This window comes from Trachypithecus francoisi, unplaced genomic scaffold, assembly GCF_009764315.1.
Source record: "Trachypithecus francoisi isolate TF-2019V2 unplaced genomic scaffold, Tfra_2.0 Lachesis_group12, whole genome shotgun sequence".
Taxonomy (NCBI): domain Eukaryota; kingdom Metazoa; phylum Chordata; class Mammalia; order Primates; family Cercopithecidae; genus Trachypithecus; species Trachypithecus francoisi.
The window spans coordinates 51,290,624-51,362,712 of NW_022681457.1; the positions used below are offsets into that span (position 1 = coordinate 51,290,624).

The 72,089-nt window shown below is 37.6% G+C and overlaps 1 protein-coding gene across 1 annotated transcript; it reads right to left on the reverse strand.

Annotated features, from left to right (window-relative positions):
• Window positions 1-1,368: 1,368 nt before the first annotated feature.
• LOC117092228 (guanylate-binding protein 6-like) lies at window positions 1,369-28,355 on the reverse strand. Its single transcript, XM_033225516.1, is given in 12 exon segments — window positions 1,369-1,704; window positions 2,681-2,874; window positions 3,216-3,318; window positions 4,237-4,449; window positions 5,159-5,439; window positions 6,486-6,731; window positions 7,276-7,472; window positions 7,677-7,786; window positions 14,190-14,230; window positions 14,233-14,316; window positions 15,107-15,319; window positions 28,078-28,355. Coding segments are annotated over 11 exon segments (1,899 nt in total). The 5' UTR covers window positions 15,297-15,319; window positions 28,078-28,355; the 3' UTR covers window positions 1,369-1,464.
• Window positions 28,356-72,089: the final 43,734 nt, after the last annotated feature.

The following is a 72,089-nucleotide window of genomic DNA, read 5'->3' on the forward strand; positions in this document are numbered from 1 at the left end:
CCATAACTGAATCTTCTTAGATTCTAACAATGAAGGGTCAACACCAGGCCTCTATGTGTCTGGGTCTATCATCCCCCATCAGGGGATTCAGTTCTGGAAAGGCACATTGTCCTTTCTATCTGAGCCTACTGCAAAGAGACCACTACTGACAAGGTTGGCAGGATCCCTGTTATCAGTGCTTAATCTTAATGTTTGGTAATTTATGCTTCTAACACCTTAAAACTTGAATTCAGAGAAAGGAAGTAGAGGCTACTATAGCTGAGATGTCAAAGGCCACAGAAAAGTGTATGCCTTAGTCTCAAAACAAATAGAAGCAATGGGAAAACCAGGCCAAAATGAAAACAAGAATAGGATTCAATTTTTTTTGCATTCTAATACTCAGATCTTAGTCTTAGACCCCTCATTGGGCTGGCTGATATAATTCCTGGAAGCAACAAGCAATTTCATCATCTGATAGCCAATTTCACTATTTTTTTATTGTTATCATTATTAGCATTGTCTCTTACATTTTCTTATTTATTTCTGAATAGGCAAAATAAAATTTCTTTGCAAAATTCAAGAGTTTAAAGTGAAGAGTATGTGTTCCTTCAACCTCTACATTCACCTGGTTCTTCCCAGAAGGAGCTAATAATAATAGATTTTCATTAATCTTTCCAGAGATATATTTGCATGCTTGCATGTAATAATTGCATTTTTTCCTTGGTGATAAGATAATCTACATTGCTTTACAACTTGTTTTTTTGTTTGTTTTTTCATTTTACAATATCTCTTCAAGACCATTCTTTACTGGTATAAAGAGAGCTTCACTGTCAATTTGTTTATTGGCTATATAGTATTCCAGTACATGCACATACTAAAATTTATCTTACCAATCTTATGTGAAGGACATTCCAGTACATTCCAATATTTTGTCATTAAAAGCAATGCCCCAGTGGACCTCTTGTATGTAAATGATTTTTCAAAATTATATTTTCTAAAAGAGAACATAGTTTTTCAAAGTGTGTATGGATCTGTTCTATCTCATGTGGGCCAGGCACTGATATCCTCTAACAAGCACTTTTTATGTTTAAAACTTTGCTAAATGAGGGCTGGGTGTGGTGGCTCATGCCTGTAATCCCAGGACTTTGGGAGGCCAAGGCAGGTGGATCATTTGCGGTCAAGAGTTCGAGACCAGCCTGGCCAACACGGTGAAATCCCATCTCTACTAAAAGTACAAAAATTAGCTGGGTGTGGTGGTGTGCACCTATAATCCCAGCTACTAGGGAGGCTGAAGCAGGAGAATCTCTTGAACCCAGGAGGCAGAGGTTGCAGTGAGCCGAGATTGCACCACTGCACTCCAGCCTTACTCCAGAGTAAGACTCTGTCTGAAAAAAAAAAAAAAAAAACTTTCCTGAATGAAAATGAAAAACATACAGATCAAGATCAAAAATAGTACAAAGCATATATGTATGATCTATAATATCCTTAAAAGAGGAGCTTATGTTTTTTAAAGAGTGAGCTCACACCTTTGACAACCTGACCAATTAATTTAGAAGGAGCAGACAATATTGAAGGTAGTTCATTGACAAATTTGTCCAAGATATGTGCAATCCAGGGAGTATCATCATTTTTTGTAGTATCAATCATATGTTTTAGTTGATTTATCTCTTCATTCATCTCCTCACATTTCTTCTTAAATCCTTCATCAAGCAAATCTTTCTGGACCTAAAGAAAATGTAGGAAGGAAAGTAAAATTTTAAAAATCCCTTTTCTCTTAAGACTTAGATTTTGTATTTAAGACCTGTGTGAAACTTTATTTTACTCCTAAAAACATTTTATCAATTATTAGAGGAGACTTTGGACCTAGACATTGTGAGGAAGCATAGTTTACAACTTTACTAATATTCACCCACATTATGGTTTTGCTATGGTGCTAACCCAGGTATGAGGACAAATTCTACATGTTCCTGCCCAAAAGATGCCAGTTGGGAGGTAGCCATTGGTCTGATTGCATAAATTCTCACTCCCAATTGGGCAGTACGGTCACCCATATAGTAGGAATGAAAGGAACTTATAAGCTGATACAGAAATTCCTTATGAGAGAACTTTCAGATAGACAATGCAGGAATTCTCCCTACACTGTGTGCTAATTTGGGCAGGCTACCCACACAGGGTGACAACTGCAGCAAGTTTCCCTTTCCTGTCCTTTTAAGTCTGGAAATTTCTGAGAGTTGTATGTCAGCATGGATCTACCTCAGGGTGTTTGGGTGGTAGTAGAGCTCCTGGTAATATGTGCTTGGTGAAGGAAACCAGTTGCCATTCACATCAAATACACTGTGTGGAATATATGTTTAACCTCTTGAGAGTACTTTTAAAATCTCCCCAAACAGCAGCTCCAACCATATCTATATTCCCCAAGGACTTGTAGGGATCATAGTCAGCCTTACCTCTCCAGAATCCAAGTATAGAGAATATAGAGAATAATTCCAAGTCTTACTGAAACAATAAACACACACACACATACACACACACACACACACACACACACACACACACACAGAAGGATTCAGGGCTTTTAGTGACTCCCAAGCAGCAAATGGTGATGTGCTTCCTTCCAAGATGCTGCTGTAACCTTCACCAGCCCTTCCTGAGGTACCTGGGCAAGGACCATCTGGCCTGCTGAGGCCAAGGGCAGACTTACCTTCAGCTTGTGCTCCAGCATCATATTCTGCTCTCTCAGCAGGTGTTCTCTCTCCATCTGCAGCTTCTCCTTCAGTTGGGCTATGTTTTCCTTGAGACTCTTCTCTTGAGCCTCCATCTGTTGCTGCTGCTCCTGTAATTTCTGTTTTAAAAGTTCCTGTTCCTTCTCAGCTGCCTCCTTCTTGGCCCGATTCACTGCTCCATGAAGGTATTAGAAAGAGAAGAAAATAATAGGTGAAGATTCATCTCCACTTTTCTGAGCTGAGAGACTAAACCAAATCTGAAAGGCAGGGTGAGAAATCACAGAATTTACCCAGGTCCACACCATTAAGAGCACATTCGAGAATGTGACGGGTAAGGCTCTGCCTGTCTGGCTCGTGTACAATCATAGCTCCCCTTGTTATTTTCAGATTTAGCAGAGTGTGTGTTCCACAAAAGAGGAAATTCCTCAGTTTGGGAAGGTTTTCCTGTTAGATCTGTTAGAGGGCATTGTGTAAACATACCCATCCTGCTGTAAGCTAAGCCCTGCCCCATACCTGCTACTGCCTTCTCTCTATCAGTGAGGGCTTTATCCGACTGTAAGATGGATTTCTCTATCACCACCTGTGACTCCAGGAACCTCTGGAAGACCTCTTTTGCCTATGGAAGCAAGAAAAAGCACTTAGATTTCCTTGAAAATCGATGTTGTGTGTATTAGTGTTGCAAAAACAATTCTGGTCTTGTAACTTTTGCTTTATGCCTAAAATTCTAAAGTGGCCCCCTACAAAGTGTGCAGGCTCTTTAGTGTGACCAGAGCCCCACCTCAACTCCTGCTTCCTGTCTCCCTCCAGTGCCTCTCCCATGGCTATAATATCTCCCTGTACCTGCTTTGGGTTCTGGCCAGGCAGAACTATGTGTATAGGTGTACAAACTCCCAATCTCTGATGCTTATATATGGTTGTCTTTCAGTGTGCAATGCTGCCTCTAACCTATGCTCTTGCTTTCTCCTGCCACTTGCTGGCTACAACTTTAGGCAAGTTATGTAATCATCCTTGGGTACTAAGTTCAGATCTGTAAAATTTCCAAAATAAGGGTGCTTCTTAAAGTCATTAGGAAGATGAAATTAAAATGTCTAGGGAAGAGTTTAACAGTACACTGTAAGTAATAACAGCTCATTGTGAGTTAGTTGTATTACCATCACCTAGGTGGTGGTAAGAAACACCAGGTAGGTAGCCCATTTTCCACAGGTCCGTAAATGTCATTACTCTCTATGTAATTGTCTATTTTTTTCATACTCTCTCATTTTAATCAGCTTTGAATGCAAAGATTCTACTTTAACCACACAAATCATCAGCTCTTGGCACATGACGAATTTTCGTTCTGTCTCTCCTGGATTTCTGAATACTATATTCTTTGTTTGGGGATAAAAATTTTTATTCTAAGAAATAAATGATAAATAGTGGACATTGAAAGCTAAGGCGTTCTGCTATCCCTCTGCTCTCTTATTACCCACGGCTGGTGCTGAAGACTCCATTCAGTCTATCCTATAAACTTCCCTATGTTCCCCTTATTCCTCACCTTTACTCCTTTCCTGGGGACTTGCCAATAGTCCTGTTCAATCTTTTCCTTTGTTTCCATGTAGAGCTTGTGCCCTCCAGGAGCAGAGAAACTTCCTGCTGAGATACTTTCCATTAGGCCCTTTGAGAGCTCATTGAGTTTAGCCTGGCAGTATTGAACAGAGGACTCTTCATTCTGCAGCAAGAAATCTCCCTTCTTATTCATTGTGATTTCCTGCAAGGGAAATGTAGAGAGATGTCACCAGAAGAAACATATGGAGGAGATGAAATTCTAAAGAATCTGGTAGAAGAGTCAATCTAACTGTGGTCCTCATGAGAAAAACATTCTAGTGGAGTAGATGTGGAGTCAGAAACACAAAATTTCATATATTCACAATACTAAAATTCTCTTCAAGGCTATGGAAAAGTTCATTAACCTTCTGAGCTTCAGGTTCTTCATCTGTGACATGATGGGACTACATTCCATAATCTCTATGGTTGCAGCGGTAGCATCCTGTGCTCCTGTCCTCAATGGTACAAGGATACAAGAAGGAGTAATGTAAGTTAAACAATGGCCTGGAATGACAATCTGGTAAGACAATCTTTGTTTCCTGGGAAAGGTAGACTATGCACAGAAAAACTGCACTGCTCAGGGATGACTTGTGCGTGTTCAGAGCAGGCCAGGAATCCTTAGAAGTGTTCACTTAAGATCTTAAGGGATCTGTATTGACTTTTACCTTAGTTATCTGAAGGTTTTCTGGTTAAATGCTTAAGGTTTGGGCAGATAAAAGAGGGATATGTAGTCTTTTGAAACTCTATCCCTCATGAGAATCCATAATAAGTTATTCCTCAGTGACAGATGAGCATTGGTGTCAATAAAGGCAAGTAGAGGCTTCATTCTTCAAGGGGAAGGATGATGAATAGCAATGACGAAGGCAAATTACCATGAGCTTCTTCTGGAATTCCTGATTTTCATCCTTGAAGGAGTGCTCCATGAAGACTGCAATGGCTTCCCTCTCACAGGCCGCATGCATGTCCAGCAGCTCCTGGAGCGTGTCTGTGGGGAGCTTCACTCGCTGGGCCATCTGCTGGCTGTAGTAGTCGGCTGCCCTCTGCATGGCAGCTGAGTTCTCACGCTGGGCCAGAGTTATCACTGCATTCTCCAGACAAGGCACCGCTCCACTGTTGATGGCATCTACGTAAGTCATTGCCAGAGTTCCCAGACCTAAATGGACCAGGAGATTTAGGGGCTAAATATGAAATTAAAGCTCAATGGGATCCTAGGCTACATTTCTGAGCACACACACACGCATGCACACACACGCACGTGCACACATGCAAACACATACACCCACATCCCTACCTCCTTGTGCTATTATCACTTTTACTTTCATAGTGACTGTTCTTTTTTATGGATCTCCAGTCCACAGTGCTAAAAAATTTAAATATCTACTTTTATCTAACATACTAGAGGGTATACAGGAAGTACAAATTCTCATTTAAAAATTACAAGAAAAGTAGTTTACACAGATAAAATGATGAGGCAGGGCAAATAGTATCGCATTTATTCCTTATTCGGAAGCTATCAGTGTATTTTCAGGAATTATGGGCTAATATTTATTTATTTATAGACTTTTTTTTTTTTTTTTTTTGAAGCACAGGCTGGAGTGCAGTGGTGTGATATTGGCTCACAGCAACCTCCGCCTCCCGGGCTCAAGTGATTCTCCTGCCTCAGCTTCCTAAGTAGCTGGGACTACAGGCATGTTCCACCATACCCAGCTAATTTTTGTATTTTTTGTAGAGATGGGGTTTCACCATGTTGTCCAGGCTGGTCTCAAACTCCTGAGCTCAAGAGCTCTACCTCCCAAAGTACTGGGATTATAGGTGTGAGCCACCACTCCCAGCCTTCTAGAGGTTTTTAAACTTCAACATATCTTTTGTATTCTCTTTGCAAAGAATACTGAACACTTAGGATTTACCCTAAGAAAATATTACGTGTCTGTTTTTATATTCAGTTAGATATTTTATCAGTAGAGGATTTTTTTTTTCAGATATGAGGAAGCCACAGATATCAGTGACAGAGTTTGCAATATTGGAGAGGAATTTGTAAATTGCAATAAGTGTGATAATTATACACATTTCTTCACTGAGTGTGGATACCTGTATACACATAGTTCTTCTATATGGAATCTAACAAAAATTCTGAGAAACACATTATACAATATATTCAACACACATGAGGCACCACAGAAATGTAAAAAGGAGACTCACGATTCCCAGTGACTGTGATTCCCTCCCTGAGGGTCTTGCTTCTTGCATGCATGAAGATGTAAGAACAGAAAATGTTTGTTTGTTCCTGGAATTTGGGATCCAGTTGTTTTTCTGACACCTTCTCGATATTGGCTAGAAGGTCTTTGTCATGTGTTGGTCGGTCAAAGACAAAACACTTCCGTTTTGGAAAGAAATGCCTGATGCACTCCCTGGGCAAATTGGATGCTTGAACTTTGGGATTCTTGCCTGAAGGATAAGAAAAACGGAGAATATAGTGAAAACAGTCTTGGTATAAGGGAGCTAAAGGTATTTTTGATAGGGTTTATATTGTCTTTTTGCCATCTTGTAGGCTTACAGACCTCCTTTAACATAAACATTCATACAAAGTGGTCTAACACACACATATATTTTTATTAGATAGGGTTTTCTTTGTAATTTCATGTCGAACAATTATCTGGTCAGTCATTTTCTAAACACAGAAAAGCAGAGGAGAAAACAGGGATCGCAAGCATCTTATTTTTAGAAAGTCTTAGCACCCATTGTAATCTGAATGCTAGAGTACTAATTGTACAAAGAACAAATCTGTCTTGAATAATTTATCCGCACTTTAGACTCTACTTTTCTTAAGTGATCTAGGCTCCATTCCTAGAGCTCTTCGACATACCCCTCAGTCCCATTTCTACAGACCTCAATCTAGTCTCAAATACAAATGAAACCAAGAGATGACGGGCAGTGTTTAGCAGATCACACACCCACTGGACCATCCACAACCCAGGCCACTTGCTGATACCTTGAATCAGCTTCAAGGCATTCTCTAGGTACTCATCTTCTGTGATAGGGTCACCATTCAACTTCAGCTCCAGAGTGAAATCCCGTACAGTCCAGATAAAGTCTGGAAAGAAACTGACGAACTCCGTGGAATCTTCTACTCCATCAGGCCTTGGGTAGGACTTTGCCTTAATGAGTTCTGTGAGCTCCGTCACGTAACTAGGACTTAGGTAAGGAAAAGCAACTGCCTGCCCACAATTCACACATTTCTTTTATAAAAATATTATAAACACTCTCTTTTGTCTTGGGTTCCCTGTGCTGCATCAAAGGTGATTAAATTAAAGGGAAGGAGGAAATGACTAGATCTCCATTCCCATAATGTCAATGAAACTTGGTGATTCTGTTCTGTTCCTGGAAGGATACTGCAGCTGCTCCAGGGCCTGGTGGTTGATGGTGCTCATGCTGTTGTAGACGAAGGTGCTGCACAGGAGCACAGCCAGGGTGAAGATCCAGGAGTCATTCTTAGGGTCACCCTAAAAAGCACATTAGAGCAAAGGACTTAGGAGTGTAGTCTTTAGAAATTCACTGAGACATTTATTTTGTCAGCCTTTCATTTATGATCTCAGCTAATGTACTTGCTGTACCAAGAAGATAGACATGAATGTAAACAACAGTTTGACAGTACAATATGTCTTCTAATCAACAGTTTGACAGTTCACTATGTCTTCTAATCACAATTTCTTTACATATAAAAGGATTCTAATCTTCATAGGGTTTTTCTTTTCCTCAATTGGATGAAATAAGATGCATATATGAAAAACTAGTAAAATATCTGGTTCTCAGTTGGATATTCATGATGAGTGTTAATGCTTCTTCAGTCTACACATATTTATTGGCCATGCATCATGTAACAAAACCATACCATAGTATGCATAACTGGGGATTGTAATTATATTCAATTAAATTCAGCAAACACTTTTAGGAAACTGAAGAATGTTTCTCACTGTTCTTATGTTTAGAAAAACAAATTTAATAAATTTACTCTCAAGATGACTATTTCAAAGTTGTGACAAACATTCATAATGATGAATTCAATAAAAATGACAATATTTATAAAGAGATAACATCTTAGTAATGTACATAAGAAGTGGAACCCATAGCTATAATGTTAAATTAAAAATTACAAATCTATCCAGGAAGATAAGGGCTATAAAAATTGAAGTAAGTATATGTGGTATGAAGGCTTGCTGGAAGTCGTGAGCTGAATGTTAAAGAATTGATAGAGGCCGGGCGCGGTGGCTCATGCCTGTAATCACAGCACTTTGGGAGGCGGAGGCAGGCGGATCCCGAGGTCAGGTGATGGAGACTATCCTGGCTAACACTGTGAAACCCCGTCTCTACTAAAAATACACCACCTTTATTTTGATCATTTGTTTTCCAAATATAATTTAAGTGAAGCAGAGAACTAATGCAAAGTAGAAGGCATTTTGATTGCTGAAACAAACATTGATTCACATGAAATATTTTGAAGCAATGCTCTTTCTATTAATATCTAAGTTTCCATTGCGTTTTTTGGGAATGCACTTTAAAAAACCCAACCACTATAATCTTCCTGGAATTTAGCATATACATAAAGTAATAAATAAAATCCTTCTAGTTTAAAAAAAAAAAAAATTAGCCGGGCGCAGTGGCGGGCGCCTGTAGTCCCACCTACTCGGGAGGCTGAGGCAGGAGAATGGCATGAACCTGGGAGGCGGAGCTTGCAGTGAGCCGAGATCGCGCAATTGCACTCCAGCCTGGGCGACAGAGGGAGACTCCGTCTCAAAAAAAAAAAAAAAAGAATTAATAGAATGTGGATTCGAAGAAATGAAGGTGATTCTGCAAGTAGAAAGACCCACAGAAACAAAATTAGAGATTGTAGATTTCAGGAATCTTTGCAATAAGAATAGAGTTTATTGGTCTGACTGAGCACAGGGTAAGTGCAGAAGATAAGACTGAATAGGGAACTCCAGTACCTGGTTGATTAAGGGCACTAAAGGTCAGGCTAAATTTGTTTTTATATATTAGAGCATGTCTAAATTATAGATAGTCCAGGAATTATTTCTACCCTAAAAAGCATGTGTAACTGGTTCCTAAAGCAAAAATAAAAATTGAAATCTAGAGATTTCTACATGATTCCAGAAGATTCTATATGGAATTTTGGAGGTAGGAAGAATAGCCTATTCATTACTTTATGCCCAACAATCCCTAATTTTTTAAAAAGTAATCAATGAGGATTCTTCTTAGAAGTAGGACTCGTGACAAACAATAAACTATTTAGACAGGAGTATACTACTGTTTGATAGATGACTTTAGAGTACCTACAAAAATCCCAAAGGCATTTTGTTTATTATTATTTTTTGTAGAGATGGGCTTTCACTATGTTGCCCACGGTGGTTTCTAACTTCTAGTCTCAAGCCATCTCCACTGTCTCAACCCGGCCCCAATAGTATTCTTAAATAAATATACAAAAAATCCTAAAATTAACACAGAATCACAAAATGCCCTGAATAATCGAAGTAATCTTGAACCAGAAGAACATAGCCTGGGGCATTATATTTCTTTATTTCAATATATATTGCAAAGCCACAGTAGCCAAAATAGTATGATACTGGCATAAAAGCAGACATATAGATCAATGGAACAGAATAGACAATGCAGAAATAAATGCATACATCCACAGTGAACTCATTTTTGACTAATGTGCTGAGAACACACATTGAAGAAACAATGGTCTCCTCAATAAATGGTGCTGGGAAAACAGATATCCACATGTATGCAGGAGATCTATATTTGATCCCATTTACACTATACACAAAAACTACTGAAAATGGATTAAAGACTTAAATGGAAAGCCAGAAACTGGATCCAGAAATCCCACTACTGTGTATACATCCAAGGAAAATGAAATGACTATGTCAAAGAGAGATCTATTCTTTTATATTTATTGCTGTACTATTCACAACAGCCAAGGCATGGAGTTAATCTGTTTCCATCAACAGATGAATGAATTTTTAAAAATGTGAAATCTATACACAATGAAGTACTATTAAGCCTTCAAAAAGAAGGAAATCCTGTCATTGGCAACAACCTGGAGGAATCTAGAGGATGTTAAGCTAAGTTAAATAAACCAGGCACAGAAAGGCAAACACTGCATGATTTTACTTATATGTGAAATCTAAGAGTTGAACTCGTAGCAGTAGAAAGTAGAATGAAGGTTACAAAGAGCTAGTGGAGAGGGGAAAAGGAAGGTTGGAAAATGTTAGTTAAAGGATAGAAAATTTTAGTTAGACAAAAGAGGGAAAAAAAAGATATGAAGCCATAAAAATACCAGAAGAATATACAGGGAAAAAACTTGACATTGCTTTGGGCAATGATATTTTTAGATATGACACCAAAAGCACAGGTGACAAAAACAAAATTAGACAAGTGGGATTGCATCCAATTAAAATGCTTCAGGTAACTAAGGAAACAAGCAGCAGAGTGAAAATGCAACCAATGGAAAGGGAGAAAAATATTTGCAAACCATATATTTGATAAGGGGTTAATATCCAAAATATATAAGGAACTTATATAACTCAATAGCAAATAAAACCTCATACCTCATTAAAAATGAGCAAAGGTGCTGCAATAACTTGTGTGCATGTGTCTTTATAATAGAATGATTTATATTCCTTTGGGTATATACCCAGTAATGGGATTGCTGGGTTCAATGGTAGTTCTGTCTTTAGCTCTCTGAGGAATTGCCAAACTGTCTTCCACAATGGTTGAACTAATTTACACTTCCACTAATGGTGTAAAAGCCCAAGCCTCACCAGTGCCTGTTATTTTTTGACTTTCTATTAATACCCTATTCTGACTGGTGTGAGATAGTATCTTACTGTGGTTTCCATTTGGATTTCTGTAATGATCAGTGATGTTGAGCTTTTTTTTCATATGATTGTTGGCCACATGCATGTCTTCCTTTCATTACAGCACTATTCATAACAGCAAAGACATGGAATCAACCTAAATGCCCATCAGTGATAGCCTGGATACATAAAATGTGGTAAGTAAACACAATAAAATACCATGCAGCCATAAAAGAGAACAAAATCATGTCCTTTTCAAGGACATGGATGGGCCTGGGGACATTATCCTTAGCAAACTAACACAGGAATAGAAAACCAAACACTGCATGTTCTCACTCGTAAGTGGGAACTAAATGATGAGAACATACAGGCACATAGAGGGGAACAACGCACACTGGGGATTATGGGAGGGTATGGGAGGGGAGGAAGGAGAGAAGCAGAGAAAATAACTAATGGACACTAGGCTTAATACCTGGGTGATAAAATAACCTGTACAACCGACTCCCATGACATGCTTATCTATGTAACAAACCTGCACACTTTGCACATGTATCCCTGAAGTTAAAATAAACATTAAAAAATGAGTAAAGAGCCTGAATACACATTTCTCAAAAGAAGACATACAAATGGCCAATATGTATATATAAAAGTGTATAAAATTGCTAATTATCAAGGAAATGCAAATTAAAACAAAAATAAGATATCACCTGACACATTTAAGATGGCTATTTTCAAAGGAATTAAAAATAACAATTATCAGCAAGAATATAAAATAAGGGAACATTTGCTGTTTTTTGGAGTGTAAATTCATGCAGCTATTATGGAAAAAGTATGGAGATTCCTCAAAAAATTAAAAATAGAACTACAATGTGATCCAGTAATCTTACTTTTATGTATAAATCCAAATGAAATTAAATCAATATTTTAAAGAGATATCTGTACTTTCATATTCATATTTATATTTAAAGATGGAAGTATGAATATTTAAATATATCCATAATAACTGCAGCATTATTCACAATAGCCAAGATATGGAAACTACCTGAATGTCCATCAATGGACAAACAGAAAAGAAAACACAGAGTACATGTATGTGCATTGTATTAGTCCATTCTCATGCTGCCCAATAAAGACATACACGAGACTGGACAATTTACAAAGGAAAGAAGTTTGACTCACAGTTCAGCATGGCTAGAGAGGCCTCAGGAAACTTACAGTCATGGTGGAAGGGGAAGCAAATACATCCTTCTTCACATGGTAGCAGGAGAGAGAAGAATGATAGCCAAGTAAAAGGGGAATCCCCTTTTAAAGCCATCAGCTCTCATGAGAACTTACTCACTATCATGAGAATAGCAGGGGGAAACCACCCACATCATTCAATTACCTCCCACCGGGTCCCTCCCACGACATGTGGGGATTATGGGAACTACAATTCAAGATGAGATTTGGGAGGGGACACAGTCAACCCATCCATAGCATGCATATATATATTTATTGAATATTGAATATTATATATATAATATATATTCAATCTCAAAAAAGGAAATTTTGTCATTTGCAACAACTTAGATGAACACTGAGGTCATTAGGCTAAGTGAAATAAGTCAGACATAGAAAGACAAATACTGCATGTTCTCACTTATTTGTGGAATCTAAAATAGTCAAATTGTCAAACTCATAGTCGCAGAGTGGAATAGTGGTTACCACGGGCTGGGGATGGGAGAAATGAAGAAATGTTAGTCAAAGAGTATAAAATTTCAGTTATGCAAGATAAATAAACTCTGGAGATCTACTGTACAGCAGTGTGACTGTAACTAACAATACTATATTGCTTGTGACCTTAACTTCTGCTAAGAGGACAGATCTTAATTGTTCTTACCACACCAAAAAATAAAAAGAGAGCATAGAAAAAAGAAAATGGTAACTATGTGAGGTAATGGCTATATTATTGGCTTGATTGTGGTGCTCATTTCACAGTGTATACACATATCAAAACATCAAGTTGTACAGCTTAATTATATATAATTTTTATTTGTCAATTATACAACACTAAAGTCAAAAAATAAACAGAATTTCCAATACCTGTTTGGGCAAAAATAAAGTGTATATGTACAGAAATTTAGAAAGTATTCCCAAATAAGTCTCAAACTAAGACAAAAAAAGAGAGAATTTATTTCACCCATTCATAAGAAGCTAAATACCAAAAATTCATCTTATAATGCTTATTGTAGGAAGAACAAATACTTTTACATGACAAGCACAATCAGAAGTGTCTCAAAGCCTTCCAGAATGCTCTGTGGGTAGTTGATGAGCTTCATCATGAGAAATATAAACTGAACTCTCTTAATTCCAACCCTCAAATGTACTCTTCACGTGGTAGCTCAGAAGGTGGGTGAGAGGCCTTTCCTTATCTCCTGAGATTGGAGTCAATACCTCTTCTCTTTATTATCAAGGCACAGTTATACGCAACTGTACGTGGTGAAAGCTGTGAGGTGCTGTCTGGATCACAGGTGTCAGCTCTCTTAATGAGAAAGTTTTCCAGGACAGACTTCCAGTGATTGACCAGCACCAGGGATGAAGGCCTAGCACCCTTGTCCCAAAACATGAAAACTCAAAAGGGCCATTCCAGCCACAGAGCTCCCTGTGGAATTGATGGAGGGCAGGGACTGCACTGCATTCCAATCTCCTCCCTCTCTGCAACCTACTTCTTTCCCAATCATTCTACACCCTGAGGGCTCTTTGTGGGCAGGACCTTTACTTTGTTCACCAATGTCCACGCTACTGAGCCCAAAGGCCTAGAACTCAACTGCTCAACAAGATTTTATGAAATTGAATCAAGTCATTCACCACTGTGCCAAGAAATAAAAGAATGTTTTACCTAATATACCATGATATCTAATCTTGTCTAGAAGTGGGACTCAAACAGGTCAAAGTTTGCCTTATTCACTGTAGTTGGATTTCTAGTTTTCACAAATATATCACAACAATTAAATTACAAGGATCATGTCTGGAATAAAAAGAACCTGCCTATGACTCCCTGTCTTACCTTTTCCACATCGCCCAGACCCTCAGTGTCCAGAAGGACCAGGTGTGGTTTGGCTTGGAGGGGTGGGGCACACACCACATCCAGATGCCCTTGGTTTCAGACTGCACCGTGGAGCCCAGAGGGAAGCCTGCAGGGAAGAGGAGGAAGCTAAGCATGGGGACAGCAGAGCAGCCAAGCAGCCCTGGGGCCATGGATTCAGACTGGTTCGATTGTAACTGCCCCAGCATACAAGATGGTGCTTTCTGTATTTCCTCAAGAATGTCTCTCTCTGTGATTCATCTATTTCAAAAAGCAAGGGACATTAAATGTGAGAATGATGCCAAGCAAGCGCTCAAAATGGAGACGAAGAGGAATCCATGAATCAGACAAAATGGAGATCACTGATAACAAGAACATCCTGAAAAGTGGTGAGGTTCAAAGTCAGACAGGAGTGGGTTGAAGAAAGACATGAGAAGCAAAATAATTCAAAAAAGCAGATTGAGACAATGTTTTTTTCATTGAAAGTGATTAAAGACAAAAACACAAAATCAAAACAGGATTTGGTGCCCACTATGACATGTGAAATTCAGGAAGAGTTTTTAAGATGATACACCTTCAAACATCTTTGTATGTTGATGGGAATATTACATGAAGAAAGTAAAATATGTTATAAGAGAAAGGAGACACAATTACGGGAGCCTGGGACTTGAATACACAAGACATGGGAGCATTCTGAGTACTAGTAGGGGAGATTTTCCTTAATGGGAATAAAGGAAAAATATGGGGAAAGGTTACAGAAAGGTAGTGATTTGGTGGTGAGAATCAGAATGAGAGGGTTGGTTTATTGAAAGGAATTGGGTTCTCGCTTCACATGCCTAGGTTAGAGCATTAAGATACTGGAATCAAGCAATTGGCCTGTGTCCTAGGATACCACTCACCATGATTCTCTCCTGCCAGACGGTTCATCAAGTAGGATTTGCCTGTACGGTACAGTCCAACAATGGCCACCACCACCACTGGCTGAGAAATCTTGTCAAGAATCTGTACAGCTTGCTGGTTCACCAACAGCTTGTCATTGTTGTTTTCTACCAGGCAAATGGGGGCCAACATTTTGGGTCCAGATTCCATGGCAACTGCCAACCTAGAAGAGCCTCCCAGTAGAAATAAGGTTACATTCTCTGCCACAGTAATGCAAGCACCCATAAATTTAGGACTGATAAGACTTTTGCATTTCTTTGAGACAACATGTAACCTAGCATTAGCGAACTGCAAAAGGCTTCCTCCATCATTCTCCCAAATCCATAATGGTGTTAGCAATGAAACATAGTATATTATCATCTCCATAATTTTTCTTCAATAGTAATAATAAAACTCAAGTAATTGTTATCATAATAGAGCGTCTACAACAGTCCAAGCCCTGTGATGCCTGCCTTAAATATCTGACCTCACTGACACTTATAAGAACCTGCAAGTTAGAGATTATTATATCCCTATATATGTAAATGAGATAAATGAGTCTCACAAAGGCTGAGTGCATAAGTCCTAGAGCCAGGATTACAAACCCAGACAATTGCGCAAAATGGCAGACTAAGAAGTTCCAAGTCCTTCTTCTCTCTTGGAGACATGAAAAAAAACTGAAAAAATGACTAAAATTGTCTTGTAGAAGCTCTAGAAAACAGTCAAAGGTCTACAGCACCCAAGAAAATGTCCAGTAGAAAAAAAAAGGGCACCTTCAAAATAGTAGGAAATTCCAAGGTGTTTCATTTGCCCTTTCCCTATCCACTCACCTCAAGGCCATGGTTGTGGTCTGGAGGAGGTGGCAGTCCAGTTTCCACTTCCCTTCCCTGAACTGAAGGGAGTAGAACAGACTTTATTTATAAACTGCTATTCTGACTGGGGGCTGTCCTTTCTGGTATATGTTCTGCCTTACTCAGATTTCCAGTATCATGATTTCTTGTGCATGATACCAAAACCACAGAAAACTGAAAAAAAAAAAAAAAAAAAGATACACCACACTTAATCAAAATTAAAAACTTTTGTGCATCAAAGAGCACTGTCAGTGTAGTAAAAAGGCAACCCATGGAATGGGAGAAAATATTTGCAAAGCATATATCTGATAGACTACATGAAGAACTCTTACAACTCAACAGCGACAAAATCCCAATTGAAAATGCCCTGAAATGAACATTTCTCCCAGGAGGACCTATAAATGACCTTAATACACATATGAAAACATGTGCAACATTAGTTATCACTGGGGAAATGTAAATCAAAACCACAGTGAGGTACCACTCCACAACCACCCATTAAAATGACTAATATTTTCAAAAAAAAAAAATTAAGCAGAAAACAAGTGTTAGCTAGGATGTGGAGAAATTGGAATCTTTGTCCATAGCTAGTAGAAATATGAATGGTATTGCCACTAAGAATAAAAGTATGGTGGTGGCCCGGCGCAATGGCTCATGCCTGTAATCCCAGCACTTTAGGAGGCCGAGGCGGGTGGATCACGAGGTCAGGAGATGGAGACCATCCTGGCTAACATGGTGAAACCCCATCTCTACTAAAAATACAAAAAATTAGCCGGGCGTGGTGGCAGGCACCTATAGTCCCAGCTACTCGGGAGGCTGAGGCAGGAGAATGGCATGAACCCAGGAGGCAGAGCTTGCAGTGAGCCGAGATCACGCCACTGCACTCCTCCAGCCTGAGCGACAGAGCGAGACTCCGTCTCTAAAAAAAAAAAAAAAAAAAAAAAGTATGGTGGTTCCTAAAAAAAGATGAAACATAGAATTAACATCAAAATATTTCATTTCTGATTGGGATAATTCTAAGATGGCCAAATAGGAGCAGCTCCAGTCTGCAGCCTCCAGCATGATCAATGCAGAAGAGGGGTGACTTCTGCATTTCCAACTGAGGTACCTGGCTCATCCTATTGGGACTGCTTGGACAGTGGGTGCAGCCCACGGAGGGCGAGCCAAAGCAGGACAGGGTGTTGCCTCACCGGGGAAGCACAAGGTGTTGGGGGATTTCCCTTTCCTAACCAAGGGAAGCCATGACAGACTTCCTGGAAAAATGGGACACTACCATGCAAATACTGTGCTTTTCCCAAGGTCTTAGCAACCAGCAGACAAGGTGACTCTCTCCCGTGCCTGGTTCAGTGACTACCACACACACACAGCCTTGCTCACTGCTAGTGCAGCAGTCTGAGATCCATCTGTGAGACCGCAGCCTGACTGGGGAAGGGGCGTCCGCCATTGCTGAGGCTTCAGTAGGTAAACAAAGTGGCCAGAGAAGCTGGAACTGGGAGGAGCCCACTGCAACTCAAAAAGGCCTACTGCCTCTAAACTCCACCTCTGTGGGTAGGGCGTAGCTGAACAAAAGGCGGCAGGCAACCTATGCAGATGTAAATGTCCCTGTCTGACAGCTCTGAAGAGAGCAGTGGTTCTCCCAGCACGGTGTTTGAGCTCTGAGAATGTACAGACTGCCTCCTCAAGTGGGTCCCTGAACCCCATGTAACCTAACTGGGAGACATTTCCTAGTAGGGGCTGAGTGACACTTCATATAGGCAGCTGCCCTCTGGGACAAAGCTTCCCAAAGAAAGATCAGGCAGAAATATTTGCTTTCTGCAATATATGCTGTTCTGCAGCCTTCACTGGTGATACCCAGGCAAACAGGGTCTGGAGTGGACCTCTAGCAAACTCCAACAGACCTGCAGCTGAGCAACCAGACTGGTAGAAGGAAAACTAACAAACAGAAAGGAATATCATTAACATCAACAAAAAGGTCATCTACACCAAAACCCCACCTGTAGGTCACCATAATCAAAGACGAAAGGTAGACAAAACAACAAAAATGGGGAGAAACCAGAGCAGAAAAGCTGAAAATTCTCAAAATCAGAGCGACTCTTCTCCTCCAAAGGTTCACAGCTCCTCGTCAGCAAGGGGACAACCTGGATGGAGAATGACTTTGACGAGTTGGCAGAAGTAGGCTTCAGAAAGTCAATAATAAGAAACTTCTCTGAGCTAAAGGAGGATGTTGAAACCCATTGCAAGGAAGCTAAAAACCTTGAAAAAAGATTAGATGAATGGCTAACCAGAATAAACAGTGTAGAGAAGATCTCAAATGACCTCATGGAGCTGAAAACCATGGCATGAGAACTTCGTGATACATGCATAAGCTTCAATTGCCAATTTGATCAAGTGGAAGAAAGGGTATCAGTGATTGAAGATCAAATTAATGAAATAAAGTGAGAAAAGAAGGCTAGAGAAAAAAGAGTAAAAAGAAATGAACAAAGCCTCCAAGAAATATGGAAAAATGTGAAAAGACCAAATCTACGTTTGATTAGTGTACCTGAAAGTGATGGGGAGAATGGAACCAAGTTGGAAAACACTCTTCAGGATATTATCCAGGCAAACTTCCCCAATATAGGAAGGCAGGCCAACACTCAAATTGAGGAAATACAGAGAACACCACAAAGATACTTCTCGACAAGAGCAACCCCAAGACACATAATTGTCAGGTTCACCAAAATTGAAAGGAAGAAAAAAGTGTTAAGGGTAGCCAGAGAGAAAGGATGGTTACCCACAAAGGGAAGCCCATCAGACTAACAACAGAACTCTTGGCAGAAATCCAACAAGCCAGAAGAGAGTGGGGGCCAATATTCAACATTCTTAAAGAATTTTCAACCCAGAATTTCATATACAGCCAAACTAAGCTTCATAAGTGAAGGAGAAATAAAATCCTTTACAAACAAGCAAATGCTTAGAGATTTTGTCACCACCAGGCCTGTTTTACAAGAGATCCTGAAAGAAGTACTAAACTTGGAAAGAAATAACCGGTACCAGTCACTGCAAAAACAGGCCAAATTGTAAAGACCATTGATGCTAGGAAGAAACTACACCAATTAATGGGCAAAATACCCAGTTAACATCATAATGATGGGATCAAATTCACACATAACAATATTGAACTTAAATGTAAATGGGCTAAATGCCCCAATTGAAAGACACAGACTTGACTCTTGGATAAAGAGTCAAGACCCATCAGTGTACTGTATTCAGGAGACCCATCTCACATGCAGAGACACACATAGGCTCAAAATAAAGGGATGAATGAAGATCTACCAAGTAAATGCAGGGGTTGCAATCCTAGTCTCTGATAAAACAGACTTTAAACCAACAAAGATCAAAAAAAGACAAAGAAGGCCATTACGTAATGGTAAAGGGATCAATTCAACAAGAAGAGCTAACTATACTAAACATATATGCACCCAATATAGGAGCACACAGATTCATACAGCAAGTCCTTAGAAATGTACAAAGAGACTTAGACTCCCACACAATAATAATGGGAGACTTTAACACTCCACTGTCAATATTAGACAGATCAATGAAACAGGAAGTAAACAAGGATACCCAGGACCTGAACTCAGCTCTGAAACAAGCAGACCTAATAGACATCTACAGAACTCTCCACCCCAAATCAACAGAATATACATTCTTCTCAGCACCACATCACACTTATTCTAAAATTGACCACATAATTGGAAGTAAAGCACTCCTCAGCAAATGTAAAAGAACAGAAATCACAACAAATGATCTCTCAGACCACAGTGTAATCAAATTAGAACTGAGGATTGAGAAACTCACTCAAAACCACACAATTACATGGAAACTGAACAAGTTGCTCCTGAATGACTATGGGTTACATAACGAAATGAAGGCAGAAATAAAGATGTTCTTTGAAACCAATGAGATCAAAGACACAACATACCAGAACCTCTGGGACACATTTAAAGCAGTGTGTAGAGGGAAATTTATAGCACTGAATGCCCACAAGAGAAAGCTGGAAAGATCTAAAATTGACACTCTAACATCACAATTAAAAGAACTAGAGAAGCAAGAGCAAACACATTCAAAAACTAGCAGAAGGCAAGAAATAACTAAGATCAGAGCAGAACTGAAGGAGATAGAGACACAAAAAACCCTCCAAAAAATCAATGAATCCAGGAGCTGGTTTTTTGAAAAGATCAACAAAATTGATGGACCGCTAGCAAGACTAATAAAGAAGAAAAGAGAGAAGAATCAAATAGACACAATAAAAAATGATAAAGGGGATATCACCACCGATCCCACAGAAATACAAACCACCATCAGAGAATACTATAAACACCTCTATGCAAATCAACTAGAAAATCTAGAAGAAATGGATAATTTCCTGGACACTTACACTATCCCAAGACTAAACCAGGAAGAAGTTGAATCCCTGAATAGACCAACAGCAGGCTCTGAAATTGAGGCAATAATTAATAGCCTACCAACCAAAAAAAGTCCAGGACCAGACAGATTCACAGCTGAATTCTACCAGAGGTACAAGGAGGAGCTGGTACCATTCGTTCTGAAACTATTCCAATCAATAGAAAAAGAGGGAATCCTCCCTAACTCATTTTATGAGGCCAACATCATCCTAATACCAAAACCTGGCAGAGACACAACAAAAAAAGAGAATTTTAGACCAATATCCCTGATGAACATCGATGCAAAAATCCTCAATAAAATACTGGCAAACCGGATTCAGCAGCACATCAAAAAGCTTATCCACCATGATCAAGTGGGCTTCATCCCTGGGATGCAAGGCTGGTTCAACATTCGCAAATCAATAAACGTAATCCAGCATATAAACAGAACCAAGGACAAGAACCACATGATTATCTCAATAGATGCAGAAAAGGCTTTTGACAAAATTCAACAGCCCTTTTTGCTAAAAACGCTCAATAAATTCGGTATTGATGGAATGTACCTCAAAATAATAAGAGCTATTTATGACAAACCCACAGCTAATATCATACTGAATGGGCAAAAACTGGAAAAATTCCCTTTGAAAACTGGCACAAGACAGGGATGCCCTCTCTCACCACTCCTATTCAACATAGTGTTGGAAGTTCTGGCTAGGGCAATCAGGCAAGAGAAAGAAATCAAGGGTATCCAGTTAGGAAAAGAAGAAGTCAAATTGTCCCTGTTTGCAGATGACATGATTGTATATTTAGAAAACCCCATTGTCTCAGCCCAAAATCTCCTTAAGCTGATAAGCAACTTCAGCAAAGTCTCAGGATACAAAATAATGTGCAAAAATCACAAGCATTCTTATACACCAGTAACAGACAAGCAGAGAGCCAAATCAGGAATGAACTTCCATTCACAATTGCTTCAAAGAGAATCAAATACCTAGGAATCCAGCTTACAAGGGATGTAAAGGACCTCTTCAAGGAGAACTACAAACCACTGCTCAGTGAAATCAAAGAGGACACAAACAAATGGAAGAACATACCATGCTCATGGATAGGAAGAATCAATATCGTGAAAATGGCCATACTGCCCAAGGTGATTTATAGATTCAATGCCATCCCCATCAAGCTACCGATGACTTTCTTCACAGAATTGGAAAAAACGGCTTTAAAGTTCATATGGAACCAAAAAAGAGCCCGCATTGCCAAGACAATCCTAAGTCAAAAGGACAAAGCTGGAGGCGTCACGCTACCTGACTTCAAACTATACTACAAGGCTACAGTAACCAAAACAGCATGGTACTGGTACCAAAACAGAGATATAGACCAATGGAACAGCACAGAGTCCTCAGAAATAATACCACACATCTACAGCCATCTGATCTTTGACAAACCTGAGAGAAACAAGAAATGGGGAAAGGATCCCTATTTAATAAATGGTGCTGGGAAAATTGGCTAGCCATAAGTAGAAAGCTGAAACTGGATCCTTTCCCTACCCCTTATACGAAAATTAATTCAAGATGGATTAGAGACTTAAATGTTAGACCTAATACCATAAAAACCCTAGAAGAAAATCTAGGTAGTACCATTCAGGACATAGGCATGGGCAAGGACTTCATGTCTAAAACACCAAAAGCAACGGCAGCAAAAGCAAAAATTGACACATGGGATCTAATTAAACTAAAGAGCTTTTGCACAGCTAAAGAAACTACCATCAGAGTGAACAGGCAACCTACAGAATGGGAGAAAATTTTTGCAACCTACTCATCTGACAAAGGGCTAATATCCAGAATCCACAAAGAACTCAAACAAATATACAAGAAAAAAACAAACAACCCCATCAAAAAGTGGGGAAAGGATATGAACAGACATTTCTCAAAAGAAGACATCCATACCGCCAACAGACACATGAAAAAATGCTCATCATCACTCGCCATCAGAGAAATGCAAATCCAAACCACAATGAGATACCATCTCACACCAGTTAGAATGGCAATCATTAAGAAGTCAGGAAACAACAGGTGTTGGAGAGGATGTGGAGAAATAGGAACACTTTTACACTGTTGGTGGGATTGTAAACTAGTTCAACCATTATGGAAAACAGTATGGCGATTCCTCAAGGATCTAGAACTAGATGTACCATATGACCCAGCCATCCCACTACTGGGTATATACCAAAGGATTATAAATTACTCTACTACAAAGACACATGCACACGTATGTTTATTGCGGCACTATTCACAATAGCAAAGACTTGGAATCAACCCAAATGTCCATCTGTGACAGACTGGATTAAGAAAATGTGGCACATATACACCATGGAATACTATGCAGCCAAAAAAAGGATGAGTTTGCGTCCTTTGTAGGACATGGATGCAGCTGGAAACCATCATTCTTAGCAAACTATCACAAGAAGAAAACCAATACCGCATGTTCTCACTCATAGGTGGGAACTGAACAATGAGATCACTTGGACTCGGGAAGGGGAACATCACACACTGGGGCCTATCATGGGGAGGGGGGAGGAGGGAGGGATTGCATTGGGGAGTTATACATGATATAAACGTCATGCACATGTACCCTAGAACTTAAAGTATAATAAAAAAAAAAATAATAATAATAATAATAATTAAAAAAAAAAAGTACTGGTAAACTGGATCCAGCAGCACATCAAAAAGCTTATCCACCATGATCAAGTTGGCTTCATTCCCGGGATACAAGGCTGGTTCAACATTCACAGAGCAATAAACGTAATCCATCACATAAACAGAACCAAGGACAAAAACCACATGATTATCTCAATAGAGGCAGAAAAGGCCTTCGACAAACTTCAACAGCCCTTCATGCTAAAAATTCTCGATAAACTAGGTATTGATGGAGCGTACCTCAAAATAATAAGATCTATTTATGACAAACCCGCAGCCAATATCATACTGAATGGGCAAAAACCGGAAGCATTCCCTTTGAAAACCGGCACAAGACAGGGATGCACTCTCTCACCACTCCTATTCAACATAGTGTTGGAAGTTCTGGCCAGGGCAATCAGGCAAGAGAAAGAAATAAAGGGTATTCAATTAGGAAAAGAAGAAGTTAAATAGTCCCTGTTTGTAGATGACATGATTGTATATTTAGAAAACCCCATCGTCTCAGTCCAAAATCTCCTTAAGCTGATAAGCAACTTCAGCAAAGTCTCATGATACAAAATCAATGTACAAAAATCACAAGCATTCCTATGCACTATTACAAACAAAGAGTCAAATCATGAGTGAACTCCCATTCACAATTGCTACAAAGATAATAAAATAGGAATACAACTTACAACGGATGTGAAGGAACTCTTCAAGCAGAACTACAAACCACTGCTCAATGAAATAACAGAGGACACAAACAAATGGAAGAATATTCCATGCTCATGAATAGGAAGAATCAATATCATGAAAATGGCCATACTGCCCAAGGTCATTTATAGATTCAATGCCATTCCCATCAAGTTGTCAATGACTTTCTTCACAGAATTGGAAAAAACCACTTTAAAGTTCATATGGAACCAAAAAAGAGCCCATGTTGCCAAGACAATCCTAAGCCAAAAGAACAAAGCTGGAGGCATCATGCTACCTGACTTCAAATTATACTACAAGGCTACATTAACCAAAACAGCATGGTACTGGTACCAAAACAGAGATATAGACCAATGGAGCAGAACAGAGGTCTCAGAAATAACACCACACATCTAGAACCACCTGATCTTTGAGAAACCTGACAAAAACAAGAACCCAATTTAATAAATGTTGCTGGGAAAACTGGTTAGCCATATGTAGAAAGCTGATACTGGATCCCTTCCTTACACCTTATACAAAAATTAATTCAAGATGGATTAAAGACTTAAATTTAGCCCTAAAACCACAAGAACCCTAGAAGAAAACCTAGGCAATACCATTCAGGACAAACCTAGGCAATACCATTAGGCATGGGCAAGGACTTCATGACTAAAACACCAAAAGCAATGGCAACAAAAGTCAAAATTGACAAGTGGGATCTAATTAAACTAAAGAGCTCCTGCACAGTGAAAGAAACTACCATCACGGTGAACAGGCAACCTACAGAATGGTAGAAAATTTTTGCAATCTACCCACCTGACAAAGGGCTAACATCCAACATCTACAAAGAACTCAAACAAATTTATGAGAAAAAAAAACAAACTACCCCATCAAAAAGTGGGCAAAGGATATGAACAGACAATTCTCAAAAGAAGACATCCATGCAGCCAACAGATATGTGAAAAAAATGCTCATCATCACTGGTCATCAGAGAAATGCAAATCAAAACCACAATGAGATACCATCTCACACCCAGTTAGAATGGCCATCATCAAAAAGTCAGGAAACAACAGATGGTGGAGAGGATGTGGAGAAACAGGACTGCTTTTACACTGTTTGTGGGAGTGTAAATTAGTTCAACCATTGTGGAAGACAGTGTGGCAATTCCTCAAGGATCTACAACTAGAATTACCATTTGACCCAGCAATCTCATTACTGGGTATATACCCAAAGGATTGTAAATCATGCTACTATAAAGACACATGCACACATATGTTTGTTGTGGCACTATTCACAATAGCAAAGACTTGGAACCAACCCAGATGTCCATCAATGATAGACTGGATTAAGAAAATGTGGCACATATATACCATGGAATATTATACAGCCATAAAAAAGGATGAGTTCATGTCCTTTGTAGGGACATGGATGAAGCTGGAAACCATCATTCTCAGCAAACTATCACAAGGACAGAAAACCAAGCACTGCATGTTCTCACTCATACTTGAGAATTGAACAATGAGAACACTTGGACACAGGGCAGGGAACATCACACAATGGGACTATCAGGGGGTGGAGGTCTGGGGGAAGGATAGCATTAGGAGAAATACCTAATATAAATGATGAATTGATGGGTGCAGCAAACCAACATGGCACATGTATACCTATGTATCAAACCTACACATTCTGTACATGTACCTTAGATCTTAAAGTATAATAAAAAAATTAAAAATATATATTTTATTTCTGTGTATATACCCCAAAAAAATTGAAGGCAGGGACTCAAACAGATAATTGCACACCAATGGTCATGGCAGCATTATAATAGCTAAAAGATGAAAACAACCCTTATGTCCATTAACAGATGATATCAACAAAATGTAGTATATACCTACAGTGGAATATTATTCATCCATAAAAATGTCTGAAATTATGACACATGCTACAACATGGATCAGTCTTGAAGACATTATGCCAAGTGAAATAAGCCAGACACAAAAGAACAAATGTTAAATGATTCCACTTGGATGAGGTACTAGAATAGTCAAATACATTGAGACGAAAAGCAGAAGCATAATTACCATGGGCTGAGGGAGGAAGGAAGGGTGAATCATTGTTTAAAGGTAGAGAGACTCAGTTTACAATAATGAATAGATTCTGGAGACAGTTGCACAACAATGCGAACATATTAGTGTCACTGAAGTATACTCTTAAAATTGTAAAATTTATTAATTTTATTATGCATATTTCACCACAAAACAAAAAAAGTAAAAGACAAAATCCTTGACAAACTGACAATCAAAGACAGTGGTTATCCTATATGTTCTTTGATCAGGAACCTGCAGTAACTTTTTAATGATTATCATACACTGAAACATGCTCTCTAATTTGTCAATGTGACTGTATGCGCTCATCTTTTATCTACAGGTTTAGAAGAGGGATAGAAATTGGAGGGAGAAGGGGAAGAAGCAATGTGGGATGAGAACCTTTTAGAGAGTGGAGGCTACCTTTTTCAAAAGGGAAGCAGAAACATGTCTAGAGCTAAAGAATTAAAATACAGGCTGAAGCACTTAGCCTAGAAGGGTCAGGTTCTCAGTGAGTTACTCCCACAGATGACAAAAAAAAAAGAATTAGAATAATAATATATATAACATTGCATATTATACAGAGATAAATTAGAGATATATAAAGAGAGAGAGGTTTATCTCTCTATACATAGATAAGTTAGAGAGATTTCCTTTTGAGAGATAATGTCAGTGTCACTGTTGAGTGAATTGAGGTGAAAGGCATACGGGATTTCATTGCAAGTTTTTGAGAGGTGAAGTTTAATTCCATAAATTTAGTATTGAAAGTACAATTATTCTGTAGATCTCCTGGCTCATTTTTATTGCCATTATATTAAAATGATTTTCTATGATATTTGTATTTCTTTATAATCAGAATATGTAAACATAATATTGTCTTCAAATGCTTCAAATACTCACTTTTGTATTTATATGTCAAATATTCAAGATGCTTCTAATGCCATCAAAAATACCAGCTCTATCATTCACTACTTATGTGGCCTTGACCAAGGAGCATCACCTAGATGAGCCTGTTAATTATAGGGGTCTATGAGTTAAATCATACATCTAACCCGGAGGGTGTTTTAGTAATAAAATGAGACATTACAAGCTTATATCTTAACATGGCATACAGCACAAAATAGGATTTTAGTAAAAGTTGAATTAAATGGAGGTTAAGCTACATAATTACATTGGTCCATTAGCTTATACAGTTCAACAAAATATGCAAACTGTAAATTACTAAGAAACCAAAACTACAGATAAATTTTTCATCAGAGCAAAATAGTAAAGTTTAAGCATGCTGTTGCTGTACAACCTGCTCTTGTCGGATTCTTCACTGAGGGGAGGAAGGAGAATGGAGATCAAACATGAGGCCCCGATTTCTACGATGAAATGCATTGTAATGTCTTCATCACATTAGAGTTACTGCAACTGTACATTCCCTTCTTTAAAGTAAGCAGTAAAGGAAGCTCTAGGAAGATGTGGCTGCTCCTGCAAACTTTATATAAATCAGGTCTCTGGTTTCTTAGCTGTGAGGAAACAGAGAACTTTTAACTTCTACTAAATGAAATACAGCTGTTCAATCCTAGTCAGGCCTGGTTTTCAAACTCTGATTTACATAAGAATCACCTGAGGGGATGAAAACCCAGATTCCCAGGCCTAAGTATCTATCTGTTTATCAAGAGCTACAAGTAACTCTGATGATCCTGTGGGAAACTAATGAGAGAGAGAGAGAGAGAGAGAGAGACAGTATGTAATTATTTTTAAGTCATAAAGACAAGCGATGTAGGGAGTAGCTTTTATTTCTACATAGAGACTTAAATAGAGCCCTTACTCTGAACCTTTCCTAAGTGTGACCACTAGAAAAATAGAAAAGAAACTCTCCCTTCAGGTTATAATTGCCTGGAAGCTCCTTGTTCTCTGCATTTCTGGGCCTGCCGCAGGACCTGAGAGAGACAGCCAGGCAGGCGCCCACCAGGGCTCATTCCAGGCCACTCCCTGCTGTCCTGAGTTGATGATCAGGGAGGAGCACATCCAGGGGGTCACGGTGTGCCTGGCTGTGACCTCTTGGCTGTCACTGGTTCAAGGGGAGAAGCTGAGCTTCCCCAGAACTAAAGCCAGTCACAGATTCCTGCAGGCCAGGCAGCAGGCCCCCTGCCCTTCCTGCCCATTCCTCAGCTGCCACTCTGAATCAGAAACCGAGTCTTGAGTAGGACCAAGTTGCGTGTAAAAGAAAGCAAACATACCTGCTCTTCAGCACCACAGGTCCAAGTTTTGAGTTTTCAGTTGCCTTTCACTACCCCCTTGCTCTCGTTCCTCCTTCCTCTTTTCTTTTGTGTCCCTCCTTTATCAAGGAAAAAAAGAGAGAGAGCTGAGGAAGCTAGTCATTTCCACAAATGGAATGGTACAATAAAGCTGAAATTGAAAGTAAAAGCAATTCATGCAGTTGTTACGAATTAGCAGAGGCACATCTCAATTTTGTTGTTGTTGTTGTTGTGAGACAGAGTCTCACTCTGTCGCCCAGGCTGGAGTGCAGGCTGCGATCTCGGCTCAGTGCAAGCTCCTCCTCCCAGGTTCATGCCATTCTCCTGCCTCAGCCTCCCCCCGAGTAGCTGGGACTACAGGCGCCCACCACCACGCCTGGCTAATTTTTTGTTTTTAGTAAAGACAGGGTTTCACTGTGTTAGCCAGGATGGTCTTGAGCTCTTAACCTCGTGATCCGCGCACCTTGGCCTCCCAAAGTGCTGAGATTGATTACAGGCGTGAGCCACCACGCCCGGCCCTGATCGAATTTGAGGATGGGTGTTGGATGCAGGGGTGAGAAGAGGTCAGAAAAAGCCACAGATGCTGCACAGTCACACCTTAGCAAGCACAGTCCTGCCAGCTTTCTTCTGTCTTCCCCACCTTGGAAGTCTTCCTGGGCTTTCTTCTTGAAACTAAACCAGTTAGCTTTAGTTTCCTTGGCACACAAGAAAAATAGAAAACCCATATTAGAAACAATAAACAAACCTTCAGAAACCAAGAATATTGTAAGCATTTTTCTCTTAGTGGGGATTCTTGGGTTATTTTGTTAACAAGTAGCTTTCAATGTTTTAAATATGTTCACTCACTTGCAAACACACGGACACAGGTATACTTCAAAGATATTGTAGATTTGGTTCAAGACCATGGCAATAAAGTAAGTGTTGCAATAAAGTGAGTCACACCAAAGTTTTGGTTTTCCAGAACTTATGCTTACACTATTCTGTAGTCTAAGTTTAGTAAGTGTGCAATAGCATTATGTCTGAAAATAAAATTATGATCCTTAATTTTAAAATATTTTATTGCTGAAAAATGCTAATGATAATCTGAGCCTTCAGCAAGTGGTAATCTTTGTGCTGGTGGAGAGTTTTGCCTTAATTCAATGGCTGCTGACTGATCAGGGTGATAGTCGCTGAAGGTTAGGGTGACTGTTGGCAATTTCTTAACGTAAGATGACAGTGAAGTTTAATGTATTGATTGACTCTTCCTTTCGCAAAAGATTCATCTGTACCATGAGATGCTATTTGATCTCATTTTACTCAGTTGTTTCAAAACTGGAGTCAGTCTCTCAAATCCTGTCACTGCTTTATCAATTAAGTTGATGTAATATTCTAAATCCTCTGTTGTCATTTCAACAATGTTCACAGCATCTTTGCCATGAGTAGATTCCATCTCAAGAAACCATTTCTTTGCTTATCTCTATGAAGCATCTCTTCATCCATTCAATTTGTCTCATGAGATTCCAGCAATTCAACCACATCTTCAGGCTCCACTTCCAATTCTAGTTCTCTTGCTATTTCCACCGTATCTCCAGTTACTTCCTCTATTGATGTCTTGAACCTCTTAAAGTCACCTATGGGGGCTGGACTCAACCTTTTCCCAGTTCCCATTAACGTTGATATTTTGACATCCTCCCATGAATCACGAACGTTCTTAATGACATCTAGAAAGGTAATTTTTTTTTCAGAAGGTTTTCAAATAAATTTGCCCAGATCTGTCAGAGGAATCATTATCTGGTGTAGCTATAGCCTGACAAAATGTATTTCTCAAATAATAAGAATTGCAACTTGAAATTATTCCTTGATCCATGGACTACAGAATGGATGTTGTGTTAGCAGATATGAAAACAATGTTAATCGCCTTGTATATGTCTATCAGAGCTCTGGAATTATCAGGTGTATTGTGAATATTTTGAAAGTTTCTTTCTGAATAGTAGCTCTTAACAGTAGGGCTTACAATATTCATCACACCGTGCTATACACAAATGTGCTGTCATCCGGGCTTTGTTGTTTCATTTATAGAGCACAAGCAGAGCACATTTACATATTTTTAAGGGCCCTAGAGTTTAAGGGTTGAACATTGAATTCAACCTAAAGTTACAAACTGCATTAGCCACTAACAAGAGTCAGTTTGACCTTTGAAGCTTTGAAATCAGGCATTGACTTCTCTTCTTTAGTTATGGAAGCCCTAGATGGCATCTTCTTCCAATAAAAGGCTGTTCCATCTACATTGGAAATCTATTGCTTAGGGTAACCACCTTAATTAATGATCTTAGCTAGATCTTCTGGATAACTTGCTGCAGCTTCTGCATCAGCACTTGCTGCTTTACCTTGTGTTTTTATGTTATTGGAGACAGCTTCTTTCCTTAAACCTCATGAACCAACCTCTGCTAGTTTCCAGCTTTTCTTCTGCATCGTTGTCATCTCTCTCAGCCTTCATAGAATTGAAGAAAGCAATGATCTTGCTCTGGCTTAGAGTTTGGCTTAGGAGAATGTTGTGGCTGGTTTGATCTATCAAGACCACTAAAACACTCTCTGTATTAGTAGTTAGGCTATTTCACTTTCTCATCATTCCTGTGATCATCGAAGCTGCGCCTTTAATTTCCTTCAAGAATTTTTCTTTTGCATTCGTAACTTGGCTAACTGGCACATGAGGCCTATATCAGCTTTCAGCATGCCTTCCTCAGTAAGTGTAATCATTTCTAGCTTTTGGTTTAAAGTAAGAGATTTGTGACTTTTCCTTTCACTTGAACACAGGGGTAATTGTAGGATTATTAATTGTCCTAATTTCAATATTGTTGTATCTCAGGGAACATGGAGGCCCAAGGAGAGGGAAAGCCAGTAGGAAGAACAGTCAGAATGCACACATTTTTCACGTTTGCTCTCTCATAGGGATGCAGTTCATATAAGATACAGTATAAAGATAAAGTATCTGTAAAGTGCAGTAAAGTGTACTGTAATAAAATGAGGAATGCCTGTATGTATGTATTCTTATGTACACACACACATATACATACATGTATATACAATCATATATGTGTAAATATAAATTTGGGGTGCCCTACATTTTTGAAGATTTTACTTGAGGGAGAAAAAACTCGTGAATTGGGACCCACCAAACCCAAAGAGGTTTAGTGTTTACAATGAGAAAGTGTCAGAGGCAAGTATTTATAGAGCAGTTATGGAAGCAAAATAAAGAAAATGGCAGTTACAAAATTGCATTTTTTTAAATTTACCTTGTTGGAAATTCCCTAGTCAAACAGCCATATTTTAGGTTGCTGTTTATGATTGAGTAAAAGCAGAAAACCCCCATGTCTATCCTCTTAGATCCCAGCTCAGTGCGGGAATTAAATTAATATAAGATAAACAGGAGAAAAGCACAAGATGAGTTTTATATGACATGAGAGCCCTCATGAAGAAATGAAGATTCGGCCGGGCGCAGTGGCTCAAGCCTGTAATCCCAGCACTTTGGGAGGCCGAGACGGGCAGATCACGAGGTCAGGAGATCAAGACCATCTTGGCTAACACGGTGCAACCCCGTCTCTACTAAAAAATACAAAAAAAGCTAGCCGGGCGAGGTGGCGGGCGCCTGTAGTCCCAGCTACTCGGGAGACTGAGACAGGAGAATGGCATAAACCCGGGAGGTGGAGCTTGCAGTGAGCTGAGATCCGGCCACTGCACTCCAGCCCAGGTGACAGAGCGAGACTCCATCTCAAAAAAAAAAAAAAGAGAAATGAAGACTCAAAGAAGCCCCTGTAGTTAGTTACTTATATAGTGGATTGGACAAAGAGCAGTTAGAAATAGCTCTATTTCTAACTAGAAATGGCTAAATTATTAATATTTGGGGAAGCTTAAAAGATAAAAGCTGTTTACAATGTCTGTACAGAATTCTGTTTGTTTCAACTTCTCATCCATGGGGCTAAAGATGTTGCCTTTCCTTCTAGTATAGAGAGAATATCTTTCACATGGGAATTTCATCTTCTGCTTTTAGAAAACAGTATGAAGATCAAAACCAGCTTTTTTTTTAAGTGTCTTTGCTTTAAACTTTCAGTAGGCCAGAAAAGCAAGTTTTAATGTCTTCAGTGGGCTGAGTTTAAGCTTTGTTTCTAACATAAGCATTAACCAGAAATGACCTGTTATTTTTTACTTATGTTTCTAGTAGAAGCAACGTTAAGGTTAGTTTTAAGGCCTGGGTGGTTTTGTTTGCTCAGGGATTTTGCAGGCCCAGTCTCCATTCTAATATTATGTACATTTTGTAATAAAATAATTAGAAAATAAGGATAATTAAAGATAAAAATGACTAATCCTTAATTAATTGCATTATCTAAAGATGCTCATTAGCATTTTGCTCAAACTCTTGCACATCCCTAGCACACAGACAGTATTTTAACATAGATATCCCCCTTCTACAGAAATTAGCAAATTGGCCCAGTTTCAAAGGAATTTACTTAGTCAGAAAATAAAGTGATTGCATGGACCTGTTTGTGGAGGAAAGAAACGAATAAAGTGAGTAATAGGAAAATGATAGGTGAAGTAGGGAAATGCCTGAGGAAGCTGGGCTTTGTGAGGACAGAGGGACTTCTCCTCCTTCCTTCTATTCTCCACTTACCCTACCATAGTCCTTATCTATGCAAACTTTTCCATAAAAGGCAAAATAACCAGGCCTATTGAGTCACATCTGTAGTTGCAGCGCCTCCAAAGGCTGAGGCAGGATGATCCTTTGAGGCCTGGAGATGGAAGCTATAGTGTGCTATAATTGCACTTGTGAATAGCCGCTGCACTCCAGCGTGGGCAATATAGCGAGACTTTATCTTTAAAAAAAAAGAGCATCAAATAGTAATATGTTAGGATTTGCATACCATAGGTTTCTGTCACAACTAGAGCATCCGTAGACAACATCTAACAAGTGTATGTGGCTGTGTTCTGAATAAAACTTTATTTACTAAAGTAGCCATTGGGATAAATTTGGCCTATTGATCACAGTTTGCTGATGTCTGGATTAGGTAAGTGTAATGCAACATGAACAGGATTACTACCTCCTCAAGTATCATTGTCTTACAAGTTGGTGGACCAGTTTCAGACTCCCAGTCTGAGTGTCTGCTTCTAAGGTGATTTGTAGTAAAAATCCTCACTGGAGCAGAGATACCAAAAAAGAATGTGTTTACTAACATCTACCTGATATCAGAGAAGGGAATTTCTACCTTGGTTCCTGGGCAATGCATTGATGTGTCTGCTCAACTAATTGTCTATCTCCCAAAACATAGCACTCCCCATAGCTCCTCCTAGATAAGCCATAGAGAAAGAAGTGGTGATGGAACATAATCAGTGGTAATGAGGAAGAACCTGGTTTGGCTAGGGGGCACCTGCCCACTGTGAGTGAACAAGGAAGCCTAACGTGTGGATGTACGTCATGATGACTAAAGCTAGTGGGTGGCAATGATGAAGGCTATAAATGCAGACTTTGCATACTTGCACTGGCTAGACTTGGCCTGTTCACCCCAAGCATAGATTAAGGAACAGCACAGTTATCATGGACGTATCACAAGTGTATACCGAAAAGATAAGCGCTTACAGGCACTGCCATCATGTGGTATGATTTGGTAATTCATTTGGTAACATGAATTTTCCTATGCAAAGTGATTTGTGGATATCAATGTAAAATTTATAGAAATGTATTGATGTTAATATAGAATTTATAGAAATTCATAATAATCTGTTATAATACAGGCATTTTCTAATGTAAACAGTGGCTTTGATGGAGATTCTTAAAGATTAATTGAAATGAGAAGAGAAATGGTAAGGTCTTAAGTTCCCATGGGGATAATGTGTTTCTATTTGATTTCTCCCTCCAGCGAAAAGAGACTTGGATGTCTATAGTTCCTTTGGGAAATGATGACAGGAATAGGGAACACAAGAGTAAGACAGGGACGATGAAAAAGCCAAATGGGTGAATTAATGAGCTGGTTACCCTTGTGGGCAACTGGAGATCAGTCCCCAAAGTGGATATTCTGGAGAGTTATATAGAGTGTATTTCCTAATTGTCTCTTTGTGGGACAATGTGGAGTATTTATTCAGCAGCCCACAGTTTCCATTGGTTGAGAATTGCCCAGGGGACTTTAGCTCCTCTGAATTTCCAAGTTGTGCTTGGGCAAAACAGGCAAGCTTTCACAGCTGGGAGTAAAACCTGAGTAAGAAAAGGAGAAAGACCATTGACAGAGGACAGCATGCTGGGACTGTCTGCCACAGCAGTACTGCTAGATGGATTTGAGAATAGAAGCAAGAGGTAGAATGCAGAGACATGAGTCTTGGCAGTAACTCAGGCTGAGGATTTGGGAAATGTGGTAGACTACTCTGAATAATCTATTCAAAGAGAGATGTGATGAACACAATTTAAAATTCTGAACAAATGTTTAATATATTTTAAAGCAATATTTAAAAATTGACTGATTTGTAATCAATAATCTTAAAGGCCAAATTCCCAAACAAGGGGGGAGGCCAAAGAGTGTTTCAACATCACCAGAGACTCTGATTTAGTAAGTCTCGAGTTGAGGCTGAATACGAATGTTTTTTAAAGCCTCTCCCTACCTCCAAGTGGTGCCAATTGCAGTCATGGATGCAAAGAACTGCAGTAAATGTTCAGAGCAAGAGTAAACTAGAACTAGCAGGGCAAACAGATTTAGCATTGGCTAGTTTGAATAATTTCAGTGGGCTCTAGGGCAGAGGGATCGTTCTTACTTTCTGGTTCCTGGACTAGCAGTGATTAGGGCAGGTAGAAGGTGACCCAGCCACTCGGGAAAGTGGTTGGCGTATGGGCTCTAAATTGGTTGGCTTGCATTTTACCTGCAGGAGGATCCCTTAGTGTCTTTAAGAACTGGCTAGCCCTGGGAGGGTCAGTCTCTCTAGGATCAGCAAAGCCCACAGATGTCAAAACTTTAAATACAGAAACTAGAAAATGTGGTTATCACAGGGTTGCATCTTGTGGATGGTCCACAAACTCAAGCCAAGAGCTTAGCACAAAACACCCAAAATAGCCAAGGCGATCTGAGAAAGAAGAACAAAGATGGAGGCATCACACTTCGTGATTTCAAAATTTATAACAAATCGACAGTAATTAAAGCAGTGTGGAACTAGCATAAAAATACACATACAGACCAATTAAACAGAATAGACAGTCTAAAAATAAACTCACACATATGCAGACAGTTGATCTTCGACACGAGTGTCAAGAATACACAATAGAAAAAGGATAGGTTCTTCAACAAATGGTATTGAAAAAAATGGACATCCACATGCAAAAGAAGGAAACTGGACCTGTATCTTACACCATAAAGAAAAATCAATTTGAAATGGATTAAAGGTTTAAAAGTAAAACCTAAAACTACAAAACTTCTAGAAAAAAACATAGGGGAAAATCTTCTTGACATTGGTCTTGGCAATGAGTTTTTGAATATGACACTAAAAGCACAGGAAACAAAAGCAAAAATAGAAAAGTAAGACTAGACCAAACTAAAGAACTTCTGGCAAGCAAAGAAAACAACAGAATGAAAAGGCAATCTGGACTCGTGGAAATATTTGCAGACCATATATCAGATAACAGGCTAATATTCAACATATATAAGAAATTCCTACAACCCCATAGCAAAAAACAAAAACAAAACCTAATTTTTAAAAAGTGGGCAAATAACTTGAATGGATATTTTTCTGAAGAAAACGTACTAAAGGCTAACAGGTATATATCACAGTTTTAGTCTGATGTAATCCCAGTTGTCTATATCCAACTTTCCCAACACCATTTGTTGAAGAGACAGACTGTCCTTTTTCTGTATGTATTCTTGACATCCTTTTAGAAGATGAGATGACTGTCTATGCCCAAATTTATTTCTGTGCTCTCTATTCTGTTCCATTGGTCTATACCTTTGTCCTTACACCAGTATTCTACTATTTTCATTGCTGTGAATTTTTAATATATTTGAAAATATACTGAACAGTGCTCAACATCACCAATAATCAGAGAAATGCAAATCAAAACCACAATGACATGCAAATCAAAACCGCAATGACATAATACCTCACTCCTGTTAGGATGGCTATAATTTTAAAAGATAATAAATGTGATAAGAATATGGAGAAGTTAGAATCCTTGTACATTGTCGATGAGAATGTAAAATGGTGTGACTGCTAGAAAAGAGTATGGAGATTCCTCAAAAAATTAAAACTATAACTACCATGTGATCAGGCAATACCACTTCTATTACTTTGATTGTGGTAATTGGTGGGTGAATGTATATGTTGAAATCCATCAAATTGTATACAATAAAAATGTGCACTTTTTAATACATCAATTACACCTCAATAAAGCTGTTTTAAAAATAAATATATGAATAATTTTGTCGGCAGCTGGTCAAGATAGGGAAATTAATAGTTGAAGTAAAAACCACACCTTGCAAAACTGTACTGTGCTTCGCAAATAAACTGCACCAAATCATAAAATGCAGGACAATGATCTAAGCTTGAACTCTTAGCTTGAACTCTTATTAAAACCAGCTCATTCAGCCACATAGATTCCAGAAGAGCAACCCACCTAGTTTATAAATTCTCACCATCTCTGCAAGATCCTCCTGTGTTTAGCCCCAAACCCTGCACCTTTCTTAAATCCCCACCTTTGAGATGCCCTATGGTTCTCTAGGGTGTGCCATACTCCCTTGCTGCAAAATAAATCTAACATTTTCATCAGTGTATTTTGTTTGCTGAGTGTTTAAAATACAAACATACAATAAAATATGTTACAAAAAATCTTATAAATTTGAACTGAAAAATAAAATTATATATATGCATATATATATAGAGAGAGAGAGAGAGAGAGAGAGAACACTAAAAGATTGTTGAAGCAATAGCACCCCAATAGTTACAAGTAGAGCCAGTATTCAGATTTTTGTTTGCAAATAATTTTTACTCATTTTAAGAAACGTGAAACAAAACAATGCTCCTTGGAGAAATCTCAGGCTTCAAGAATAGGGAGAAAACACAAGGTATAGCTATGACATATTTCTGTGCCAGAAAGGAAAGGAGCACTCAAAGATGAACAGGATCACATGAAAAAGGTACAGAAGCTAGCTTGCAGACGCTTCCCGCAGACGAATTCGAGACAATGTGAATATCAAAAAGAATCATGCCTATCAGTGATTAACACCACATGCCCTGGGCAAGTACCTAGCTTCAGTGATTAGGAAACAGACGGGAAAGAAAAATAAGCCAAACTACACCATGAGGATATAAGAAGGTAAATCATGAGGAATGTGAGAAAACTGATCTGGATTGTTCAAAAAGTAATTGAGATTTTAAAATGAATAATACTAAAAAGAAAACCTAGTTATTCTAGATCGATTCTAAACATATACAAATATAAGCCATAAACCTTGGTTTGCTCCTGACTCAAAACTATAAGTGAATAAAATACCTCTAAAGTATTTTTAGAGACAAATGGAAAATTTCAGTAAGGGCAGGTTATTAAATTATATTAAAGAGTAATTGTTAACTATTAACTTTCCTAGGTATGCTAATAGCACTGTATTTATTTAGACAAATGTTCTTATTCTTAGGAGATACATGCTAAAGCATTTAAGGGTGAAGTATCATGAAGTTTGCAAATTACTTTTAAATGGCTCATCAAAAATGTGTGTAAAGAGACAGTTATGCCAAAATATCAACACGTTTTTAATCTTGATGAACATTATATGGGTATTTATTGCTCCATTATTTCTACTTTTCTATATGTTTAAAATGTTTCAAAGTCAAATTTTGAGAGGCAGAAAAGAACTGTTCTAGTGTGCAAAGACACTTTTGTAATGTTTATAAAAGTACTAAAAAGAGGGCTAGAGATGGCGGCTCATGCCTGTAATTCCAGCACTTTGGGAGTCCAAGGCAGGAGGGTCGCCTGGTATGGTTGCATGCAGCTGTAGTACCAGTTACTCAGGAGGCTGAGGTGGGAGGATCATTTGAATCCAGGAGTTCAAGGCTGCAGTGAGCCATGATGATGCCACTGTACTCCAGCCTGGATGACACAGAAAGACCTCGACCAAAAATAAATAAATAAATAAATAAATAAGAAAATTAAACAACTGGGTACAATCAAGAGCTCTGCAGTAAAAAAATTGTTTGAATGCATTTGGTACATTGGTCCAGCCATTGAGTAGACTCAGTGTGTAGTTCAAATATCAACTGAATAAATTATCTGCATGAAATAAGATTCTAATTCCTGGGGATGGAGTGGTAAAGATAGAGAAGCTCCCAGGGAGCTTACATTCTACTTAGGAAAGAGCCAAAACAAGCAAACAAATAAATGAACAAGATCATTTCAGGGAATGAGTGACTCATAGCATGAAGGAAATGACAAGCAAAAGACAAGTCTTTTCAGACTGAGAGAAGCCAGGTTGAGGTGGTGGTGTTTGAGCCGAAGCTTGAAAGACAAAAAACTAACTGGGGAAGACCTCCTAAATCTTCCTGTCCTCACAAATAGAAACTCAAGTGCAAAAGCACTAATGTGAGCATGAAAAAGGCTAGATGGTGTTAAAAAGATGATGCTAATTATGTATCGTTGCGTAGAAAAATGCTTGCAATATGCTTTTTGTGAAAAGAGTGGTATAAAACCACTTCTAATCTATAGTGGGATACAATGTTTCTGAGATGTATATACATATAGAGAATGATAGAATGCAAACTTTTTTTTCTTTTTTTGAAACGGAGTCTCTCTCTGTCACCCAGGCTGGAGGGCAGTGGCCAGATCTCAGCTGACTGCAACTTTTTGCTTCCCGATTCTTATGCCTCAGCCTCACCACAGTATGACAGTCTGTTGAGATTCACAGGTGACTTTTATTGTCTTTCTTTCACCATATGCTTTTCCTTAAGTATGTATAAATAAACATGTGTTACTGTTATAACTTTAAAAATAGTTTATGCCCACGCCTGGAGAAAAATAAGAGGCAGCAGCAGGAGCCCACAGACACTCTCTGGTGCCCAGGAAGAAGGTCTGGACACCAGAGAAGAACCATCCTTATCCGACCTAGAAACAATCCAATAGGTGGCAGCCTTTCTCATTCCAAAGACAGCCCTCAATGCTCAATGAGGAAATTGCTTTTCCTTTCTCCCTTGACACCAAACCTTAGTACTAAGACAAGAAAAGAAGGAAAAACTACTCCTATACAAACAGCACCAGGAAACGAGCTGAGTCTATCAAATTTACCAAAGACCTGGTAAAGCTATGACTGTGGGTCAAAGTCCTGGCTGCAGCCTGAGAGGGAGGCAACTCACAAGGAGCCCATTGATGGGAGCCAGGTGATAATTCCACCAATTCCTTATTAACCATTTGGTCATCAGATTTGAGGAGCATGCCAGCTTCTCAGCAGATGTCCACATGAGGGCAGCAGAGGGATTTTAAGAGAGTTGAATTGATCCTTAAAGAACTGAAAGACTGAGAAACACAGAGGTTTAGAGGGAGACAGAGACAGAGAGAGAGAGGCAGGAGGAAGCCAAAGAGAGAAAAAGAGAGGGAATTAATAAACAGCTATGTTTACATACTTCTCTTTTGCAGGACAAGACTGGATTTCCAAGAAACAGCACACTGTGCTGCCAGAGGGGAAAGTTCTTGCCTGGAGAAAAAAGTTTATAAGATGAAAATTTATAGGAAGAAATTCAGGGAGGATAAACCAAAGGTGATAGAAGAAAGAGGTAAGGAAATCTGAATCCACCAGAACCTGCATATTACTAAGTAAAAGATGCCAACTTGACAAGGCTTAGTATATGTGATTCCAACTATATGACATTGTGGAAAGGGCAAAACCTTGGAGACTCTAAAAGGATAATGATTTCCAGGAGTTGAAGGGAGGACAACGTGCATAGACAGAGTACAGAGGATTATTAGGGCAGTGAAACTATTCTGGATGAGGCTATAATGGTGATTACCTGACATTACGCATTTGCCCCCATAGAATGCACAACACCAAGAGTGGCCCCATGTAAACTATGAACTTTGTGTGATAATGACATGTCAATGGAGGTCCATAAATTGTCACACAACCACCACTCTAGAGCAGGATGTCAATAATCGGGAAGGTCGTACTTGCATGGGAGTAGTGGGTATACTGGAAATCTCTGTACCTTCTGCTCAGTATTGCTTTTAACCTAATACTGTCCTAAAAATACAGTGTATTTGAAAAAAGAAAAAAGAAAACAATTACTCAATCTCAGATATTCCTTTATAACATGGCAAAATGGACTAACACATACACATATATTTTTATTTGTAGGCTTTTCATTGTAATACTATGGCTAACAATCATCTGGTCCATTGTTTTCGTAAACACAGAAAAGCAGAGAGGAAAATAGGGATGACAAACATCTTGTCCTTAGGAAGTCTTAGCATCTATTGTAATGTGAAATCATCTATTCAAATGTTGCCCACTTTTAATTGGATTATTAGATTTTTTCCTATAGAGTTGCCTGAGCTCCTCATATATTCTGGTTATTAATCCCGTGTCAGATAGGTACTTTGCAAACATTTTCCCCAATTCTGTGGGTTGTCTCTTCACCTTGTTGATTGTTTACTGTGCTGTACAGAATCTTTTTAACTTGGTGTGATTTCATTTGTCCATTTTTGCTGTGGTTGCCTGTGCTTCAGGGATAATACTCAAGAAATTTTTGCCCAGACCTATGTCCTGGAGATATTCCCCAAAGTTTTCTCTTAGATTTAAGCCTTTAAACCATTTTGACTTAATTTTTGTATGTCATGAGAGCTAAGAGTCTAGTTTCATTCTTGTGCATACGGATATCCAGTTTTCCCAGCTCCAGTTATTGAAGACACTGTCTTTTCCCCAGTGTATGTTCTTGGCATCTTTGTTGAAAATGAGTTCGCTGTAGATGTGTGGATTTGTTTCTGGGTTCTCTCTTTTGTTCCCTTGGTCTATGTGTCTGTTTCTATAGAAATACCATGCTATTTTGGATATTATAGCTCTGTAGCATAATTTGAAGTCAGGTAATGTGATTCCTCCAGTTTTGTTGTTTTTGCTCAGGGTAGCTTTGACTATTCTGGATCTTTTGTGGTTCCATATGAATTTTAGAATTTTTTTTTTGTCTCTCTGTGAGGAATGTCATAGATATTTTGATAGAAATGCATTGAATCTGTAGATTGCTTTGGGCATTATAGGCATTTTAATAATACTGATTCTTCAAGCCTATGAATATGGAATAGCTTTCCTTTTTGTATGTGACCTCTTCAGGTTCTTCCACTGGTGTTGTATAGTTTTGATTATAGAGATCTTTCACTTATTTGGTTAATTCATACATATTTAATTTTATGTGCAGCTATCGTACAGGGGATTTTTTAAAATTTCTTTTTCAGATTGTTTACTGTTGTCATACAGAAATGCTACTAATTTTTATATGTTGATTATGTATCCTGCAACTTTACTGAATTTGTTTAGCAGTTTTAATAGTTTTATTGGTGGAATATTTAGGATTTTCCAAATACAAGATCATGTCATCTGCAAATAGGGATAATTTGACTTCTTCCTTTCCTATTTGGATGCTCTTTACTTCCTCCTCTTTCCTAATTGCTCTAGCTAGGACTTTCAGTACTATGTTGAGTAACAGTGGTAAAAGTGGGCATCCTCGTGGTGTTCCAGTTCTCAGAGGAAGGGCTCTCACTTTTCCCCCATTCAGTATGATACTAGCTGTAGGTCTGTCATATATGGCTTTTATTATGTTGGTGTATGTTACTCCTATACTTAGTCATTTTAGGGTTTTTATCATGAAGGGATGTTGAATTTTATCAAATGCTTTTTCAACATCAATTGAAATGATCAAATGGGATTTGTCCTTCATTCTGCTGAGATAATGTATGAATTTAATTGATTTGTGTAAGTTGAACCACCGTTGCATCTCTGGGATGAATGCCACTTGGTCATGATGAATGATCTTTTAAATATATTGTTGAATTTGGTTTACTAGTATATTGTTGAGGATTTTTGCATCAATATTCATCACAGATATTGGCCTACAGTTCTCTTTTTTTTGGTGTGTCTTTGGTTTTGGTGTCATAGTAACACTGGCCTCATAGAATGAATTTGGAAGTACTCTCTCCTCCTCCCTATTTTGGAACAGTTTGAGTAGAATCATATTACTTCATCTAAATGTTTGGTAGAATTTAGCAGTGTAGCCATCAGGTCCCAGACTTTCCTTACCTGGGAGACTTTTTATTATGGCTTTGATGTTGTTATTGGTCTGTTCAGGTATTGGATTTCTCCATGGTTCAATCTTGGTAGGTTGGATGTGTCCAGGAGTTTATTCATTTCCTGTAGATTTTCCAATTTATTGGCATATATTTGTTCATAGTAGCCGCTTATGATCTTTTGAGTTTCTGAGGTATCAGTTGTAATGTCTTCTTTCTCATCTCTGATTTTATTTATTTGGCTCTTCTTTTTTTTTTCAAAATCTGAGTAAAGTTTTGTCAATTTTTGTTATCTTTTCAAAAAGCCAATTTTTTGTTTATTTTATCTTTGTATTGTTTTCTTCATTTCAAATACATGTGTTTCTTCTCTGATCTTTATTACTTCTTTTATTCTATCAAATTTGGGTTTGGTTTGATTTTATGCTTGTTAAGATGCTTCATAATTAGATTATTTATTTGAAGTTCATCTTGTTTGGTGTAGGCATTTGTAGCTATACATTTCCCTCTGAGTACTGCTTTCGTTGTATCGCGGGGGTCGTGGTATGTTGTGTTTCCACTATAATTTGTTTCAAGAAATTCTTCAATTTTCTTTGTAATTTCTGGAGTGACTGACACATCATTCAGGAGCATATTGTTTAATTTTCACGTGTTTATAGATTTTAAAAAATTTATATTGGTGTTGAATTCTAGTTTTGTTTCATTTTGATCAGATAAGATTCTTGATATTATTTCAAATTTTTGAATGTTTTAAGACTTGTCATCTAACATGTGGTCTATCCTTCAGAATGATCTAAGTGCTGAGTAAAAGAATGTGTTCTGCTTCCTTTGAATGAAGTGTCTTGTAAGTATCTATTATGTCCATTTGTTTTGTAGTGCACATTAAACTCAGTGGTTCTTTGTTGAGATTCTGTCTGAAAGATCTCTCCAATGCTGAAAGTGAGATACTGAAATCTCTAATTAATATTGTATTTAGCTCTATCTCTCTCTTTAGCTCTAATAATATGTGCTTTATATTTCTGAGTTCTCCAGTGTTGCATGCATATATATTTACAGTCAAATCTTGTTGCCATAATTACTTATCTCTATATAATGACCTTTTTTGGTCTCTTCTTATGGTTTTTGTCTTGAAGTCTATTCTGTCTGATATGTTTAACCACCATTGGCTTGGAATATATTTTTCCATTCCATTATTTTCACTCTACATGTATGTATATAGATGAAGTTTGTTTTTTGTAGGCAACAGATTATTGGGTCTTGTTTTTTCATCCATTCATCCACTCTATGCCTTTTGACTGTGGAGTGTAATTCATTTACATTCAATAGTATTAATGATAAATAAAAACATACCCCTACCATTTTGTTATTTGTGTTATGGTTGTTTTGTGGTCTTTTCTTTTTCCTTCCTGCCTGCCTTCTTCTATTATACAGGTAATTTTCTCTGGTGGTATGATTTAATTTCTTGCTTTTTATTTTTTGTGTCTCCATTGTGTGTTTTTCCATTTGAGGTTACTCTAAGGCTTGAAAATTCTATCTTATAACCCATTATTTGAAATTGATGACAATTTAACACTGATTTCATAGACATGCAAAATGAAAACTAATAAAAAGTCTGTGCTTTAGCTTTATCCCCCTGCTTTTAAACTTTTTATTGTTTCTCTTTATGTCTTATTGTACTGTGTGCGTCTTTAAAAGTTTCTGTAGTTATTGTTTTTGATTTGTTGATCATTTCATCTTTCAATTTAAAATAAGAGTAGTTTAAACATCACAATTAGTGCTACAAATACTCTGTGTTTTTCCATCTGCTTACTATTACCAGTGAATTTTGTTCTTTCAGATGATTTCTTATTGCTCATTAACATCCTTTTCTTTCAGATTGAAGAACTGCCTTTAGCATTTCTTGTAATACAGGTCTGGTTTTAATGAAATCTCTCAGCTTTTGTTTGTCTTGGAAGACAAAAATCCTTGAAGGATTTTTGGAGGATCCTTGAAATAATGTGTGAAGCATATTTTCACAGTGGCATTTTTGTGGTGGGGAAGGAGAACAGTGTAGGCTTCTATTCTGCCATTTTGTTCCCTCTTCTATGGTTTTTAAGCCTAGAGGTGACTGACTGTTCATTGGAAGGCTTTGGGTTTTTTCCAATGAACTTATGTCTGCACAACCTTCAAGACTGAGGGGTTTCACAGCATAATCAGATCATGAAGCTACTCCCTGTACCAGTATACTGCTGTTATTGCATTATTTAACAAATATTAACTAAACATTATTTACTCTGTGCTGGGCATTGTGCTACATGTTAGGGAGTCAAAAAAGAAAGACATTGTATCTACCTTTAGAAAGATTCTGGGTAGCTAAGAAGGAACAGAGTCAAAGTTTTTAAAGTCCACAAATAACTTTCTGGGTCTTTTGTCATAAGCAATCAATGTATCTAAAATATGCTGCCAAATGTTATCATTTACCTCTTGATCCAGGGTTGACACGTGTTCTTGTCACCATTAAAATGTTTTCAGAATGGCTGAGTTTTCCCCATGATACATTTTTACAGTTTTAGTAGTCATTTTGCCCCAGTGATTCTGTGTGCAGCCTGGGACAGCAAGGTTTAGTAAAGCATGCCCCAAATCCTGAGCTGAACTCAGTGTAACCTTTGTTTCATTTCTCCCATCAGCTCTTTCCAACTCCAATATGTATTTGGAAGCTCAGTCTATACTTGGCAGAAACTAGATGCTGACTGATTGTTGACGTAAGTTTTTTTTTTGGTTTTTTTTTTTTTTTTTTGAACCTTAAGTTGAATCACTAGGAGTAAAATTCAAGCAAAACAACAATCATATTCCTTAGAGTTGAGCTGCTATAGGAACCAAGTAATGCAACTTCTATATTTACTGATGTAGCTGGAATAAGACTTTTCTGCAACTGGTTACTTTTCAGAAAGACAAAATAAGACCATATAGGAGAGCATCTTTGTTATCTTGAGGTAGAAGAGATATTTCTAATAAGACTCTTAAAAGCACACACGGTAGAAGAAAATTTGTTGCATTTATTTTCATCAAGAGACCTCCCATCCAATCTGTAAAATATAGGTGATTTGACAAAGCTAGTTACAGCACCTAAATTGACACAATGTCTACATCTGGATATATCTACAAAATCTAACATTATACACACACATACACATACGTTATAACGTTCACAAAAAGATGAGAGAGTTGGACAGGAAATTTTAAATGCCTTCACCCAACAAGAAATAATATCTAGAACATTCGGGGACACCAACAAATTAACAAGCAACAAACATAAAAATCAGGTTAAACCAATAATAAGCAAAGGGTTTACATCCATATAAATTATATATATAATTTGTATATACATAAATGTGTGTGTGTATATACATATATATATAATATATATTATATAATTTGTATCCATAGAATGGAAAAACCTGAAAAGTAGTAAGCACATAAACCTCAATTCTACTAGTGGTAAATAATAATAAAAAAAAAATGACACAACTTTGTACCACTGCATGTAAAAGGAGAGTCAGAAAACACTAAATGTCAACAAAAAGATGCTGAATATGTATTCTTCTGGTAGAAGAAGAGGTAATAGAGTCTTTCTAGAGAACAATTTGACAATACTTAAGTCATAACCCCATACATATTCCAATTACAGGATGTACATCCCAGAGCAACCCTTTCCAATTTCTCTATGAAGACATGCAAATGCATATGCATCTGTGGCAGGGTGCATTGGAACACTCTAGAAGCCCCTCACTACAGAGTGGAAAAGTAACATGCTGGATGGACACATCTTGAGCAATACAATAATAAGTGGGAAAAACAAGAAGCCTTAAATATATTATAAAACCTGTTTAATTAAAAAGGCATACACGTATAAAATAATGCTGTATATTTTAAAACAATATGCATATATCTAAAGATACATAGAAAATACACTAGAAAGGATTTATTGAGAAGCCAGTGGATGAAATAGGAATGAGAACTGGAAGGGAAGAAATAAGAATATTAAAATTAAATTATCATTAAACAAAACTGAAACCTTGGACAGACTAATACTGAGAAGTACAATGAACTTATCTCTACACACGCAAGACTCTATTTTTAAAATAAAAGGTAGAGGGGAAGTGCTAGAGGTTACACACTGAATTAGAAGAAAGGCCCAAGCTTTAGTAGTATTAATAGCCTCATTTACTGAGACCTTGATGTGTACTAGTTAATGTAACAATAGCTTCACATATGTTATCTCCTTTAACCCTCATACACAATAACACACACACATATATAAAACCCATATTATAATTCCCATTTTACAAACGAGGAACAGAGACTCAGAGAGGTTATGTTATTTGCCTAAGGTCTACCAGCTAGTAAGTGGTATAGCTGGGATTTAAATCCAAGTCTATATGACTCTGAATTTCATAGAGTATATTTCCTGCTATCTGTTCACATATTGAAGAAATAAGCAAAGCTACTGAAAATAAGTTCATTGTTTCCGACTCCATTCCACAGTCCTCTATCATTGGCCACTTTGATTACTGTGGTAGGCTGAATAGTGGCCACCAGATTTGTTCACATTCTAATCTCTAAAACTTCTGAATGTTTTCTTAAATGGCAAAAGAAACTTTGCATGTATGACCCAGTCGAAGACCTTCAGATGAGGTTATTCTCCTAGGTTATCCTGTTGGGCCCAATGTAATCAGAATGGTATTTATATGAAGAACACAGGAAGAGTCAGGGAGGAGTAAGAGCTGTGATGATGGGAGAAACAGGTGGGAGTGATACCAGGAAGGAGCCATGAACTAACGAGTTGAAAGGGGCCTCTAACAGCTGAAAACAGCGAGGAAATGAATTTTTCCCTAGAGTATTCAGACACCTTGATTTGCAGCCCCATAAGACCCATTTTGGATTTCTGACCTACCTCCAGAACTGTAAGAGATTACATTTGTGTTCAATTAAGCCACTAAGTTTGTGGTAATATTTTACAGCACCGATAGGAAACTAATACAGTTAGAAATAATTCAAACTCACTTCAAGATATTTCAAACTGTCATTGGAGTAGCAGTTATGCTTTCAACACTGTCCAACAGCTAGGTAATGCCAAATCTGGAACTGGAATCATTGGATCTCTTGACTGCCTCAGTGCTAGGCTCTTTCTACTATCTTTTGCAGTCAACACCTGTAATCTTCTGAAGTAATAGCTACAGGGAATTTAAAATCAAGTAACATGTAGATAGTAAAAGTGTATAATTTGTTTCCAAGGGAGCACAAGCTGGAACACCAGGCAAAGAGAACAAATAATTCCTATGGTTATCTTACTGAGAGTAGTCCAAGATATACAAAGAAAACTTTCTGTACCTAAACACTCCTATGCCTGGCTATTTATGATGTAAGACAATTAAGGTTTGATTCCATTGCTCCAGCAATGCTATCAACTTATACTAAAGTGCTTTTAATACAAATCACCTCTACAGGGCAAGGACAGGTAAAAAATAATGCTATTATTGAGAGTACTATAACACTGTGCAAAAAGTACTGGCTTTGAGAACAAAATTGAGTTCAACTCCCAACTCTGCCATTTGCTCTGTCACCTGAGAAAGTCAGTTCCCCACTCTGGGTCAGGTTCCTCTTCCATGGAACGACCTGCATAGTTCATTACAGCTCTCTTGTGCTAGACTAAATCAGCCTGTGCCTGCCTAAGGAAATAGTACCTTCCTAGCACAGACACCAGGCTGAAGCCAGAAAGAGGAGCCTTGACATTCACCAAGTGCCTCCTGTGAGCCATGCTCCACACTTCACTTCTGTCACTTTGGTCTATATTCAGAATACACAAGGTTGCATTATAATACATATTTTACAACTGAGGAGACACATGCCCAGAGAGTTCAAGTAACACACTCAGATTCATGCAGCACATGTTTGTTAGTTCTGTCTGACTTGAAATGTGGTCTGTGACCCATTTCAAATGCGATGACAGCATCACCTACCTAGAAGTTGAATAATAGTGACTAACACTCTGACAGCACTTTTCAGGTTACAGACACTTCCACACTCATTAGTTAATTTAAACCCATCAAACCCTGTGTCAAGGCCAAGGCACATGAGAAACAGGCTCAGATAATTTTCAAAAACCTGTCCAAGATAGTACAGGAAATGAAGGAGATGGTAGAACTTGTATCCAGGTCTCTCTGATGCCATACCCTTTCCACTATGCCCCAGCACCCTACGCTACCACCACTAAAGGGACCTTGGACAAATCACTTAACATCTCTAAACTCACTCCCTCTACTAGAAGCTCTCAATTATAATACTTGCCTCTGAAGCCATACTGATGATTAGAGAAGCTGTAGGAAGTATATTGCAAGTGTTTATAAACATACAAATGACAGGAATGTTTCAACTTCTCTTCAGCAATGACTGTCTGTGTCATGCAATTTAGCTCCTTTGTTAAAAGTTTAAACAGGACTATCAAAATAAATTGGGGACTAAATACCTCTATTAAATACAGTTTTACAATGCCTGGCACAGGATTAGGGCTCAATAAACATGTGTTTTCTATTGTTTGTAAGAAAACAGCTTTTAATCAATAGCTGTCCAGAAAGATGACCTTAGCAAGTTCTGATCATGGATAATGGCATCTAGAACAATAGCCAATCCATCATCTGGTCTGAAACCACAATACCACATGCCTGCATTTCTGGGCTAGGAAATAATCCTTTTGTCCTGAATGATGTTCAGGATGATATTAAACCTGCTGTGTGAAGGATAAACCCAGACCAAATAAACAGAAACATTGTTGTGTTAGGACAGGTCATACAAAGCAGTTTCCCTGGTGATATCCCCTGTGATAATGGTAAATAAAAATATGTGATTAGTGGGCATATCGTCTGCCACAAAGAAGGAGCAGTGTGCCACAGCAAACCGGTGATACCAATAAGTTCCCACTACCTGAATTTACCCAACATGTGGAGTCATATGAAATATAATTTGCTTTTTAAGTGAGATTGACTTGGTTTTTGTAAATCATTACATTTTCCTTCATAGCAATTGGATTACATTTTTTATAAGTAAAAAGTCAAGTTCTTTTGCTTTGTCTAGAGCAATGTATGTATAGTATGTGGAAGGAGAAGAAGAGGGGAGAAAAGACAAGTAGGAGAGGAAAAAGATAAGCAGGATAAATAAAGGGACTTGGAGTCATTTCACAATGCTAAATGTTTTAATACAAGTAAAAGACAAAATATTTCTAACTTCTTTTGTATATTATAACAGAACATCAAAATATATTCTCAACAAATTTCACAGGGCTGAAATTATATAGAGTATATCTTTGGCCACAATAAATTAAGCTAGATACCAGTAAAGAAACATTTTGAGGGATATATTAGAATACAAATGGATATATTCTTCTTTAATTTATGCAACAATCTCTACGTTTATTTTTTGTTCTCTAAAATGCAGGACATATTGCTGTGCGATTGAAAAAAATCCAGCATGGCACTTTCACAGCAAGTGCAATTCTCTACTTTATAGGAACACATTCTGAGACTCAGGGTTAAAGCTCCATTTGCTTGACATTAATAACCTCCCACTCTGTCTCAAGTTAGTTCTTGTTGGCTACAAGCCAGACTTATATTTTAGAATAATAGTGGAAGAAATCTTTGTACTGTGGTTATCAATTGCAGAAGAAGGGGGAAGAAAATGTATTTTAATGTGGTTTTCCATATGCCAACATAAGAGATTATGAGTAGAACTAATGCTATAGTCAAAATAGTTTCTCTACCTGACATATTATTGTGTCAGCTTCCTAGAATTGGAATAATTTTATTTTCAAGATCTTATTAATAACCAGTCAAAAGAGTACCTTTTAAACATTTTTTCTTTTATGATAGACTTATCTCTTGGCATTTTTTAAAAAACTACTATGGCAGTTCACTTTGATCATGAATTAATAATCTATGTATTTAAAACAAACCATGATCAATCATAAACAGTTGCTAAAGAATCGAAGATGGTGCATTTTGGCAAAATAAAGACATTGCCAAAATGGTGTAATTAAAAACTTTGAAATATGTAGGGTCATTTCAACTTATTCAGGGAAATATGAATAATTTAAATTCATGTATATCTCCAAAGCTGATTTTTCTATCAAGACTTCATTATGCATTGATTGTAGAGTTGGAAAACATGAGCTCAAGTCCTAGCTCCTAACCATGCACTAATTATATATTTAAACTGAGCATACTCCATTACTACTCACATGGGCATAATGATGATACCTCAGTGTTTCATTTCTATCAAACTCTGTCATGACTAGGAAAATGTTTTATAAATTATAAATATAAATTAATGCCGAATACTAATAAAAATAAAACAGATTTGCTTGTTCAAATTCTAATAGAAGTTGTTGGCCTTAGAAGACAAAGAGAATATTCACATTGTTTTTCCCTGTTCTGTTACCGTATTGAGAAAGCAAAGAATACTTAAAATGCTTAGTAAATGAAAGGCATGATTTCACCGGAGATAACTGAATCTGTGAAATATAAAGGAGCTTTAAAAGTTGTCTCCACATTATTTCTCACTATAACTCTAGAGGGAATATGTTAACACAATTCAATAAAAAATTATGAATACCCTACCACGTGGCGTTGATAGATCCTGCTGTGTGTTAGAAAGACTAGAAAGATGAGTAAGGTAAAATTTCTGCTTTCAAGAGCAAAGAGTGATAAATGTCCTAGTTATTCATTATCAATTGGGGTAGTTGGCTGCAAAATTATGTACCCTTGTCTCTCTCTCTCTCTCTCTCTCTCTCATTCTTTCTCCTTCTCTATCTCTCCTTCAGTCTTGCTAGGTATCTGCATACATTTAAATCTATGCATATGTACATGGACAATTGAGTATATGTTCATATACGTAGTTGTTTCAGAAATATAATAAGAAAGGCAAACTTAGTTTCGTAATCTGTAATGTGAAAATTACCAAAAATCCATCAATGTAGCTGATGCTAATCAGATAAAAGTTAAAATGTCAGATTCCACAACGTCAACACATATTAAGGGGATGAACCAATTCCTTTGTAGGAGTGAGGGGATTCACTGAAGAGATATTTTGCAAATCCAAATACAAAATCAGGACCTGATGTATTCAAAGCCGAACATCAGTTCCCACAAAGGCCTGTCCATTTATGATATTGCCTTCCTTCTATTGTAGCGCCTTTTGGGATCCTAACAAAAGGCCTGTGAGCTATTAGGACCCTCAACCCTTGACAGATACTGAACCCCGATTTTGTCCATTAACCATGAAATCTGCGTCCTTGATCAGCCTCTCAGTTCCTCACTTGTCTCTCCCGGAATTGGCAAGTGACCCTAAGAAAAAAGCAGCTCCAGGTTCCTGATTTAACTCTCTGGGTTTCTTGCAGTATTTGTTCATGTAATATTTCTCTACCTTCTTAGTGCTTTGATGCTGTAAGAATTATGTTTGCACATTTTCCACCTTTTTAAAGTTGTTCTCTTTGTCTGCCATTGTGAGAAGACAAGTGTGCTTTACTCTTTTATTGAATATCCAAAATATGCTATAATCCATATAAAGCAATCCATTTTTAGCTAAATTTGTAATTCTGATTTTGAATAAGGGAAGACTATTGAACAAATTAATGAAGTTTGGGGGCTTGCCATTTTATTTATCTGGAAAATGTTATGTTTACTTAACTGAAGACCTCTGCTATGCTAATAACACTCTGCAAATAAATGTTTTTTATTTTACAGATATACTTGAATTATTTTCATATTTGTAGTTCAAGTCTTGACACAAATGTTATTTTCTTCATGAACTTTTTTTATATCTCCAGGAAAAATAGTTGTTTCCACTTTAGGATCTCCATATTAATTTTACAGAAGTAAAATCACTCTTATTTATATTACTTATATGTTTTTAAATTTCTGCTATACAATTTAAGCTTTTGGAAAGAAATTGTGTCTTACCAAAATGTACACAATCCAAGATATGTAACATAATCTTTTGCATATAATAGCAGCTTAATATATATTTGGAAAATAAATAGGTGGATAAATGAATAAGGATGCTGGGGTGCAGTGAGAGGAATGTTGATTGGAACAACAAGAGGTAGGTTGTCATCTCTGCCTTTGGGAAAGTGTTTTAAATGTTTTCTCAATGCCTTCATTAATAAAATAGAAATAAATGACTGCCTCAAGGAGTTTTGAGACTTAATTGGCATAATTGATCTTAATGCTCTATGTACAACAATATACAAATATAAGGTAGCCATAATGTAAAAAAAACTTTGGTGTTGGGAATGAGGAAAATATGCCTGTAGAAGCATAAAATATCTGCAGAAGGATACACATGAAACTATAGTCAGAGAAACTGGGTGGTGTGGAGACAGCTTAGAAATATGACTTTTACATTATACCCATTTGAATTTTGAACCACATGCACATATTAACAACTAAAAATAAAACAAATTAGAATCTAAGAAAAATATGGTGTATTAATATTTCATTTGCATCAGAGATCTTGATTCAGCAAAATCTGATTCAAATCTGATTGCTGCTTGTAATGATCAAGATTGAGAGAATTATCTAAACAACTAATTTGACAGGCAACGATTTATGCAGCTTGTGAATTAACTACTTTGCTGTTCTTTATTTTTTAGAAAGCTCTTTACTTTTAACATTTGTTCTCTATCTCAGAGCCTAGAGCATATATTGATTATTTCATAAATTTATTATATTTTTTAGGTTTGTTAGATTATAACAAACCTATACATAATCAAACAAGTCTATAATCTAAAAAGCCTAAACATAACTATATTTGGAAGGATCAAAAAGCTAAAGATTTCTGGAATATGAGGTTCCTTGTCACTTAATAGAATCTCAAAATATTAATTGATAGACCGCTAGAAAGACTAATAAAGAAGAATGGAGAGAAGAATCAAATAGATGCAATAAAAAATGAGAAAGGGGATATCACCAGCAATCCCACAGAAATACGAACAACCATCAGAGAATACTATAAACACCTCTACGTAAATATACTAGAAAATCTAGAAGAAATAGATAAATTCCTGGACACATACATCCTCCCAAGACTAAACCAGGAAGAAGTTGAATCCCTGAGTAGGCCAATAACAGGCTCTGAAATTGAGGCAATAATTAATAGCCTACAAACTAAAAAAAGGTCAGGACCAGATGGATTCACAGCTGAATTCTACCAGAGGTACAAGGAGGAGCTGGTACCACTCCTTCTGAAACTATTCCAATCAATAGAAAAAGAGGGAATTCTCCCTAACTCATTTTATGAGGTCAGCATCATCCTGATACCAAAGCCTGGCAGAGACACAACAAAAAAAGAGAATTTTAGACCAATATCCCTGATGAACATCGATGCAAAAATCCTCAATAAAATACTGGCAAACCGAATCCAGCAGCACATCAAAAAGCTTATCCACCATGATCAAGTGGGCTTCATCCCTGGGATGCAAGGCTGGTTCAACATACACAAATCAATAAACATAATCCAGCATATAAACAGAACCAAAGACAAAAACCACATGATTATCTTGATAGATGCAGAAAAGGCCTTTGACAAAATTCAACAGCCCTTCATGCTAAAAACGCTCAATAAACTAGATATTGATGGAATGTATCTCAAAATAATAAGAGCTATTTATGACAAACCCACAGCCAATATCATACTGAATGGGCGAAAACTGGAAGCATTCCCTTTGAAAACTGGCAGAAGACAGGGATGCCCTCTCTCACCACTCCTATTCAACATAGTGTTGGAAGTTCTGGCCAGGACAATCAGGCAGGAGAAAGAAATAAAGAGTATTCAATTAGGAAAAGAGGAAGTCAAATTGTCCCTGTTTGTAAATGACATGATTGTATATTTAGAAAACCCCATCGTCTCAGCCCAAAATCTCCTTAAGCTGATAAGCAACTTCAGCAAAGTCTCAGGATATAAACTCAGTGTGCAAAAATCACAAGCATTGTTATACACCAGTAACAGACAAACAGAGAGCCAAATCATGAGTGAACTCCCATTCACAATTCCTTCAAAGAGAATAAAATATCTAGGAATCCAAGTTACAAGGGATGTCAAGGACCTCTTCAAGGAGAACTACAAACCACTGCTCAATGAAATAACAGAGGACACAAACAAATGGAAGAACATTCCATGCTCATGGATAGGAAGAATCAATATCGTGAAAATGGCCATACTGCCCGAGGTAATTCATAGATTCAATGCCATCCCCATCAAGCTACCAATGACTTTCTTCCCAGAATTGGAAAAAACTACTTTAAAGTTCATATGGAACCAAAAAAGAGCCCACATTGCCAAGACAATCCTGAGCCAAAAGAACAAAGCTGGAGGCATCATGCTACCTGACTTCAAACTATACTGCAAGGCTACAGTAACCAGAACAGCATGGTACTAATATCCAAAATCTACAAAGAACTTAAACAAATTTACAAGAAATAAAAACCATCAAAAAGTGGGCGAAGGATATGAACAAACACTTCTCCAAAGAAGACATTTATGCAGCCAACAGACACATGAAAAAATGCTCATCATCACTGGTCATCAGAGAAATGCAAATCAAAACCACAATGAGATACCATCTCACAACCAGTTAGAATGGTCATCATTAAAAAGTCAGGAAACAACAGGTGCTGGAGAGGATGTGGAGAAATAGGAACACTTTTACACTGTTGGTGGGACTGTAAACTAGTTCAACCATTGTGGAAGACAGTATGGAAACTCTTCAAGGATCTAGAACTAGAAATACCATTTGATCCAGCCATCCCATTACTGGGTATATACCCAAAGGATTATAAATCATGCTGCTATAAAGACACATGCACACATCTGTTTATTGTGGCACTGTTCACAATAGCAAAGACTTGGAACCAACCCAAATGTCCATCAATGATAGACTGGATTAAGAAAATGTGGCACATATACACTGTGGAATACTATGCAGCCATAAAAAAGGATGGGTTCATGTCCTTTGTAGGGACATGGATGAATCTGGAAACCATCATTCTCAGCAAACTATTGCAAGGACAAAAAACCAAACACCGCATGTTCTCACTCATAGGTGGGAACTGAACAATGAGAACACTTGGCCACAGGGTGGGGAACGTCACACACCGGGGCCTGTCATGGGGTGGGAGCAGGGTGGAGGGATAGCATTAGGAGATATACCTAATGTAAATGATGAGTTAATGGGTGCAGCACACCAACATGGCACATGTATACATATGTAACAAGCCTGCACGTTGTACACATGTACCCTAGAACTTAAAGTATTAAAAAAAAAAAAAAAAGCAGTCTACACACCGAGCCCTGGGGCATTAACAGATTGAAGAGATAAAGAGGTACAAATAAAAAAAAAGACTAAAAAGTGGCCAGTGAGTTACCAAGACAACCTAGAGAGTTTTTCTACGGAAAACGGAATGATCAAGGGTTGATGATATATAAAGATGGAGATTAATAAATGATCACTGAAGATCACTGATGATCTTATTGAATGATCATTGGAGATCACTGATGACCTGAAAAGTAGCAATTTTCATGGAGTTTGGGGGAAGCAGGCAGGGAAATCAGACTGGAGTAGGTTTTTGAAATAATGTGATGAATGTAATTGAAGACAATGTAATAGGCAACTAGTTGAAGAATTTCTGTTGCAAAAGGAAGTAGAAAAAATGGAGTGGTACAGCTAATTAACACAGCAATTTGGCAGCATTTAAGAAATTTGAAGTGCTTTTACTTATAAGAAACTCTTTATTCTTCTAGGATGTACTTACAGAAACTCTCGTACAAGTACACAAAGACATTTATTGCAGCATTGTTTGTGAAAATGAAATATTGTCGTAAACCAAAATAGTAATCAACAACAACAACAAATATTTCCTGAATACCCTGCTACAAATAGATTTTTCCTAGGGCAGGAAAGTCTGGATAACTGCAACTCCTCATGTATCGTTGGTGAGGAAAATGTCCTCATTGGTTGACCTGGCAGCATTGACAGGAATACCTGTGACTTAATAAGAGCAGATAGGACCCTCACACACCCTAGTCAACCATCACCTCTGAGGATAAATGGAGTCCCATGAGGCAGACAGACAGCTTTCATTTCCAGAATTTCTGCACAAGTCTTTTGAATAAACTTTTAGTGCATTTAAAAGGTCTCTTAATATTCAGGACTCTTCTTTTTTTTTTTTTTTTTTTTTTTTATGGCGGAGTCTCGCTCTGTCGCCCGGACTGGAGTGCAGTGGCCAGATCTCAGCTCACTGCAAGCTCCGCCTCCCGGGTTTACACCATTCTCCTGCCTCAGCCTCCCGAGTAGCTGGGACTACAGGCGCCCGCCACCTCGCCCGGCTAGTTTTTGTATTTTTAGTAGAGACGGGGTTTCACCGTGTTAGCCAGGATGGTCTCGATCTCCTGACCTCGTGATCCGCCCGTCTCGGCCTCCCAAAGTGCTGGGATTACAGGCTTGAGCCACCGCGCCCGGCCCAGGACTCTTCTTAGACTTTGGTTTTGTCTACATTCTGGTCATTTCCAATTTCACCAGATGACCATGGAAGGGAGGCTGGAATCTGGAATGCAGCCCAGGGAAATACTGCTCACTTAAGTAGCTGTTGTTGAACTTTAGTGGAGGAGAAGGTAAAAACGAATGCCCAGTATCAGGATAGAGGTTGGCTCTGGAGTTCATTTATTAATCTCTTCCCCAGGTTGGGAGGAATAAAAAAATTAACCTCACTCTGTCTCCAGCTATTGTTAAAGAAATTCTGACTTTTGTTTGGCTTTCCTTATTCTCCTCAAACTCTCTACATTTATTTATGATGTTTTAAACTAAACAAACTGAAAAAGAATTTGAATGAATCATTTTATATTTATGATTTGTTAGATATCCCAGTTTCTTAATCATATCACTCGAAAGACTCAGGATTTTTATCATAACACTTTAAAATCCAGTATATTACCCTTGAGGGGTAAATGGGATGTTTGCCCAGAACTCTGCAATTTCTAAATTTAAACAGCAGAAACAAATCACTACTGGCAGTATATTAACAAAAGATTTATAGTCACCACTAAGCTGCAAGCAATAAGAAGTTGCTATTTTGCTTCAGTTTGATTAAAAAACTGAATAAGTCATTACATATTCATGGTTTTTTCTTCTGTAGTTCAGTGTGAAATATAGTATGAACCCATTTTCTAGGTGTTTCGGTTACCTACAGCTTATGGATTTTGGTGCTTTATTACACAGCAATCAGTAACAGCTCAGGTGGGATGGCTTTTCTTTGCTCCATGTGGTATTGGCTGGGGTGGTTCAACTGGAACTGGAAGAGCCACAACTTCACTTACATGTCTGGTGCTTCTTCTGAGGTGACTGGATCATCTGAAATTTGGCCTAGCTTCCCTCTTTTCTTTCAGAGTCTCTCTTCTAATACAGTACTTCTTTTTATACCCTTGGCATCTGTCTGTGTCCCTTGCTCTCTCTCTATCCATTCATCCATCCATCCACCCATCCATCAACGTGGCTGCTCTTTCTAATGTGGTAATTGAACTTCTTAGTATGGATGTTGCCTCCCAAGAGAGCAACAACAGGAACTTCCATGTTTCTTAAGATGGAGGCCGGGACTGTCACAGTCATTTCTGACACATACTCTTTGCCAAAGCAAATCACAAGGACAATCCAGATTCAAAGGGAGAAGTAGTAGATTCCATCTCTTCAGGAAGAAATGGCATGGATATCCAGAGATGAGAGAATGGTGCCCATCTTTGGAAACAATTTACTATATCAAGACAGCAAGGCAGCAAGATGAGCCCACGAAAATATCTCTTTTTTTTTTTTTGAGAGACAGTCTCGCTCTGTCGCCTAGGCCGGAGTTCAGTGGCGCCATCTTGGCTCACTGCAAGCTCCGCCTCCCAGGTTCACGCCATTCTCCTGCCTCAGCCTCCCAAGTAGCTGGGACTACAGGCGCCCACCACCACACACCCGGCTAATTATTTTGTATGTTTTTAGTAGAGACGGGGTTTCACCGTGTTAGCCAGGATGGTCTCCATCTCCTGGTCTTGTGATCCACCCGCCTCGGCCTCCCAAAGTGCTGGGATTACAGGCGTGAGCCACCGAGCCCCGCCGAAAATATCTCTTTAATGAATCCTCTCACTCCTTCAAAGGAATTGGTTCATCCTCTTACAATGTGTTGTGTTGTGTAATCTGACCTTTTAACTTTTATCTGATTAGCATCAATATACATGGAAGGTTTTTTGTAATTTTCTCATTTCAGATTAGAAGTCTAAGTTTGCCTTTCTTATTACATTTCTGAAACAACTACATATACTTTCATAAATACCACACATGCAGAGACACAAACATTTAATCCTAACTTTATCACATACTTGTTGTGTGGCTTTGGGGAAGCTACTGAATCCCTATGATTCTGCTTCCTCATCTGTAATTGGATTGATAGAAATATCTATTTTAGAGCATTGTTCTGAAGCCTAAATGAGATGGGTAGTATAAGATATATTAGCCTTTATTTATTAGAAACTATTATTATATCTTCCCTGATAATTTCAAGCACATTTATAAAATAATGGTTATTTTAACTCTATTTTCCCAGGCTACCCATAGTTTGAGCGACCAAGTTGATGGTGATGCCCTTTACTGAAGAAGAATGCCATAGAAGTATGTAATTTTGTAAGTAAGAAATTATTTTAGAGGCTATTAAGGGTATATGAACATATACTCAATTGTCCAGGTACACATGCATAGATTTAAATGTATGCAGACACCTTGCAAGACTCCTATTTCTGTGTCCAATTCTTTGATTTAGACCTGTTATTTCAGCTTCCTATAAAAGAAAGACCTCCCATAGATAGAGTTATTCATTCCATCTTTTCTAAGCTGCTCAGACACTGAGCTCTTACAACGATCCCTACTCTCATATCAAGTTTTGCTTTCTCTACTGGATTATTAACTAGCCAACATGCATGAGTCTTAAAACTCTCCCTGACCACCACATCTTATGAGTGCCACCCCATTTTTTTAACCTCTCTTTGACACAAAAGTAGATTGTATCAATATTCTTTTCTCACTTCTTCTCTTCCCATCTCTCTTTTCAGTCAATTCCTCTCTGGTTTTAAACCTCAGCATTCCACTGAACTGCTTTTGTTAAATTTACCAGTATAGTCTATATTATCTGACTCACCAGGTGGTTCTTTGTAACTGTTTTGGTCTGCTGCTGGGCATCATTTCTCATGGTTGACTTATCCCTGCTCCTCTAAATACTTTCCTCTTTTGTGTTCTGTGGCAACATACTCTTCTAGGTTTCTTCCTCTGTATCTAGTTCCCTTCAGTGTCTTCATCAGCCTCCAGTTTTTCTTCCAGTTATCTGAATGGTAGGCCCTCCAGGCCTCGGACCTGAGATCTTTCATTTTCTCTGTATATACCCTCTTCTAAAGTAGTCTTATCCAATCCCAGGTCTTTAAGTGCTGCCCTTACTCTGATACCTCTCAAATTAATACTTCCTGCTTCAGTTACTCTTCTGAAATTCAGACTCATAACTCAACGACTTCATTTCTCCTTTTTGCAAGTTGTCACCTTAAAGTTATCATTTTCACATTAGAAGTCTTGATCAATCCCATCTTCTAAATCCAAATGAAAACAATCAAAACAACCCAAAAATAAACACACACTCTGCTTTCTTACCTCTTTTCTACTATATATACCACCATATACCACTACTACATATACCACCAACCTTGTAGTATCAAGCTCCAAACCTTACATCCTTCACTTATTCTCCCATGTATAATCCATGCATCAGTCCTCTTACTCTATTTAAAAAGTTATTTTATTTTTAACTTTTATGTTAGGTAGATATATATATGTATATATATGAGGAATAACAATATATCTCATATACATATGAGATTTATCTATCTATATATGAGATCATATATATATGAGATACTTTGAAGTAGGCATACAATGTGTAATAATCACAATCACATCAGAGTAAATGGGGTTTCCATCACCTCAAGCATGCATCATATCTTTGTATTATGAACAATCCAACTGCAATCCCTCAGTAATTCTGAAATGTACAATAAATTCTAGTTCACTCCAGTCATCCTGTTGTGCTATTAAATACTAGATCTTATTCATGATATCTAATTATATTTTTGTACCTACTAACCATCCACATTACCCCCTCCACCATCCCTGCCACTACCCTTCTCAGGCTCTGGTAACCATCATTCTACTCTCTATGTTCATGAGTTTGTTTTAATTTTTAGCACCCACAAATGAATGAGAACATGTGAAGTTTGGCTTTCTGTGCCTGACTTATTTCACGTAATGTCCTTCAGTTCCATCCATGTTGTTGTGAAAAACAGGATCTCATCTTTTTAAGGCTGAATAGTCCTCTATTATTGCGTATATATATCATACTTTCTTTATCCATTCATCTATTGATGAACACTTAGGTTGATTCCAAATCTTGGCTATTGTGAACAGTGCTGCAACAAACATGGGAGTGTGATATCTCTTCAACATATTGATTTCCTTTCTTTTGCATATATACCTAGCAGTGGGATTGCTGGATCATATGGTAGTTCTATTTTTAGTTTTTTGAGGAATCTCTATGTTGTTCTCCACAGTGACTGTACTAATTTACATTCCCACTAACAGTGTGTGAGATTTTTCCTTTCTCTACATCGTCATCAGTATTTGTCATTGCCTGTCTATTGGATGAAAACCATTTGAATGAGGTGAAATGATATCTCATTGTAGTTTTGATTTGCATTACTCTGTGAAAATTATCACTGTTTGCCGTTGGTTTCTTTTCTTTTGATAAATGTCTATTCAGGTCTTTTGCACGTTTTAAAATTACTAGATTTTTTCCCAATTGAATTGTTTGGGCTCCTTATATACTCTGGTTATTAATCCCTTGTCAGATGAATAGTTTGCCAAAATTTTCCCATTTTGTGGGTTGTCTCTTCACTTTGTCATTGATATATGTTGCTGTGAAGAAAGAGTTTGACTTGATATAATCCCACTTACCAGTTTGTGCTTTGGTTGCTTGTGCTTGTGGGGTATTACTCAAAAAATTTTTGCCCAGACCAATGTCCTGAAGAGTTTCTCCAATGTTTTCTTGTAGTTGTTCCAACGTTTGATTTCTTAGATGTAAGTCTTTAATCCATATTAATTTGACTTTTGTATATGGCAAGAGATAGTGATACTTTCATTCTTCTGCATATGGATATCCAGTTTTCCCTGCACCATTTATTGAAGAGACAGTCCTTTTCCCAATGTATGTTCTTGGCATCTATGTCAAAAATGAGTGTGCTTAGGTATATTGATTTGTTTCTGGTTTCTCTGTTCTACTCCATTGGTCTATATGTCTGTTTTTTATGCCAGTACCATGCTGTTTTAATTACTATAGCTCTGTAGTATAATTTGAAATCAGGTAATGTGAGTTCTTCAGTTTTGTTGGTTTTGCTTAGGATAGCTTTGGCTATCCTGGGTCTTTTGTGGTTCCATATAAATTTCAGGATTGTTTTTTCTATTTCTGTCAAGAATGTTATTGGTGTTTTGATAAGGATTGCATAGAATCTGTAGATTCTTTTGGGTAGTAGAGTTATTTTAACAATATTGATTATTCCAATCAATGAACATGGGATATATTTCCATTTTATTCTCATATTTTCAATTTTTTGCATCAATGTTATGCAGTTTTCATTGTAGAGAACTTTCACTTCTTTGGTTAAGTGAATTTCTAGGTATTTGATTTTATTTGTAGCCATTGTAAATGGGTTTACTTTCTTGGTTTCTTTTCAGTTTGTTCACCGTTGGCATATAGAAATGCTACCGATTTTTGTAGGTTGATTTTATATCCTGCAACTTTACTAAATTTGTTTAGAAATTCTAATAGTTTTTTGGTTCAGTCTTTAGGTTTTTCCAAATATAAGATCATATCATTTACAAACAAGAATAAACTGACTTCTTCCTTTCCAATTTGGATACATTTTATTTCTTTCTCTTCTCTGATTGCTCCAGCTAGGACTTTCAGTACATGTTGAGTAACAGTGGTGAAATTGGGCCTCCTTGTTGTATTCCAGATATTAAAGTCTTTCAGGTTTCCCCATTCAGTATGATACTAGTTATGGTTCTGTGGTATATGGCTTTCACCCTGTTATTGTACGTTCCTTCTATCTCCATATTTTTGAGGGTTTTTATAATGAAGAGATATTGAATGTTATCAAATGGTTTCTCAGAGTCAATGGAAATGATCATATGATTTTTGTCCTTAATTCTTTTGACATGATATATCATATTGATTTGCATATGTGGATCCATCCTTGCATCCCTGGGATGAACTTGGTCATGATGAATGATCTTTTAAATTTGATGTTGAATTTGCTTTGCTGGCATTTTGTTGAGGATATTTGCATCAATATTCACCAGAGATATTGGCCTGTAGTTTTCTTTCTTTTCTTTCTTTTTTTTTTTTTTTTTTTTTTTTTTTTTTTGATGTTTCTTTGCTTTTGGCATCAGGGTAATCCTGGCCTTGTAGAATAAGTTTCATAGTATTCCCTCTCCCTCTTTTTTTGGGAATAGTTTGAGTTGGATCAGTATTCTTTTTTAAATGTCTAGTAGAGTTCAGCATTGAGACCACTGGGTCTTGGGCTTTTCTTTGCTGGGAGACTTTTTATTATGACTTTGATGTCATTACTTTTTATTGCTCTATTTAGTTTTCAGATTTCTTCATGGTTCAATCTTGGTAGGTTGTGTATGTCTAGGAATTTATCCACTTAGGTTTTCCAATTTGTGGACATATAGTTGTTCATAATAGTCCAATGATTCATTACATTTCTGCAGTATAAGTTGTAATGCATCCTTTTTCATCTCTGATTTTATGTATTTGGGTCTTCTCTCTTTATCAGTTAGTCTGGCTAAAAGTTTGCCAGTTTTCATTATCTTTTCAAAAAACCAACTTTCCTTTTTGATGATATTTAGTATCGCTTTTTCTCATTTCAATTTCTTTTTTTCTCCTGCTTAGATCATTATTATGTCTTTTCTTCTACTAATTTTAGATTTGGTTTGCTCTTGCTTTTCTAGTTCCTTAAGATGCATCATTAGATTATTTGAAATATTGCTCCCTTTTTGTTGTAGGTGCTTATTGCTGTAAACTTTCCTCCTAGTACCACTTTTGCTTATCCCATAAGTTTTGATATGTTCCATTTGCATTTGTTTCAGGAATTCTTAAATTTGATTCTTGTATTTTGACCCACTGGTCATTCAGGAGCAAATTGATTAATTTCCAAATGTTTGTGTTCTTTTTAAGTTTTCTCTTATTCTTGATTTCCAGTTCTATTCCATTGTGGTCAGAGAAGATACTTGATATGTGTCAAGTATGATATTTACCTTTTTTGTGTTTTTTAGACTGATTTTGTGGCTTAATGTACAGTCTATACTTGAGAATGATCTATTTCCTGAGGAGAAGAATGTGTATTTTGCAACCCTTGGATGAAATAATCTGTAAATACCTATTAGGTCTTTTGGTCTATAGTATAGATTAGGTCTGAAATTTTCTTTGTAATTTTTGTTTGACTGATCTGTCCAATGCTGAAGGTGAGGTGTTGAAGTCTCCAGCTATTATTATACTGGGATCTGTCTCTCTTTTTTGAACTAATAATATTTGCTTTATATATCTAGATGCTCTAGTATTGGGCGCATATGTATTTACAATTGTTATATCCTCTTGCTATATTAATCCCTTTTACTCGTTACATAGTGAAATTCTTTGTCTTTTTTATAGTTTTTATCTTGAAATTCATTTTATCTGATATAAGTATAGCTACTCCTGCTCTTTTTTTTGGTTTCCATTGACATAGAATGTCTTTTTCCTTCTTCTTATTTTCCATTTGTGTATGTCTTTATAGGTGAAGTGTGTTTCTTGTAGACAAAAGATCATTGGATTTTTTTTTTTTAATCCATTCAGCCTCTCAGTGTCTTTTGATTGGAGAGTATAGTCCATTTGCATTCAATGTTATTGTTGCTAAATAAAAACTTACTTCTGCCATTTTGTTTTGTTTTCCGGTTGTTTGTGGTCTTCTCTTTCTTCTCTCCTTCCTTCATGTCTTTCTTTTTGTGAAAGTGATTTTCTTGTTGGTAAGTTTTAACTTCTTGCTCTATATATTTTTTTGTGTATCTGTTGTGGGTTTTTTGATTTGTGGTTACCACAAGGCTTGCAACTAATATCTTATAACTCATTATTTTACACTGATGACAATTAAACTCTAATTGCTAAAATCTACAAAAATACTGACAAGCAAAGAGAAAACTAATAACAATCAACACTTTAACTTCATCCTCTCTGCTTTTCAACTATTTGTTGTTTCTGTTTATATCTTATTATACTGTCTATGTCTTAAAAAGTTGTGGTTATTATTTTAGATAAATTTGTCTTTTAGTCTTCCTAGGCAACGTATGAGTAGTTTACATACCACAATTACAGTGTCATATTATTTTATATTTGTCTGTATACTCACTGTTACCAATGAATTTTATGTACTCAGATGATTTTTTTTTTTTCTCATTAACATGCTTTCCTTTCAGATTGAAGTACTCTCTTTAGCATTTCTTTTAGGACAGGTCTTATATTGATGAAATACCTCAGCTTTTGTTTGTTGGAAAAGTCTTTACTTTTCCTTTATGTTTGAATGGTATTTTCACTGGTATGATTTTCTAGGATAAAAGATTTTTTCTTTAACAGTTTAAATGTATTATACCACTTACGCCTGGCTAGTAAGCTTTCCACTGAGTAATCTGTGCTAGACATATTGAAGCTCTTTTTTTTTTTTTTGAGACGGAGTCTCGCTCTGTCACCCAGGCTGGAGTGCTGTGGCCGGATCTCAGCTCACTGCAAGCTCCGCCTCCCGGGTTCACGCCATTCTCCTGTCTCAGCCTCCCGGGTAGCTGGGACTACCGGCGCCACCACGTCGCCCGGCTAGTTTTTTGTAGTTTTTAGTAGAGACGGAGTTTCACCGTGTTAGCCAGGATGGTCTCGATCTCCTGACCTCGTGATCCGCCCGTCTCGGCCTCCCAAAGTGCTGGGATTACAGGCTTGAGCCACCGCGCCCGGCGAAGCTCTTTATATGTTTTTTTTGTTTTTCTTTTCTCTTGTGGCTTTTAGTATCCTTTATTTATCCTTGACCTTTGGGAGTTTGATTATTAAACATATTGAGGTAGTTTTATTTGTGTTAAATCTGCCTGGTCTCCTATAATCTTCCTGTTCTTGATTATTGTTATCTTTCCCTAGGTTTGGTAATGTCTATTTTTATCCCTATGAATAAGATTTCTACCTCAACCTCTCTCTCTACCTCCTCATTAAGGCCAATAATTTTTAGATTTGCCTTTCTGAGGCTCTTTTCTAGATCCTATAGACATGCTTCATTATTTTTTATTCTTTTTTCTTTTAACTTCTATCACTGTGTATTTGCAAATAATCTGTCTTCAAGATCACTAATTTTTTCTTCTCCTGGATTGTGAGATTCTGATATATTCTTTAGTTTTAGTTTGTCAATTGAATTTCTTCAGCTCCAGCATTTCTGCTTGATTCTTTTAAATTATTTCAATCACTTTGTTGAAAGTTTCTGATGGTATTCTGAATTCCTTCTCTGTATTACCTTGGATTTTACTGAGCTTCCTCAACACAGTAATTTTAAATTCTCTGTGTGAAATGTCACATATCTCAGTCACTCCAGAATTGGTCACTGGTGCCATATTTAGCTCATTTGGTGATGTCATGGTGTCCTGGATGGTCTTAGTGTTTGTGAATGTTTCCTGATGTCTGGGCATTGACATTAGTTATTTATTCTAATCTTCACACTCTGGGCCTGTTTGTACTCATCCTTATTGAGAAGGCTTTCCCAGTATTTAAGGGGAAATAATTCTTGTCATCTAAGTCTTTAGTCACTGCAACCATATATGCATTATTGGGTACCCAAAGCCCAGTGACACTGTGACTCTTGCAGAATTGTAGAGTTATTCCTTTTTATTGGGTAAGATCCAGCAGAATTCTCAGGATTACTAGGCACAAACTTTTGTTCTCTTTTCCTACTTTCCCCAAAACAACAGAATTGCCCAGGAATTGCAGTTCTTGTAGCCTAGACTGCATTTCTAGTTTATTTAGAACCCCAGAGGACTTTAAATCTTAGGTCCTCTTATTTCTCTTACTAAGTATAGCACAAAGCCATGTGTTTCTTTCTATTTCTTCTGTATCATCCATGGTGGTGGGGCTAGCTGTAATTCAAGTTTCTACCACTGGGATACATGAGTTATTCCCCTCTGGCTAAGATTGCTTTAAATGCTCCCTCCATGGGTGCTGGCCAAATTCTGCCCAGTGTTATTTTCCACTGTGATAGGGCAGCACTGAGACCATGCAAAATCTCACAGTAACTTTACTCTCCCTCCCACAAGCACACAGATTCTCTCTCTGTACCACGCTGTGCTGCCTAGGGATTGAGGAGGGGTGCTGTAGGAAGTTCAAGGCTGTCTCTCCTACCCTTTTAAGTGCCTCTTTCCTTGATATGATGTTAAAATCAAATATTGTAATTGCCACCTGATTTTTAGTTCTTATGGAGGTGCTTTCTTCTGGGGATAGTTATTCAATTTTGTGTTCCTGCTTGGAGGATGAACGCTGGAGGGTTCTATTTGGCCATCTTGTTCCACCTCCCCCTCCTCTTATTTTTCTTGCTCAGTATAGCACAAATCCATCTATTTTTCTCCATTCATATTGTATCATCTTAAGCTGTCATTTTCATCTTTTGCTTTAAATACTTCCTAGCATACTATCTTTCTTGCTTCCACTTTCTGGCTTTCACTCTCTAATCAATGCTTTTCAAAGCAACAAGAGTGATCTTAAATCTAGCTGCTTTAAATACCCTCCTTAAGCTTCCATTAGATTTATATAAAATCCATACTTCTTGTAGGTTCATCATGATCTATTATTTTCTATTTCTCCAAACTCATCTTTTATATTTTCACCACTCCTATTAATATTCTTGCAAATCACAAGCCCATTCCTGTCCCCAGGTATTTACACTTGTGCTTCACTCTGCCTGCAGTACTTGGTGGTTCTTCACACAGCTTATTTTCTTTAAGCCTCTGCATAAATGTCCAGTCTCCAAAAGGTTTTACCTGACTCTCCTTTCTCATGTTGCCCTTGAACCTAACACAATAAGAACATATTTTGTTTATTTTTTATCTTTACTTGATTTGTCTTCTTATAATAAAATATAAACCTATAAAGTAGGAAGCTATCTGCCTTATCTGATGCCTAATTTCCAGCAACAAATATAGTGTATAGAACTTAATAGCACATAATACATGCTTTTTTGCTTGAATAAAGGAAAAATTAATCAGAGTGTTTATTTTTTAACTCATTTATATCTCTCTGTAGCTTTAATGAAAATTCTAATTTGGTCACAGTAGCTTGGTGTTGCAGAATACCTTGTAGACTAGCATATTGAAATCCTACTAAGTCCATTACTATAGTTTGATAGAAAGAGCATATGACATTGAACATTTAAAAAAATCATAAGAATAACAGAAGCTTACCAAGTGCAGTGGCTCATGCCTGTAATTCATGTACTTTGGAAGAGTGAGGTGGGAGGACTGCATGAAGCCAAGAGTTCAAGACCAGTCTGAACAACATAATGGGATCCCATTGCTACAAAAAAATTTAAAAAATAGCCAGGCATGTTGGCACATGCCTGAATTCTCAGCTACTCAGGGGAATTGTGTGAACCCAGAAGTTTAAGAGTTTGAGCCTGCAGGCTATGATTGCACCCCTGCACTCGAGCCTAGGTGACAGAGTCAGACCCTCTTGAAAACAAAAATAATGGTAAATGACAACATATTGAGTCTCAAGGGCAGAAAATGGGAATATACAGGCAGCATTAACCTCTATCAATATTTCTATCCTTGTCCTAGACAGGGCTCTCAGAAACAAGCACAGTCCCGGACGCCATGCTTGTTTCTGTTGATACCAGTTGTACATTTCTTTGCCTGGTACACGTATTTCCCAAAATTTCTCTCTAGAGATATTTCATTGGTATGAGCTTGATTTGTAATAAGCATTAAATGAACATATTAATGGAGTTCTATGAGCATAAAAGATGCTGAAGATAAAAAGTCCCCAGAGATAACAATCTTTAACTGGCTTGTACCAAGATTGTAGTTACTGTGACGCTGTTTACCTCTTCATTAGGTAACAAAGCTAAAACTTCCAGCACCATCAGGGCGTGTATGAGGTATTTCTTTCTACAACGAAAGTGTTTCGTCTTTGGCTGGCCAAAATGAACAGGGGCTCCTAGCTCATATTGAGGATGTGTTGGAAAACCAACTGGACTCTAAATTCCAGGAACAATCAAATAATTTCTGTTCTTACATCTTCACCCATGCAAGGACAAAGACCCTCAGGGAAGTAGTCAAGGTCACTGTGAATCATGAGACTCCTCTTCCAAAATTATATTTCTGTGTAGCCTAATATGTGTTGGATATTTAACTATTATACAAGTTCTTAAGTAATATTGTGTCATTCCATACAGAAGCATGCATTGACAAATACTCATATCCCAAAGATAAATGTGTGTGTTTTAGTAATTATCTCCCATGACAGGGATTATAAATTCTTTTCCGAATACTCAAATATTATCAAGGATAGTGGAAGCTCCCAGATACATGAAGACTTCATCATTGATAATAAAATCAGTGACTGGGTATGAAAACAGAATACATGGTCTTCTCAAGGGAAGTGCTGTAAGATAAGCATTTTTCTTAAGGAGATTATGTGGGAGTTTAGCCATGTTCAAAATAAATATTAAGTGATGAATCCTTGAGAATGCATGAAAAGCTTAAGAATTATGAATACATATTATCTGAGTTACTTTACTTCACCTATCTATGTATCCTATTTTTCCCTTAGTTTGTGTTAATGTGAAATGATTTTCCCCTAACACCCCTGACTATGTTAGATGAAGGTAGGTATTTAAATTTTTAATGTTATGGCCTGGAGAACAATGGAATGAAGAGTAAATGTGGAAATGAAGTGATGATAGCAGAAATAAGTAGGGAGGGGTGTGTGTGTGTGTGTGTGTGTGTGTTATTTTAGAATCTTCATCTCATAAACCTGGATCCTATTGAGTTTGAACTTTATATAAATCTCTAGTTCATGTCCTATCAGGGCTGGGGACTCTGGTGGTGACTTATGTGGATGCCATCAACAGTGGAGCAGTACCTTGTTTGGAGAACACAGTGATGACTCTGGCCCAGTGTGAGAATTAAGTGACCTTGCAGAGGGCAGCCAACCACTACAGCCAGCATATGGCCCAGCGAATGAGATTCCCCACAGACATGCTCCAGGAGCTGCTGGACATGCACACAGCTTGTGAGAGGGAAGCCATTGCAGTCTTCATGGAGCCCTCCAGGGGTGAAAACCAGGAATTCCAGAGGAAGCTCATGGTACATTGTCTTAGCATTTTTGCTTCCCATTTTTGGGTCATGGAATTATGTCTAGAATTTGACACGTTACTCCCATGGATTATCTCCTATTCATGGTAAAGAATTGTGAATTCTCATCACAGAGAGAGTTCTAGAGAACTTTATTTCCTTTATTTTTTAACCACAAAGTTTGGGATTTTTATTCAGGATTTGTCTGATCTGTCAAATTCATCATTGCCTCCTCCTGTAGTGCATAGTAGCATGGTTCCAGAATGCCCCTAAGTCATTACTTACCTGTTGCCACTCTCTGCGTATGCATCCATTCCTAGAATCTTGATTTTCCTGGATGGAATCCCTTAACATGTCATTGCTTACTTTTATTTTGTTACTGAAGACAAAATAAGCATTTTTCTTAAGGAGATTATGTGGGAGTTTAGCCATGTTCAAAATAAATATTAAGTGATGAATCCTTGAGAATGCATGAAAAGCTTAAGAATTATGAATACATATTATCTGAGTTACTTTACTTCACTTATCTATGTATCCTATTTTTCCCTTAGTTTGTGTTAATGTGAAATGATTTTCCCCTAACACCCCTGACTATGTTAGATGAAGGTAGGTATTTAAATTTTTAATGTTATGGCCTGGAGAACAATGGAATGAAGAGTAAATGTGGAAATGAAGTGATGATAGCAGAAATAAGTAGGGAGGGGTGTGTGTGTGTAGAATTACAGGATGCTACAGCTGCTAAGGAACCGTGAAGATTGCATAGTTCAACCTCAGCGTTTCCTGGATGAAGAATCTTCAGCACAGGGAAGTTAACAAGAAATTTTCCCTATGCCTTGCAGAGTGTTTTTAGAGTTGAAAGTAAATTAAGTCTCTCGATTCTTGCTGCATTGCCTGTGCTGCTCCACTAAAATGTTCTCAAAAGGACCACAGTTAGACTGCCCATCAAATAAGATTGTTTGAAATTTCATCACTACATCCCTTTCTTCTGGTGACTTTCATCTACATTCCCCTTGCAGGAAATCCTAAAGAATAGGAAGGAGGACTTATGGCTGCAGAACGAACAGGCATCTCTTCAATATTGCAGGCTAAACTTAATCATCTCTTAAAGGCTCTAATGAAAATATTTTCAGCAGAAAGGCTCTATGTTCCTGGAGGACACAAACTCCACAGGGAAGCAAAGAAAAGAATCAAATGGGACTATTGGCTAGTGCCCAGGAAAGGAGTTAAGGTGAGTTATATGAGGAGCATGGGAAAGCTTACAGAATAGAGTCAAAGGGATCTCCTGAAAATCTGGAGCATAGTACCAGCTGTGGATAATACACAGAGCATGAGGACATATTATACTTTTAGCTTTTAATGGCCACCATTTATGGTTAATTCCTGAGGAGAGTAGAAATATTAACTCCCAAAAGAAAAAGTACAGGGAAAGAGAACAGAGTTCTTCATTTTTTCATCCAATGTTGTATCAGACATTCTGTCAAGTGCCAGTGATTGACAAGGTAATGTCAAAGTCTTTGCAGTCAAGGCTGATCAAAATGAGAGAAAATTGAATAAACAGACAATTGCATATAGAGTTATCATGCTTATGGTCCTGTGATGCTGGGCTGTCATAACAGAAGTATTAAGCATGATAATAATAATGCAACTAACATATGTTGAACAATTATTACCTGTGTGGCAGGTGTAGTGTTACAGATGTTTTCATTTAATTCTTCAAAGAATGTTATGAAGCATCTACTCTTATTTCCCACATTTGATACATGTGAACTGGAAGTCTTGGGTAGCTTAAAGAACTTGCCTAGAGTTATATATCTAACAAGTGGCAGGGGAGAGTAGCAACAGAGTTTGGGGCTGCATTTCATACTGGGAAAGTGGTCTAGGAAACCTTCCAGGAAGAAAAAGGTGATAGAAATTTTAAAATATTTGTACCTTACCTCAGTCTATTCAGGATGCTATAACAAAATACCATAAAGTGGGTGACTTATAAACAATTGATATTCATTTCTTATAGTTCTGAGGCTGAGAAGCCAAAGACTAAGGTACCAGCAAGTTTGGTGTATGATGAGGGTGCACTTTCTGGTTCATCGATGGCACCTTCTCTCTGTGTCCTCACACGGCAGAAGTGAACTCTAGTCTCTCAGCCCCTTATAGGGGCATTACTCTAATTCATGACAGCTCCAC